Here is a 72,089-nt window from a genome sequence, read left to right as displayed (position 1 = left end):
TTAAGACTGTAGTGAGTCATGATCATGCCACTGCACTCCAGTCTGGGCGACAGAGCGAGACCCTTTCTCAAAAAACAAACAAACAACAAAAACACCAAAATGTGCTGAGTAAAAGGAGAACTGTATAACTCTATTTACATTGAAATTTTAATATATAATTTTGACAAATATTTTGTTAACCAAAAATTGGAGTCTATAGCCAAATTAATGTTAACACTTTTTAAGAGTAATATTGTTATCTTCCCCTTTGGGATTACATCAAACCCCCAAAACCGGTTTGAAAACTATTTATCAAAATCATAGGTGAAACTTGAGTTATGCCATTTTATCATCTCTCTCAACTGAATGTATGTATTTCACCATGTTCATAAACCTTCACTACAAAAGACTATTACCAAATCATATAAACGGGTGCAGAATAGGAGGTAGCTTCAACTCCCTGGCAAACGTCATGTGCAAAATAGATCTGTATGAGAAAAGCTACCAAACAACATCAAATATCCTTACATATCTGTTCAAGTTCAAATAATTTTCATTCCATTAATAGCAATTTAAAATGCACTCATAAGTTTAAAATAATAAATTAAGCAACTGCTTTACCTTTCAAACATAGCAGGTAAAACTGTCTGGTATAGGTAAATTTGTAGGTAAATATATTTGTAGTGTAGATCTGAAGTGCACTTTTTCTTTCAGAGATGAAAGAATCCATCTGTAAATGGACATATATGCATATATTTCATCCAAGTAAGCAGTGATATATACATCTATCTATGTGCAAATTCTGTTTCTAGTGAAATTTTTCCATGGGCATTGTGTTCCTGAAGAACCAAGTCTTTTTTCATGTTGTTTTCTAAGCCAAGGCCTATAATTTCTCTTCAAATTCATCATCATAAACATAGGTTCATGTCACCACTATCTGTTATTGTATTTCTGCAACAGTTTCCAACCCGTGTCTCTTCTTGAGTGTATTTTTGTAAAACACAAGCACGACTTGTTAATTCTCCAGGCTAAACTTATCTAGGTACATAAACACTCACACACACATGCGAACATATACACACACATGCTCCTGCATTCCAGACTCCAGTCAATATTCGTTTTCTTACCTTTGTGTCTGTCTTGTGTCTTTGTACCTAATCTTCTCTATTGTTAGGACTTCACTCAGGCCATGTAATCCTGTTTCAGTGCTCTCCCCACCAAGGTCAATTTCATGATTGCTTTTATTAAGACCTTATGTCTGTAGACAAAGACACTCATTTTCCACTTGTCTTCCACTGAAGAACTTACATCAGTATCCTAGAGAAATGAGTCATTAATGCCTTCAAAATCTGGGAAATCCCCATACATATTATTCAGACTTCTGAGAGGCCAATATCATGCCTTATGGCTCAGAGTTACTAGTTTCTGAGGTTGTCCACCAAAGCCTTGGGCTTCATGCAGCAGCAGTCAATGTTCAGTTCCTTTCAGCAAGAGACAGACCTACTTTTTCACATTTGGTTATGTGACCTTGCACTTCATGGAGGATGTATCCTCATCTACACAATGGACACGATATCACCAAACTCAAATTCTAGTGGGACTCAAAGGATTACTTATTGGAGTGCCTAATGCCTCAGGCATCACAGAATTAATACTAAACCTATATTTGTGGAAGAGGATGGAGTTGGAAAGGAGGAAGGATACTAAAAAATCAAAACCGAAAGACACTATAAAAAGTAACTTTTTGATCGTGTCTCTCAGTCTGCTGGCCTCTTGTGGGGCCCCAGCCTGGCCACAACTGCTTGCAGCGCAGCTGCCAGGTGCCGCTTGGGGTCCACATCATAGCTGTTGAACCACACCTGACTGGCAGAGTGCTCCAGCAGAGTGGCCTCTACAAACACACAACAGCTCGTTTGCACTGATGGCCACCCTCCACATTGCTATGCTGGTGCGTGTATGCCCAGGCAGACCTAACCTTCTCTTCCCCACCAGCACAATGGTACACCTGCACCGTGCCTTGTCACTGCTGCTGGTGTGAGTGCACCCCTTCACCCTCACTCCCCACCCACCACACCGCCATTGTCTTCAGAACATTGGTGGATACAGAGCCCTCCAGGCCCCCCGTGTCATCACCCTGCCCCTGAGCCTGAGCTGCCAGAACAAAACTAAGCATGGAAATCACTGGACTAGCCCCCAGCCTTGAGCGGCCACTGCTGCCCGTGTGAACGTGCACAGAGGGCATACACAGTCCTACACCCACCAATGCCCCTACCTCCATGCTAAAACCACCACCTGCAGGGACATGCACACAGTCTCAGTGGGGGCTCCTCACCCCCACCAAGCCATACTGCCACCACTGCTGCTGCAAATATCCACATCAAGGCTAGCAGCCCGGCCGTGGAAATAAAAAGGATTATAAGAGACCACTGAGAATAATTATATACAAATTGGAAAACGTGGAAGAAATGGATAAATCCTTACAAACATATAACCTACTAAAACTGAATCATTTTAAAAAATAGAAAATCTGAACAGATTTATAACTGGTAAGCACATTGAATCAGTAATCAAAAACCTCCCAATAGGCTGGGTGTGGTGGCTCACGCCTGTAATCTCAGCGCTTTGGGAGGCTGAAGGAGGTGGATCACTTGAGATCAGGAGTTTGAGACCAGCCTGGCCAACATGGTGAAACCTCGTCTCTACTAAAAATACAAAAATTAGCTGGGCATGGTGGTGGGCGCCTGTAATCCCAGCCACTTGGGAGGCTGAGGCAGGAGAATCACTTGAACCCAGGAAGCAGAGGTTGCAGTGAGCCGAAATCAGGCCACTCTACTCAAGACTGGGTGACAGAGCAAGACTCCATTTCAAAAAAGCAAAAACAACAACCACAAATAAAAACCTCCCAACAAAGTAAAGCTCAGAATCAGATGGCTTCATAGGGGAATTCTACCAAACATCTAAGGAAAGATTAATGCCAATCTTTCTTGAAATCCTCCAAAAAAATTTAAAAGATGGAATACTTCCAAACTCATTTTATGAGGCCAGCATTATCTAACAGGAAAGCCAAAAAAAGACACTACAAGAAAAGAAAACTGCAGGCCAATATTCTTGAATATAGATGCAAAAATCCCCAAAAAAATAATAGCAAACTGAATTTAACACATTGAACGGATTATATACCATTAATAAGTGATATTTATCCCTAGGATGTAAGGATGGTTCAACATATACAAAACAATAATGTAACACAGTAACAGAACAAAGGATAAAAATTACATGATTGTCTGAATAGATTCAAAAAACTATTTTTTAAAATTCAATTTTTTTTACAATAAAGACATTCAACAAACCTAAAATACAAGGAAATTCCCTCAACATAATAAAGGCTGTATATGAAAAGTCCACAGCAAACATCATACTGAATGGTGAAAAACTGAAACTTTTCCTCTAAGATCAGGAACAAGAAAGGATGCACACCCTTGCCACTTCTATTCAACATATTTATCAGAGCAATTAGGCAAGACAGAGAAATAAAAGGCTCCCAAGTTGGAAAGGAAGAAGTTAAATTGTCCCTATTTGCAGACGACATGATCTTACATATAGAAAGCCCTAAAGATGTAACAAAGAAAGCCCTAAAGATGTAACAAGAAAATAATCAGAATGAATAAATATAGTAAAGTGGCAGGTAATGAAATGAATATACAAAATTTAGTTATGTTTTTATATACTAACAATGAACTTTCTGAAACAAATTAAGAAAACAATCTCATTTATAATAGTATAAAAAACAATAAAATTCTTAGAAATACTTAACCAAAGAGGTGAATGACATGTACACTGAAAACCATATGCTATGGTTTGTATGTAGTTTGTCTACACGAAAATTCATGTTGAAATTTAATTGCCAGTGTAATGGTATTGGGAGGTAGTAACTTTAAGAGGTGACTAGGTCATGGCTTTCTTGTGAGACTGGATTCGTTACCATGAGAGTAGGTTGTTATGAAGTAAGGCTGCCTCTCGTGTTTGGCCTCTCTGCATGTGCCTGCTTCCCCTTCCAATTCTCTGCCATGTTATGACACACAAAGCCCTCACCAGAAGTTGGCCACCTGATCTTGGACCTCCCATCCTCTAGAACTGTGAGCTCAATAAACCTCTTTACTTTATAAATTACCCAGGTATTCTGTTGTAGCAACAGAAAACAGACTAAGACAACATATAACATTGATTAAATAAATTAAAGAAGCCATGAATAAATGGAAAGGCATCTCATGTTCATGGATAGGAAAAATATTTTTAAAATGTCCAGTTACTCAAAGCAATCTATAATTCAATGCAATCCCTATCAAAATCCTTATACTTTTTGCAGAAATAGAAAAAAAAAATCCTAAAATTCATATGGAACCACCAAGAACTCTGAATGGCCACATGAAAGAACATTATTTCTCTTTGTTCTTCAGAAAAACAGAACAAAGCTAAAGGCTTCCTGTTTCCTAACTTCAAAATATATTATAAAGCTACAGTAATTTAAAAAAAAAAAAGTATGGTACTGGCATAAAGACAGACATATAAATCAATGAAACAGACTAGAAATCCAGAAATAAACCTGCCCATATATAGTCAACTATGAAGAATAAACAATGCCAAAAGGATACTCTCTTCAATTAAGGTGGTGGGAATATTGTATAGCCACATGCAAAAGAATGATCAGATCCTTGTCTTGCATCATATACAAAAATAAACTCAAGATAGAATAAAGACTTAAATGTGAGACCTGAAACACTAAAACTCCTAGAAGAAAACATACAGGGAAAGCTTTATGACTTTTGTCATGACAATTATTTCTTGGAATTCTCACTTTGTGAGATTTAGTGGACATCAGACTTTACTTCCTTTTACAGAATTGAAAATGCCACATTCAGATTTTTCACAACATTCCTTGCAGCTAGGATGTGAGTACATGACAACATTCTGCCAATCAGATGCTCTTGTCAGTACTATCAGACATTGAATTGAAGCTAACCATGCCAAAAATCTGTGACGATGGAGATTCACCTTGGGTGGAAAGTTTGGTTGTCTCAAAATCGAATTCCCAGGGAAGCAGAGACAGGGTCTTAGTGGCAGCATGAAGTGTCCCATACCGTGGTAGTTCTGACACAAAGTGGATCATCTATTACATAGTGACAGTGGCAACTGAGTCCTCAATAGGCTTTTATGTTGCATGATTTAGAGCAATATTCCTGCCCCTTAGCCTCTGCCCAGCTTTCCAGCCCTCCCAGAGTTTCAGTGAGCTACACAATTTTCTTTTAATAAATTCCTTTTCTGTTTAAATCAGCAAAAGTTATTTTCAGACTGATATAACCTCTCATCTTTGTAAGTGTCCAGGGTTTCTCTTTTTTCCTCATCTTCATTGTTCTAACTTTTTCAGTTTGAAATTAATTTTCTTCAATGAAAAAATAAAGATAAAAGAAATGGAATAGTTTTGCCTTCCTTCTAGCAACTGTTATGGAACAACCAATACTCCTATAACTTTGGGTCTCTTCTTTCTCAGAGAATAAAAGAAAGGAATTGTGTCTTACTTTTGTATGTTTACTTAATAATCCTAAACTCTCTGCCTTTCTGATGCCATTTTTGGGCTTCATGCCATTCTTCCAATTCATATTTGGTTAGTTCATCTCACCTTTGTATTTTGAGGACCTTTGTCTTTCAGCAAATTCTCTCTGCAACTTCAATGGACTCTTCAGCTGCCTCTTTATTAGGCAAGAACTCAACTCGCCCTGAGTTTCTCCAAAAGAGAACTGATGGGTTCAAAGCTAGAGATCCTGGCATGGCTTACACTAAGCACTAAAATAATGATGTGAAATTTTTCTCCCTTTCTCCTGCCTCCTCCTCCTCCTTGTCCTCCCCTCACCCCAGGTTGGACTCATTCTGAGGCAGGCTTTTTCTATAGTTTAGCAATCTTAATAGAAAAAGAGTGTTTCTCTGTGGACACATAAAAGGGAACCACAGACACTGGGACCTATTGGAGGGTGGACAGTGGGAGGAGGGAGAGGATCAGGAAAAATCACTGATGGGTACAAGGCTTAATACCTGGGTGACAAAATAATTTGTACAACAAACCCCCATGACATGTGTTTACCTATATAACAAACCTGCACATGTACCTCGAACTTAAAACAAAAGTTAAATTTAATAAATAAAATGAAGGAAAGGAGTGTTTCTCTCAAGATTTTGACTCCCTTTGGCCTAGTTTTGTTCACATGCCCATTCCAGAACCAATCAGGTTGGCCAAACTTTGGTCACATGCTTATGCCTGGGAACATGTTATGAGAGTGGGAAAGAAGTGATTCCCCAATGAAAATTAGGGTGTTGATGCCAAAGCAAAGGCTATGGGCTACTGGGCAAGCAAAATCTTTCCAGTTTGTTTGAGTGTTGCACCCCCACACTTACAAAGTAACTGTCAAGGAGTTTATTCCTGTCTGTGAGAATTTTGAAGTTACTGCTTCCCAAATATGAGCCCAGATGTATCCAGGATCAAAGTCAATGTGTATGACAACAATGTACTACTCTTCCTATTCCTAACACTTCTGAATCACCACCATCACTACCCAGTTTTTCCTTGTGGTTAATATTAAGTCAGCATCAGTGCTTCCCCTTACTCTTACTTTCCATTGACAGATAATACATGTATTTGGGGTAGACAACAATGTATCAGATAATCTGTCCTTAGTACAATGAGATTTCTGCAAGTGCCCAGTGGCTGAAACCCTCCCTCATCACTGAACCAGTTTTGCTATAATGCTAAGCTAATTGGAAAGCATTACAGGTAAAAACAACTCAAAGTTCTCAATCTCCTCCAAGTTTTACTTATCCTTTTCCACCAAGAAAGACGATTTGATAAAAAATTTATTTCTGGTTTTTCCATGCACTAGTATGTGACCTTAGGCAAGTCTTCTCTACTTTTCAGCATCTCAGATTTTAAATATATTTTAGAAGTTGGTTGTAAGCTAAAGTTTGGTAAAAGTATAATAAAATAATTTTTAAAATAAGAGATTATAAGATCTCAGCTATATTTATTAAACTGTTTTAGTTTGAAATTCAAATCAAGCAAATTTGGACAATTCATTGGCTCACATAACCAAGGGAATGACAGGGAAATAGCTAGGCAGAAGAGACAACTGGAATTAGGAACTTGAGTGTTGTTAGAACAGTCTCATTCTGTTTGTATTCCTCTAAGCATAGGGGAATATGGCTGCCTCACAATTCACAATGTCCTCCATCAAAGGGAAACTGAGACATACTCCATTAATTCAATTTAATTAGCTCCTACTATGTAACCATCATTATTCAAGGTGATAGAAATATATCAGAGAGCAAAACAAAGTGCCAGATCCTCATGTAGCACCCAGTTCACTGGCCATAAATTTAACATTCTAAGGAAGAACTCTCATTAGCTCTGTTTGAGTCATAGACTTACTCCTGGGCCAATCAGTGATGGTCAAGTGGAGCTTGATAAATGGAATGGTCTTGTCTCTGGAAATTTGGATTCAAAGAATGGATCCTGGGAATTTGTATTTTTAACAAGCCATCCCAAGTGATTCTGATTTAGGTAATTATTGAAAGAAACAGAAAAATGCTTTCTCTTGCACAAAGGCACCATCATTTTTTGGCATTATCTTAAAAAATTGCATTTCTGTCTACATGCCCTGATGCTAGTAGCATGCTATCCTCCAGTAATACTTTCTCGTACCTTGGCGTTAAGGGTCAACCATGACAATGAATGAAGAACTATACCATGAAAATTCCAACAACCACATTGAAACAACTGTGGACTTTTATAAAGAACTGGCATGAGGCAGCAACCCAGGCATGAGGAAGCTCACAGAAAAATGACTTTCCTTTAACATGTGTGACAAGTGATGAAAAAAATACTTTAGGTCTTTAGAATTTCTGCAGCAGCTTTTTCTTTTGGTCAGGCTACATGTGTATGGAAGCCTAATTTGCATGGGAATTGGTTGAAGGTAGAGATCAATTTAATCTGGTAGGATGACTTCTGAAATTCAATGTCCGAGTTCTTCGTGGAAAGAATATCCCAAGACATTGTAGGTAATGGAGTTAAAGCAGACATACTCAGGAAAGGCCACTTTTCCTGTCCAGAGGGATGTCCCTGCTAGGCGATAGAGAGAAGGTGCGTTTTGCTCGGCAGCCAGGTTGCTAATCTTATTTGCGTGCTGTGAGAGTTTTGCATGTCTGTATCCCAAATGTGGCTGAACTGAAAATATGTTAGGGAAACAGAATTCATGAAAGGAAATTGGGTAAGACTAGTTTGGATGGCAAAGAAAAGAGATTTGATGAAACTTACCTCCTTTTTCATTTCTAATTATTGCTTTTTAAAAAATCTGCCAGATTACATTTGAATAATTTCAGTAGGCATTAATCACAAAATAGTCCAAAAGACAGAATTTGTAGTGGTATAATTATTTTCACTATTTCTTACATTAAACTGCTTTTAATGATAAATCCATTTCAAAGAAAATTTCACTTGGTTATTTTTAAACATAACACTTTTAAAGATATGCTCTGCCTGCCAAGAAAAAAAACCTTTAATAGCATGCAGTTTCAGTTCTTCAGATATCATATTTGACTTTTGTAATTAATGCATATGTGTATAAAATGAATGTGTATTCTATCCTATTTGAGAAAACACAAACAACATCTTTGAGTACTTCCTCTGTATGGGAGTCTGTGAGGTATTGGATTAGGGAGAGGGTAGAGAATGGGGGCACAATGGGAATAAATCAGTTCCCATTCATAAGTACCCTTTAACCCAATGGAAAATACAGATGTATAAAAATATAAATGACTAATTGACAAATACAAAATTTTAAAACTATTAAAGAATGTTGAGTGTGTAAAACTCTGTGTATGTGTATTTATATATCAATGTAGAAATATAGCATTAAAAAATGCCTTAAGTCGTGATTCTCAGAAACAGACCCTGAGAAGAGGATTGGCATGCAACCGATTTAGTAAAGATATTCCTGGGAGACTGGGGGAACTTCTACCGGAAATGAGAGAAGCAAAAAGGAAACGATAAAATGACAAGTAAAAATACCATTTTAGATCCAGTCTCACAGAGGATAGCTTCAACGTGATGTCAGGAGTAAACTCTGGAGTGTAAGTTACCCTTCAGAGTTGTCCGAATCTGAATCAAAGAAGCTATGATTTCATACTTCCGCATCTGCAATCATTGAAAAGCAGTTCCAGTAGCCTGAGTGGCTCCCTGGTTGTTGAAAGCACACCAAAATGAGGAAGGGCCACAAAATCCCCTAAAAAGGGATTCTTGTGCCCTCCACAGCAAATGTGGAATATTTTGCCTAATTGCAAAATATACACCATCTCTCTTTGTAAGTTATTATTATACAAGGATATTTCCACTTAATCCTGCTAAGGGGTGATACTTTCATATTTTCATGCCCTACGGTAGGCATTTAAGACATGTAATTCCTTAGAGTAGATATTTAAAATGATTTACTGTTGAGTAATAAGTGAATGAATAAATTAGTGCATAAAGCAATAAAAGTCCAATTCTTGTAATATGGAATTTTCCTTGGAAGCCATATAGATGAAGTAAGAGACTATAGTTCAGGAATTTACAGAATGCATAATTTAAAATTTTTCCCTTAAACAGTAATTGCCTCATAAAAAATGCATCTCATAACTCCATCATTTTCAAAACCAGATGCTTTCTGGTGGTTTTCTATTTTGCCTGAGTAGAAACTCTGCCATGTACATGGCAAATCTCCATGCGGGGAGATGATTTTTGGTTTCAATTATTGATCCATTATATACATATTTATGGAGAGCTTAGGAGCCCTAGATGTTCAAGGACATCTGGTCCCTCTTCTGAAGGAGGGCCCAGAGTAGGAGGGGCTGCAGTGCCCACAGCAGATTAATTCTAATCAGAGGAGGTGGCATACAGGATGGACCCTCACCTGAGGGCACTAAGGGTGAGCTACACACGGTCAGTCTTTGAATACTAAATGTGCATTTTCCAGGTGAGGAAGGAGGGGAAAAGACATTCCAGCTGAGAAGTTTTCCCATTTTAAGGCAGAAATAATAATAGCTAGCTAATATTTATTGAGGGCTCTCTTTGTGCCCAGCACTGTGTAATATGAATCAACATAGATTTGTGAAAGACCATGGGATTTTGCGGCAATGTGACTGAAGTAAGTAGAATTTGATTCCTAAGGGTCTTGTGGAATGAGGCTCATAAATGGTGTCAGAGTAATCAATATTATTAATGAACTGATTTCCTGAGATAATGAGGAGCTCCTAACAAGAAACAGAATCATCCCTTGCCCTTGGGAGATCATTACAAACATGCATCTACCTTGGACACAAAAGACTATCCACACCCATGGCCTTAAAATCAGAAACCGTTAAACACAAATGCTCATGACTATCTGCTTCAAACACAGCGAAACAGAGGTTGGAACAAAGGTAACACTCATGACCTTGATGTTGTTAACCCCAATGATTCATTTGAGCACTCTAGAATAATGCTGCTCAACCTTTAACATGCATATAGATCTCCTGCAAATGTTGTTTAAATGCAGATTCTGATTTACGAGGTTTGGAATGGGGCCTAAGATTTTGTACTTCTGACACATTTCTGAGTGATGCTGATGCTTCCAGTCTGTGGATGACACTTTGAGTAATAAAACTCTAGTTCACTGGTTCTCAGTACAGGATGCACATTTGAACCACCTGGGAAATTTTACAAACTACTGAGGCCTGGATTCCACCCACATAAATTCTGATTTAATGTGTTAGGGGTGTGTTCTGAACAATGGATATTTTTTAAATTGCCTAAGTGATTCTAATAAGCAGCAAAGACTGAGAACCATCATAGTTAGTTATAAATGCACAGCTAAATTACCAAGGGTATTTTTAACATGTTGACAAAGTACAGCAGAGAGAAGAAATAATTTTGTTGAAAAGATGATTTTGGATCACCAGGCAAGATGACCAAATAGGAACAGTTCTGGTCTGCAGCTCCCAGTGAGACCAATGCAGAAGGGGGTTGATTTTTGCATTTCCAACTGAGGTACCCGGTTCATCTCATTGGGACTGGTTAGACAGTGGGTGCAGCCCATGGAGGGCAAGCGGAAGCAGGGTGGGGCATCACCTCACTCAGGAAGTGCAAGGGGTTGGGGAACTCCCTCTCCTAGCTAAGGGAAGCCATGAGGGATTGTGCCATGAGGGACAGTGCTATTCAGATACTATGCTTTTCCCACGGCCTTCACAACCCACAGACAAGGAGATTTCCTCAGGTCCCTACACCACGAGGGCGCTGGGTTTCTAGCACAAAATTGGGCAGCCGTTTGGGCAGACACCAAGCTAGCTGCAGGAGTTCTTTTTTTGTACCTCAGTGGTGCCTGGAACACCAGTGAGACAGAACCGTTCACTCCCCTGAAAGGGGGCTGAAGCCATGGATCCGAGTGGTCTTGCTCCGTGGATCCCACCCCCATGGGGCCCAACTAGCTAACCTCCACTAGCTTGAAATTCTCACAGCTAACATGGCAGTCTGGAGTCAACCTGGGACACTCCAGCTTGGTGGTGGGAGGGGAGTCTGCCATTACTGAGGCTTGAGTAGGCAGTTTTCTGCTCACAGTGTAAACAAAACAACCTGGAAATTCTAACTAGGTGCAGAACCCACCAGAGCACGGCAAAGCCACTATAGCCAGACTGCCTCTCTAGATTCCTCCTCTCTGGGCAAGGCATCTCTGAAAGAAAGGCAGCAGCCCCAGTCAGGGGCTTATAGATAAAATTCCCATCTCCCTGGGACAGAGCACCTGGTGGAAGGGGCAAGTGTGGGCACAGCTTCAGCAGACTTAAACGTTCCTGCCCGTTGGCTCTGAAGAGAGAGGATCTTCCAGCACAGTGCTCAAGCTCTGCTAAGGGACAAACTGCCTCCTTAAGTGGGTCCCTGACCCCCGTGCCTGCTGACTGGGAGACACCTCCCAGCAGGGGTCAACAGACACCTCATACTGGAGAGCTCCAGCTGGCATCTGGTGGGTGCCTCACTGGGATGAAGCTTCCAGAAGAAGGAGCAGGCAGCAATCTTTGCTGTTCTGCAGACTCCGCTGGTGATACCCAGGCAAACAGGGTCTAGAGTGGATCTCTAGCAAACTCCAGCAGACCTGCAGAAAAGGGGCCTGAGTGTTAGAAAGAAAACTAACAAATAGAAAGCTATAGCATCAACATCAACAAAAAGGATACCCACACAAAAACCCCATACAAAGGGCATGAACATCAAAGACCAAAGGTAGATAAATCCATGAAGATGAGGAAAAATCATGGCAAAAAGGCTGAAAAGTTCAAAAACCAGAACCCCTCTTCTCCTCCAAAGGATCACAACTCCTTGCCAGCAAGAGAACAAAGCTGGACAGAGAATGAGTTTGACGAATTGAGAGAAGTAGGCTTCAGAAGGTGGGAAATAACAAACTCCTCTAAGCTAAAGGAGCGTGTTTTAACCCAATGCAAGGAAGCTAAGAACCTTGATAAGAGGTTATATGAACTGTTCACTAGAATAACCACTTTAGAGAAGAAAATAAATGACCTGATGGAGCTGAAAAACACACCATGAGAACTTCATGAAGCATACACAAATATCAATAGCCGAATTGATCAAGTGGAAGAAAGGATATCAGAGATTGAAGAACAACACAACTTAATGAAATAAAGCATGAAGACAAGATTAGAGAAAAAAGTAATGAAAAGGAACAAACAAAGCCCCCAAGAAATATGGGACTATATGAAAAGATCAAAGCTACATTTGATTGGTGTACCTGAAGGTGATGGGGAGAATGGAACCAAGTACAAAAACACACTCCAGGATATTAATCAGGAGAACTTCCCCAACCTAGCAAGACAGGCCAACATTCAAATTCAGGAAATACAGAGAACACCACAAAGATACTCCTCAAAAAGAGCAACCTCAAGACACATAATCATCAGATTCACCAAGGTTGAAATGAAGGAAAAAATGTTAAAGGCAGCCAGAGAGAAAGGTTGGGTTACCCACAAAGGAAAGCCCATCAGACTAACCACAGATCTCTCTTCAGAAACCTTACAAGCCAGAAGAGAGTGGGTGCCAATATTGAACATTCTTAAAGAAAAGAATTTTCAACAAAGAATTTCATATGCAGCCAAACTAAGCTTTGTAAGCGAAGGAGAAATAAAATCCTTTATGGACAGGCAAATGTTGAGGGATTTTGTCACCACCAGGCCTGCCTTACAAGAGCTCCTGAAGGAAGCACTAAATATGGAAAGGAAAAGCCAGTACCAGCCACTGCAAAAACATACCAAAATGTAAAGACCAACAAAACTATAAAGAAACTGCGTTAACTAATGGGCAAAATAACCAGCTAGCATCATAATGACAAGATCGAATTCACATATAACAATATTAAACGTAAATGTAAATGGGCTAAATGCCCCAATTAAAGGACACAGACTGGGAAAATTGGATAGTGTCAAGACCCATCAGTGTGCTGTATTCAAGAGACCCATCTCACATGCAAAGACACACATAGGCTCAAAATAAAGGGATGGAGGAATATTTACAAAGCAAATGGGAAGCAAATAAAGCAGGGGTTGCAATCCTAGTCTCTGATAAAACAGGTTTTAAACCAACAAAGATTAAAAAAAAGACAAAGAAGGGCATTACATAATGGTAAAGGGACCAATGCAACAAGAAGAGCTAACTATCCTAAATATATATGCACCCAATACAGGAGCACCCAGATTCATAAAGCAAGTTCATAGAGACCTACAAAGAGACTTAGGCTCCCACACAATAATAGTGGGAGACTTTAACACCCCGCTGTCAATATTAGACAGATCAATGAGACAGAAAATTAACAAGGATATTCAGGACTTGAACTCATCTCTGGACCAAGCAGACCTAATAGACATCTACAGAACTCTCCACCCCAAATCAATAGAATATACATTCTTCTCAGCACCACATAGCACTTATTCTAAAATTGACCACATAATTGGAAGTAAAACACTCCTCAGCAAATGCAAAAGAACAAAAATCATAACAAACAGCCTCTCAGACCACAGTGCAATCAAATTAGAACTCAGGATTAAGAAACTCACTCACAACCGCACAACTACATGGAAACTGAACAACCTGCTCCTGAATGACTACTGGGTAAATAATGAAATTAAGGCAAAAATAAATAAGTTCTTTGAAACCAGTGAGAACAAAGACACAATGTACCAGAATCTCTGGGACATAGCTAAAGCAGTGTTTAGAGGGAAATTTATAGCACTAAATGCCCACAGGAGAAAGTGAGAAAGATCTAAAATCAGTGCCCTAACATCACAATGAAAATAACTAGAGAAGCAAGAGCAAACAAATTCAAAAGCTAGCAGAAGACAAGAAATAACTGAGATCAGAGCAGAACTGAAGGAGATAGAGACTCAAAAAAACTCTTCAAAATATCAATGAATCCAGGAGCTGGTTTTTCGGAAAGATAAACAAAATAGACCGCTAGCCAGACTAATAAGAAAAGAGAGAAGAATCAAATAGACACAATAAGAAATGATAAAGGGGATATTGCCACTGATCCCACAGAAATACAAACTATCATCAGGGAACACTATAAACACCTCTACACAAATAAACTAGAAAATCTAGAAGAAATGGATAAATTTCTGACACATACACCCTCCCAAGACTAAACCAGGAAGAAGTCAAATCCCTGAACAATAACAAGTTCTGAAATTGAGGCAGTAATTAATAGCCTACAAACCAAAAAAAGCCCAGGACCAGACGGATTCACAGCTGAATTCTACCAGAGGTACAAGGAGGAGCTGGCACCATTCCTTCTGAAACTATTCCAAGCAATAGAAAAAACAGGACTTCTCCCTAACTCATTTTATGAGGCCAGCATCATCCTGACACCAAAACCTGGCAGAGACACACACACACACAAAAGACAATTTCAGGCCAATGTCCCTGATGAACATTGATGCAAAAAGCCTCAATAAAATACTGGCAAACAGAATCCAGCAGCACATCAAAAAGCTTATCCACCATGATCAAGTTGGCTTCATCCCTGGGATGCAAGGCTGGTTCAACATATGCAAATCAATAAACATAATCCATCACATAAACAAACAGAACCAATGACAAAAAACACATGATTATCTCAATAGATGCAGAAAAGGCCTCTGACAAAATTCAACAGCCCTTCATGCTAAAAACTCTCAATAAGCTAGGTATTGATAGAATGTATCTCAAAATAATAAGAGCTATTTATGACAAATCCACAACCAATATCATACTGAATGGGCAAAAGCTGGAAGCATTCCCTTTGAAAACCGGCAAAAGACAAGGATGCCCTCTTTCACGACTCCTATTCAACATAGTATTGGAAGTTCTGGCCAGGGCAATCAGGCAAGAGAAAGCAATAAAGGTATTCAAATAGGAAGAGAGGAAGTCAAATTGTCTCTCTTTGCAGATGACATGATCATATATTTAGAAAACCCCATTGTCTTAGCCCAAAATATCCTTATGCTGATAAGCAACTTCAGCAAAGTCTCAGGATACAAAATCAATGTGCAAAAATCACAAACATTCCTATACACCAATAGTAGACAAACTAAGAGCCACATAATGAGTGACTCCCACTGACAATTGCTACAAAGAGAATAAAATACCTAGGAATACAACTTACAAGGGATGTGAAGGACCTCTTTAAGGAGAACTACAAACCACTGCTCAAGGAAATAAGAGAGGACACAAACAAATGGAAAAACATTCCATGCTCATGGATAGGAAGAAACAATATCATGAAAATGGCCACACTGACCAAAGTAATTTATAGATTCAATGCTACTCCCATCAAGTTACCATCGACTTTCTTCATGGAATTAGAAAAAAAAAACTACTTTAAATTTCAAATGTAACCAAAAAGGAGCCCATATAGCCAAGACAATCCTAAGCAAAAAGAACAAAGCTGGAGGCACCATGCTACCTGACTTCAAACTATACTATAAGTCTACAGTAACCAAAACAGCATGGTGCTGGTACCAAAACCAATATATAGACCAATGGAACAGAACAGAGGACTCGGAAATAACACCACACATCTACAACCATCTGATCTTCAACAAACCTGACAAAAAGAAGTAATGGGGAAATGATTCCCTACTTAATAAATGTTGCTGGGAAAATTGGCCAGCCATATGCAGAAAACTGAAACTGGACCCCTTCCTCACACCTTTTACAAAAATTAACTCAAGTTGGATTAAAGACTTAAATGTAAAACCCAAAACCATAAAAACCCTAGAAGAAAACGTAGGCAATACCATTCAGGACATAGGCATGGGCAAAGATTTCATAATGAAAACACCAAAACCAATTGCAACAAAAGCCAAAATTGACAAATGGGATCTAGTTAAACTAAAGAGCTTCTGCACAGCAAGAGAAACTAGCATCAAAATGAAATTGTATTCTTTAAAATTACCTTCTCCTTACAAATTCAGTTTGTCCTCCCATACTCCATTTTTAATTGTATGTTTGTTTTGTTTTGTTTGGCCTCCATCTTTCAGTCTGGAGGATTTTCCCAGAAAATTGCTTTATTTGGTTTATCTGTTCATCCTTAAATACGATGTATTGAAAAGCTGACTGGAAGCTCTATGGGAGTAGTTGGCTTTTGTCAAGTGTGGGTAACATGGTAATGTGGTGACATGACTGGCCTATTCCCTTGGGGAATCTTTAATGTAAACATCCACAGAGAAGGACTATCCAATAACCTGCCTGGACGGCACAAGTCTGACTGCCATTGCTACAGGAGCTGAGTTGAACAAGAAATCTAGGAGATGCGGCATCTCAAATTTTGTCTATAAATGTTCACTTAATCCCCTAGTTTTCACACAGTACTTCTGACCTCAGCTGTGCCTGGTGTTCTCTGGTCCTGAAGTTTCTTGCCTTATCCTCTCCACAGACTAATCCCCAGTTGTTGCTTGACTGTGGGCAGAATAGTCAAATGCTGCACATAGTGAGGGAGGTGTACTGGATTCCAAATGCTTTGTACACAAAAGTTCACCCAATCCTTCTGCTTTTAGCCCTATCCTCATCCCAGTTTTCAGGCTTCACTATTAGCACCAGTCCTAAGTGTTTCAGGGTGCTGCTGGGATCAGATTGGTTCTCAGCTTTCCTCCCTGCCAGTTTAGAAATTAGATTTCTTAGGTTTTCTAGGTCATTTACTGCTTTCCAGTTTCCAAATTGTGTTGCTGATATCTTATCTCCTATTGTACTTACCCTTTTAGGTTTCTGTCTTTAAAACCTCCACTTTCCTCTCATTTCAGAGGAGCTTTGGGGAAAAGCAAAAAGAAGGTAATACATTTCCAGATGCACAATTCCTTTTGGAGTAAAAACTCTTTGTTCTATCTTCTCTTTGTTCTTTTGTCTTCTTTGTTCAGTCACTGATTTTCAAGAAATAAAATCGTATTCCCATTTTACAGATAGAACATATTAGGGATAGGCCGGGCACAGTGGCTCAAACCTGTAATCCCAGCATTTTGAGTGGCCAAGGTGGGCAGATCACTTGAGGTCAAGAATTCAAGACCAGCCTGGCCAAAACGGTGAAACCACGTCTCTACTAAAAATACAAAAAAATTAGCTGGGCTTGGTGGTGCACGCCTGTAATCCCAGCTACTCAGGAGGCTGAGGAGAGAGAACTGCTTGAACCCGAGTAGCTGGGATTACAGACATGCGCCACCATGCCCAACTAATTTTGTATTTTTAGTAGAGACGGGGTTTCTCCATGTTGGTCAGGTTGATCTCGAACTCCCGACCTCAGGTGATCCGCCTGCCTCGGCCTCCTAAAGGGCTGGGAATACAGGTGTGAGGCACCGCGCCCAGCCTTATGCCATTACTAATAAGACTGATGTTAAATTATATAATTTAACTGGGAGGTGGAGGTTGCAGTGAGCTGAGATGGTGCCACTGCACTCCAGCCTGGGTGTCAGGGCAAGACTCAGTCTCAAAAAAAAAAAAAAAGAAAGAAAGGAGAGAGAGAGAGAGAGAGAGAAAGAGGACATATTAGGAATAAATAAATAAACTCACTTTTCCAAGATGACAGAGTTGGAGGTGGGGCAGTAGCTAAGTATATCCGTGTTGAAGAAAAAGCCAATGCTGTAACACTATGCAGCTGTCACATGCCTGACATAAGTTACTGTAGCCTGCCTGCTCATTGCTTTGCAGTTGACCTCTACCAATGTCGTGGCCAAGTAATAAAAGACAGAGTCAGTTGCTGAATATGAAATAACCTGGCTAAAACATTCACATATTACTCTTTTTTGCAAAAGAAAAAAGAAAAAAATTGAACTCATGTGACCTAGTATTTTTCATGATAATAACAATAATTCCCTAACCAAGCTGAACGAGCCTTGGAATTCATCTGAGAAAAACTACCAATACTAGGTTTTGGAAACTGGAAGCATGGCAAATATCTGAGTTGGATGTTTTAGAGACAGGACAAAAGCTGAGGTCATCTAAAATTTAATTTAGTGCCTGAAAGTAGGTCTCAAAATGAAAATGATACTTTACCATTTTGAAGCAGAATTTTCTGTATCCTGTGTCTCTTGAAGCAATTTACTGCATGGATTTCTCTTAGGTCAGCAGGATGGTTAGTCCAAGTTTAAGCCAAGCACAGTTCACAGTCAATTTCTGCTCAAATTCATTACTTTTGCAGCTAGCTGTCAGCCTTATTGCATCAGTAGGAGTCAGACTAATATTGCCAGCAGATTATGTCATAATTTGTTAACAAAACTATTCATTACTATTTTTTGCCATTTCTTTATTTATTTGGGATATAATCTGCATCTCCCTTATTAAAATGTGTCAGATATGCTGATGTTCTGTACGACTCAATTGTATTCTCTTGACTTTATGGATGAAATGAACCTATATTACAAACCTGGGATTACTCTATAAGAATGCCTCTGAGTTAATTATACTTCCTGTTAGTACAAGTCTGTTCTAAAATGCACTTAATTGCATTTGCAGACATTCATTTTGAAATTGGTCATTGTTGGTGGTTTGTGGCTTTGCTCTCAGGAAGAAGGGTGCTATATTTAATGTAATCGATAAAGAATAAATACACTTGAAAAGGAGTTTATGATTTGGTGTTCTTAGAGTGAAGATTTGGGAAGAGAAGTCCTGCAATGTGAGGACTCGATTTTACAAAAAGTTGGGTCTCGGGTAATTTAGTGACTTTCTCCCATAATGCTCAGTTACTTAATGGTGGAGCTAGGAGTAACCAGTGCTCAGGTGCCCCAGGCCCATTCTCTTTCTACTTTACTATGGGAGCAGGATCTTGCAGAAAAGTTTTCTCTATGTGATTTACTTTTCATAAAATAATAATAATTAATAATGTGGTGTTTTTTTATTTTTATTTGAAATAATATAAAACTTACAAAATAGTTGCATATACAATACACATGAATTTCTTTCTGTAGTTTAAGACTTTTAGTTTATTAATTATTTTGAAAACTGTTAAGATAAATACCTAAATTTCTTGTACTTCATTTGTAGATTGGATATGTTTTTATTATTTATAATAACATTTAAGTGTATATAAGTATAAACACAAGTCTTCCATTAAGTTGAGCCATAATCTTAACATATATTATTTATAAATTTGGTTCTTATAAACTTTAGACAATATTCCATGTATTTGGATAGATAGCTTCACCACTTACACCAGCTGGGTACAGTTTTATGATGTCCTTGTTTCTCTGTCAAAGTGTTATTATAAAGTATAAAACACATAACTTTCTACATTTAGATAGATCAATTTTTAACATTTTACGAATGTGTGTCACAGACACACAAACACACACTGAAATACCTGAATGAAGAGACAGACAGATGCAGCTAACTTCATATATTTCCCAAGAACAAGAGAATTCTGGGCCAGGCACCATGGCTCACACTTGTAATCCCAGTGCTTTGGGAGGCCAAGGCAACAGGATCTCTTGAGCTTAGGAGTTGAAGGTTACAGTGACCTGTGACCAAGCCAATGTAAGGCAGCCTGGGTGACAGAGCAAGACCCTGTCTCTAAAAAATATTAAAAGAAAAGTAAACAAAAGAATGAAAATTCTCTTACAAAACCATAGTACACATATCCAATTCCAGAAACTTAACATTGATACCATGCTCTTTATTATATAATACACAGTCCATATTCAGTTTTCACAGCTGTTGCAACAATGTTTTTCTGGTCATTCTACTCCTTTTCCTCCTAAATCTAATCCATGTTCATGTGTTGCACTTAGTTGTCACGTCTCTCTAGGCTCCTTTAATATGGACTCGTTCTCAGTCTTTCTCTGAGTTTTACAACATGGACATTCCTGAAGAACACAGGCCTGCTGTTTTGTAAAATATCTCTCAGTTTGGGTGTGTCTGATGTTTTCTCCTGATTACAGTTGGTTTAGGTACTCTTCTGGCAGAAATATGACTTAAATGGCTCTGTGTCCCTGTTAAAGCATCACAACAAGAGGCACATGATGTTGGTTTGTCCACTATTGATAATAACAGCTTTGGCATTTGGTTAAGGCCGGGGTGGGGGGTCCTCCAGGTTTCTTAGCAGGTTATTTTCAGCACAGCATGAGAAGCAAGAAAGTCTACATGGCAGGAAGTACCTAAAATCCATTTGTGAGCTAAACTAGAGGGAACGCTGAAATTAACTAGGGTTAGACAGGGTTCTTTGCAGTTCCAGCCAGTGTGATTCAGCCCTCAGCTTGTACTGTTCTCCAGCCCTCCTTCTCCTGCCAAACCCTACAGCCTGATTCAATGGCAATCTTTGATGGGGCCTGCTGAGTCACTTTCTTAGGAGCCAATGCTATGTAGGTATTCCTTCCTCCACAGGAATTCAAAAAATATTATCTCAAAATCTAAAAACACATGAGTTGGATGACACTATGGTCTGCATATTCTGAGTCCTTTATTGATTGGTTGCAGAGATGTTTGATTGATAAGCCTGGCCTTAGTTGAGCTTACTTATGTAATAGGCAATAATAATAGCCCCAAGGAATATATTTCCCAAGGCACTAAACATAGTAACAGGGACCCCTTCCCTTGCTCCATTTCCTTGCCCTGTCCTGTGCTAAGGTAACTGGCTGAATAGAATAGAGCTTGAGCCGGGCACGGTGGCTCATGCTTATAATCCCAACACTTTGGGAGGCTGAGGCAGGTGGATGGCTTGAGCTCAGGAGTTCAAGGCCAGCCCGGGCAACATGGCGAGACCCTATCTCTACTAAAATTACAAAAAATTAGCCAGACATGGTGGTGCGTGCCTGTGGTCCCAGCTACTCGGGAGGCTGAGGTGGGAGGATCACTTGAGCCCAGCGGGGTGAAGGTTGTCATGAGTCGAGATCGCCCCACTACACTGCAGCCTAAGTCACACAGCCAGGCCCTTTCTCAAAAAAAAAAAAAAGACATCGAGAATAGAACTCGAAAAACATGGTTGTGGCTGTTTTCCTCAGGGGAGCCATCTCACTCTAATGAAGGTTTGACCTGCTACCCACCCCTATCCCCTGCCTTTCCTCTTACTAAGCTGGGATAATGTTAAACATTTTTTACTTGGCACAAATATTCATTCTTGATCACAAATCACTGGGTTGTCTGAGAAAGTGAAGTCATATAAAACTATGGGCCTTCAAATAGGATACTCCACCCTCTTTGGGGGCTGATTAGAAACTAACATGAATCAAATAAAACAAAATGAATGAAGTAGCTCTCTGTAGAAATGTTTACAGGCCAACTTCCATACTTCATAGTTATTTAATCATGGATTGCTATTGGGACTAGAGCTTCTCCCACATTTTAGAATGTTATAGTTAAAAATAAGAGTGTTATGAATGATCAATCTGCTAGCTGCCTCAGTTTCTTCATTACAAATGAGAATAACCTGATCTGAAGAGACATGTTTGGAGCAAGGTTGAATTTCTTTGGCCTTCTGGTCAAGTCAAGCAGGTTTAGCTTGGAAGAAACTGAATCACACATAAACTAGAAGCGGGGTTGCTCATGGATATGACACTGTGCCTTGGGAGTTGGTAATAGAGAGGGGTTGTTTTCTCAGAGCCTTTTTGGAGAAAGTCACCATAGGAGTTCTTTGTTCTTTACCCCAAATCTCCATAGTTTCTGTGACTCTGCTAAACTCCACATGTCTGCTCCTTTCTGTTTTCTCACCCTCACTCTCGCTTTTAATTTCCCAAGAAAACCTGGTAACGCCAGGGGTAGTATCTTAGCTTAAGTTCTCCCAAAAGATGATCCTAGGAGAAGGGTTTGGATACAAGCAGTTTATTTGGGGGATGTCTTAGTTTGGGCTGCTATAACAGATTACCATAGACTGGGTAGCTGAAACAAAAATAATATTTTTTTCACTGTTTTGAAAGCCAGCAGTCTGAAATCAGGATGCCAGCATGGTTGGGTGCTGGTAAGAGCTCTCTTTTTGGTCTGATAATGGTAGTCTTTTTGCAGTATCCTCATATGGTGGAGAGCGCAGAAAGAGGAAAACAACCTCTCTCGTGTCTTCTCAGTGCACTAATCACATAATGAGGGCTCCACCCTAGTGACCTGATTACCTTCCAAAGGCCTCATCTCCAAATACCATCATACTGAAGATTAGCATTTCAACATATAAATTTTGAGGGGATACAAACATTCAGTGCATAGCAAGGAGTAATACCAGGAAGCATAGAGGGGAAAAAAGAGAAAGGGGAAGACATTCAATAAAAGGCGCATTCATGAGTGAGTTATTACTAGGGAGCTCAATGCACTAGGGACCTGCTGAGAGACTTTGCTATCTCTCATGCTGCTAATCATGAGAGATCGTGCCGTAGAATTATCCCTCCAAGAGGAGGAAGGAAATTGGAGAGGTACCCACCAAATTCTGTTCTTCATTGGTTGAAAGTCACTTCTAGGACATTAAAGTTCCTGGCCCTTCCTGGCTTGCCCCCCAAGTGAGTGTAGCATGCTCTCATAGCCAGAGAATGTCCTAAGTCACAGAAAGACAGGTACTTAAGGTAAGAAGCCTTGGGTAGTGTAGGAACAAGTAACTGTCCACGGAAGTTGCACATGATCTCCTGGATAAGCTGAGAGGTTACAGATGAGGTAGCAACAATGAGTGACACTACAGAGAAGGCACCTGAGGCAAGCTGGGCCAGGCAGTTGGTAGGGAAGGTTGGAGTGCCCTAGGCCCACACTTCAGCAAAAACTGTATGCACAGTGGTTCCCAAAGACAGGAATTGTGAAAAGACTGGTACCCTAAAACCGGTCTGCTAGTGCCTTTTTCCGAACAACCTTATAGGACCAAACAACCTCCCCCCAACACACACACACTGAGCATACATACACACACTAAAATTCTAGGAAAGCTTCATGCTCACGGTCCATACATTCTATCCTTACATCTTCAAGGAAGCAATAAGTCCATCGGCAGAAGTAATTATTGCAATAGTGTCTTCATTAATCGAATTCTGTCTGTCACTCTGCTCAATTTACTTTTTAAGGTCATGCTTTGGATGAACTTTTTAAATGAGTTCATAAGAATAGAGCAGAACAAATACCCTATGTGGCCTTTGGAAAATCATTCAAGTCTTCTAAATTACACATAAGAATTTGAAAATATTCAACCCCTATTCATGCTGGAGTTGAAAGGATAAATAAAGCAGCCCTTTTTATTTCCCTCCAGAGTCACAAACTAATTGAGACATAAAACACAGGAATAAAACAGAGATGAAAATATCACCTTTGTTGAACTAAGATTGAATTGCAGAATGAGACTAGACTTACAGTCATAATAGACCCCCAAAACTGTGCCCCCAACAATCTACCCAAGAATCCAGCCTCCCACTCGTAGCAGAAAATCATTCCCTAAGAAATTCAGCACATGGAGATTGTAAGACTGTTTGAATCTTCTGTACAAATTATGGGAGAGAGACAGAGAGACAGACAAAGAGAAGGAGAGCTGTAGAGCCACACTGTATTATTTGGGTCTTTTTGGAAGCAGACTCTGCGACAGAGTTAGTAGTGCAAACTGTATATTTGGAGGTATATCTTGTGAAAGATGAGAGGGGGAGGAAGCAAAACTGGGCAGGGAAAGTCTCAGACCATGCTGTGGCTATGAGACCTATGAAAGGAAAGAGGCGAGAAAGCAAGATGGAGCGAGGGGGAGAAAGTAAGATTGGGCAGGGCAAGCCTGGGATCTCAATGCAGATTTGACAAAGTCTCAGTCAACACATAGGACAGCTCCAAAGCAAACAATTCCTGTTAATTGAGTCTCATATTGGCAGAAGCGGGCAGGTCTTAGCATTCCTTCTGTGTTTCCTCATTGGCTAGGCTTTCCGAGAAGAATGTGGCCTTCAAAAGTTGGAGGCTGTCAACTAGCTGCACTCCTTGCAACTGAGTGGTAAGTTCTTTCCGGAGAGGTTCTCCGAGTGGCACACATAAGTGGCTGCCATACACGTCTACTTCGTTCCTTTTCTTACTTTTTCTGATCAGAAAAGTCATACTTCTTCACTGCTGGAAAGGAGTAGACAAGGGAGCAGAGAGAGGCTGGCAGTGTTAACATGTGTTTCGTTCTCGGGGAATGAAGTGGAAACATACATACACACCAAAATACATATTAAGTAGAAGTCCTTTATGGATACATGAGGCATATGAAATAATTCTCATCCCTTACCCCTTGCCACAAATGACATATAATCCCACTTCCCTTCTAGGGCAGGTGGGTCCTATTAACTGGAGAAACCTTTATGTTGATGAGGTGGAGAGCTAGGTGGGGCTCAACTGCATATCACAATGGAATAGAAAAGAAGTTTGGGGAAGGATGAAGAGAATGGAGCCTATAACACTGAGTATTGTATGAAGGACAGAGAGAAAATCATTGTATCAGGAAGACCAAGAAGGGACTTGGGAGAATATAAATGTCAATAGAAATTTTAAAGTTGATTGCTTTGAGGAAAATGATGTGAATTCTTTCTTGGCCTCTACTGTGAAATGTTAAGAAAGTCTACATTGTCCTGAAATGCTTTCATGGAAGTGGATTTTTCATAGGATACCCAGGAAGGTATTGACATTTATGTCCGAATGAATATGCCATGCAGCAAAGCCAAGTGGTTGAGATAGTAATCTAACTTAGGTCTGCATGGTGATGAAGCCCATGAGCTCAACTGTTAGGCTTAGACTGCTCTTGGTTGGCTTCAAGGAGAATAGAAGTGGTGCACAAAGTTAATGGAACAGACTAAGAACTTTGCCTTGGACATGCCAGCATTGTGGAGTTCCTCATTTATGGGGTTGTGTTCCAAAACTCAGGTGTGCCCTCAGAGTGTGTACACACTCTTGTTTTCCATAGTTACTCCCACAGGCCAGCCTTTGGCTGCCTCTAACAATAAGTATGGCAAAAGAGCACAGAGAGTACACTGAATCACCAAGGCCAAATAAGAGAGGGGTGAGGTTTGGTCCACTTTCAGTCCCAAGCCCCATGATTCCCAACTATTAAAAAAGATATTATTAGACAAAATAAACAAAACAATTTGAAAAGGCTATATTCATGATGATTCTAATTATGTTCCATATCAGTATTATATCAACTGGGTTAATAGGAACTATTTCGCAAAATGGATTAACTGTTAAAAATATGTTAATGCTTATCCAATATCATGGAGAGGAAGGTTAGTTGATTTACAGGAGCAGTTCCATTTATTCAGAAAAAAAATCCTATAATAGAAAATTTACTCAGTAAGCCATGCTACCTTATTAATATCATTTGGGAGAAAACAAGTCTAACAGATGCTGTTGGTGCCCTCCCCCCATAGCCCCTTGGCATTTGCCATGTTCATACATGCTGTCCAACCTGCAGCTGCCAGCACCTACAACCCTCATCCTGAGGCCTTTCTTTGGACACTGAATCTCTTTCTGATCCCCCCCACAAGCAACCCCCAACCAATGATGGATCGAGTTACTGGATAAATATCCCAGCTCCCTTGTGCCATGACTGGTATAAATCAGAGGCACGTTCTCCCAGGGAGCTTATGTTCTCCTTGACTTTGGTGATCTTGCTTAATAATGCAAATGTTATTGGCTTCTTTCCGTTCCCTGTTTTTATTTCTTTATTTCCTTACTGATAGTTGCTGGTATTATCTGCCAAATAAATTACTTACATTTAAACCATTGTCTCAAAGTCTTCATTTTGCGTTACGATAAAGGACTACCGAGACTGGGTAATTTATAAAGCAAAGAGGTTTATTTGACTCATCACTCTGGAGACTGTACAAACATGGGACCAGCATCTTCACGGTTTTGGGTGAGGGCTCTGGAAGCTTTTACTTTTTGGCAGATGGCAAAGGGGGAGTAGACGTGTAACATGGTGAGAAAAGGAACGAGAGAGAGGAGAAGGTAAGAGTCTCCTTTAAACAACCACCTCTCCCATGAACTAATAGAGCAAGAACTCACTCATTACCATGGGGAGGGCACCAAGCCATTCATGAGGATTCATGAGGGAATCCACCTCCATGACCCAAACACTTCCACCAGGACCCACCTCTAACATTGCATATCACATTTCAACATGAGATTTGGAGGGGACAAATACCCAAATTATATCAGGGTCACTTCTATATGAACACAAACCAAAACATTTCATTTGCCTCACCTGTTGCTTACTAAGGAAACTTCTGATTTGAAGTTGAGCTTCTCTAGTGGCCAGTTTCTGATCAAACATGCAGTAATAATCTCTCCTGCTTGTATGAGTCCTATTTGTGGCTGATTAATAACTTGGAAATGTTGTTGGTGTGAGTCAATCTTCTAGAACAGGGAATGGCAAACTATAGCCTGTAGGCTAAATCTGGCTGGCCTTTAAACTTTGTAAATAAAGTTTTATTGGAACACAGCCACATCTACGTATAGTCTGTGGCTACTTTCACACCACAACAGCAGAGTTAAATAGTTGTGACAAAGACAATATGACCTGTAGATTGTAAAATATTTACACTTCATAGAAAAAGGCTGCTGATCACTCACGGAGAAGTTGTTTACCTTTGGGTTCACTGGGAAAGTCAAACCTGTGGATTTATAAACATGGAGGTCAGAACTTGGACCAATGTCATCTCACCAAGTGGCAGCCCAGTGAGACTCTCAACTTAAAATACAGACTAGTCACCACCTACTCAATTCCTTCCAGTGTTCGATTATGGCATGGTCAGAATAATGTCTTGGGAATTCTAAGGTAGAGACAAGAAGGAGGGCATTGGCTAGACAGGCATATTAAGAAAGTGTCTTTTACATTGAGGTTCATCAACACACTTTAAACAAACTTCTCTCCAGAAAACTTCTTATGTTTATTGACCTAGTTCTTGCTAATCATCCCCTCATGCTGTACCCTCTTGGTCCTTACAGGCTCAGCATCAATTATTAATTAATCTGAAATTGATTGATGAGGTCCTCTGTAAATGATTCTAAGCTATACTACAATTCTAGCTAGCCCAAGCTTCTTCAGCATAGAGACTATTTATATTAATTGTCAACCTCCTAGCCCCCAACATTGATAGCATAGTATTTTGTATACAGCAAATGTTCAGTAAATTATTTGACTATCCAACATCCACCACACATAGACTTCTATAGATGAGGCAAAATGATAATCAAACTGGAATCATTTGTCAAATCTGAAATAATTTTATATAATGTCTCTAGAATGATAAGGAATGTAGGCTTCAAAAATGCTAAAGAAATGTATGAAATCCCTAGCCTTGGCCATGCAGTGTTATTTTTGACATTGAACTGCAAGATATTTCTAAGTCACAAATTTCAAAAGTGACCCCTTCCTGAGTAAGTAATAACAAAGCTAACAAAGAAAGAAAGAATATATCTGACTCGTTTGGGAAATTAACCAGATTGCATGAACTTTATGTCTTGTAAAAAATCCTTCTGAGTAGAGACTAATTACTAAAAATGTATTTTTGTTCAATTATCCACAATCTAGTCGGTGGATAAAATAAGTAGGCCAATAATAATATTCCAAGGAACATATGGACATTGGAAAGAATAACCTTTCACTATAATTACTAGCTCCACTACCTCACTTCTACTCATTCTTTAATCCACTGTGGTCTGACTTTTATTTTCAAGTAAGTTCAACTTATCATTTTTAATTTCCTGTGTATATATATACCAGGGCTTAATGAGAGAAAAAAATTCACACATTTCCTGCACTCCAGTGTTCCATAGCCTATTAAAAGACCCAGGCATATGAAGAAACAATTGTCATACAGAGCGGCAAGTGCCATTAACAAGAAATGTAGTATAAATGGTGATAAGAAAAAGGAAAAGGTGATCAACTCTGTTTGAGGGTGGGGTCTTAGGTTGGGTTCTTTGGAAGCAGAGCTTGAGGCAGGGATTTATTAAAGGCATGCACTCTGGAGGAAACACGTACTGCAAGATAGGGCAGGGGAAGGAGCCAAGCAAATAAGTGATCTTGATCAATGTCTACCCTTGGCTTCCCATGAGACAGATTCTGGAGCACAAATCTCACAGCAGAGAGAAAGGGACAGGTCCAGGCTTTTGTACCTCTGTGTCACAGGGCCATTGGCTGTGCCAGTTAGCCAAGGGTATTCCTTCTGAGAAGGTCACAGGCATAAGCCATCAGCTGAAGTACTCACAAGCAGCTGAGCATTTGGGTATTCTGCTGGTCAAGTGCATCTGGGCAGAGCACCAATATCATCTATTAACAGAGGGTTAGAAAAATTAGATTATATGTTTATTACTTTGGGCAGCTCAACATCGGAACACCATTCCTGTTTGAGACAATAGGACAAGACAGATGGCAGACAAGGCTTAATTTTGCATGATGCTTCCCATTTTCTGAGCCTGGTCCTACGGCCTTCCAAGTTTGTTATTGTATATCCTTCTTTAAAAATTCCTTTTCTGCTTTGACTAGCCAGGGTCAAATTTCATGGTTAGGGAGTTTTGACCAGTACAGAGATTAGGAAAATTGTTAGATCATAGATCATCGTAGCCTGAAAAACATAAGGCCCATTGAGGGGGAGAAGAGCATATGGAGAGGAAAGATATTACATATATTCAGGCTGAGTAAGAACCATAAATCTAGGGTGACTATAAAATGTGTTACTTGTGAGTGTAGGGGAAAGTGTGGCAAATCTAGTGGGCATTTGAGAAAAAGAAAATGAATTAATCATGGGATTTGTTGAGTATGAGTGTTCTGGGTACACCAAGAGGGAGATGCTTCATAGGTGGCCTTTCAAGTGTCATGGTCAAGATGAACCATCTGGAACACACACACACACACACACACAGAGAGAGAGAGAGAGAGAGAGAGAGACCACTGGGGGTGGCTAGGCTAGGCTCAGGGGGAAATGAACACAGAGCAAGAGTTGAAGAGGACAAAAGCAGAATCCAAGAGGGTTATTAAATCTATGTAGTTCTCTATAGATAAATATTCGGCAAACCAAGAGAGGACAGGAAAACCAAGGAAAGAAGGACTAGCCAACACAATTAAATGGCTCCAGAGTGATCAAGCAGGGCAAGGGCTGAAAAGAGACCAGTGATGATGTTAACTAGTAAGTCAGTGATGACCTTTCAGAGGAGAGTTTTATGGAGTTCCTTAAAATATAAAACAATGTATCCCCCCTTCTGTGTCTAGTAAATACATCACCTCATCAACTAGATTCCCTTACAACCCTGTGTTTGTAACTGTTCCCTCTCTATTGGCTCCTATGCAGTAAAGAAGCGTAACTAAAGTACTCTCTTCTCTCTTCTCCAGCTGTGGAACTCCAACTCATCCTTCAAGAGTCAATGTCACCTCCACAGTAGGTGTTTCCTGACTCCTCAGGTGAGAATTAGATCCCGTTTCTCTCCTGGAGTCACACAGTACTTTGTGTTTATTTCTTTTGTAGATCGTACTGAAGTATATTGGAGGCATCTACTTGTATGTCTGTCCGACTATGACCAGAATCTGTGTCTTAGTCACCTTGTTTTCTTAGTGCCAAGCATAACCTGTGGAACACATGACAGAATTCAGTATAAATTATTGAAAAAATGGCTATTTGGCTGAAAAGAAATAACTGCATGAATGCTCCCATCCTAAAAATTTTTACCTTCAGTCTATTTCTTGATTTATAGTTCTGAATACATATTTCAAATTGGAACTTATGATTTTCAATATGCTTCATACAATAATTAAACATTTGGGAGAAAAAAATCATGCACAGAGAAGTATCCCAAGGGAAAAAAATAAATAAATATCCTTGGTGCATGTGGTACAGTTAATATATCATTACAATAAATTATAAACCAAAACCAACATTATAAAACACAAAAGTTGAAATAGATATAAAATGGAAGAAGTCTATTTCTCCTCATGCCAGGAAGTAGCTTTGCATATTAATAAAATTTAAATGCCTCACAGACAGAAAAATGATGGAAATAGACTGTGATAACTTAAAAACGAGCACACTTTAAACAGCCTCTGTGATGAATATGTGATTATGAAGAATCCGTCAAAAAGGCTAGTCAGGCATTGTTCCACTCTGATGCTTCCAGAAGCAGGATGACTGATGGCCCTCAATTAAAAAAAGGCACAGCGAGAGACAGGCTAAACTGAAGGCACAAAGGCAAGAGGTTGAATTGCTGAAATATACAAAGATACTAGTCTGAAAGGTAACAATTGAAATTCTAGTAAGTGTGAGTGTTTGCGATGTGTCTAAAATATTACAAATATCCAAATCATTCTAGAATATTAATGGAGACTGAGAAAAAAATAAAAGGAAAAGTAAAAAGACAAATAGATGCATAAAGAAAGGTGAAAAGTTTATAATATTTGGTAGCTTTAGGTGAATTCATGGTTGCGGCAAGTTACCACAAACATGGATTGGCAAAGACTTTCTATAAAGAATGAGATAGTAAATGTTTTAGGCTTTGCAGCTACTGCAAACGACCTCTGTCTCAACTACAAACTCTCCTGCTGGAGTTTAAAAGTAGCCACAAACAGTAGGTAATTGAATGGGGTGGCTGTGTTCTTATAAAACTGTATTCACACAAAAAGTGGGGGCCAGATTAGGATTGCTGACTGTAGTTTGCGAGCCCATGCTATGCAACAAACCAGTTTGTGATAAACAACAGAATAGATAAAATCTAGTGTGTGTGAGACAGAGATCACTGATTGTTGAGTCAATAACTGTTGAAGTTACAGTAAGTTTTTATTGTATTTGGTCTAGTACTTACAAGAGGGTATAGATTGAGCACATTGATTAAGTCCAGGCATTAGTATTATTTTCAGGTTATCTAAGTGATTTCAAGGTGCAGCCATATTTGCCAACCAGGGTGCTAAAGAGTGCTTCTCAAATTCCAGTGTGTAAACTGATCACCCAGAGTCTTCTTAAAATGTAGATGCTCATTCCATAGCCCTGGGGTGTGGCTTGAAATTTTTCATTGCTAGCAAGTTCTCAGTTTAGATTGATACTGCTGGTCACAGACCACACTTTGAGCAGCCAGATGCTAGTGCTGGTTTTCAATGCCTGGCATGCCCATGCCCTGCCCCAGAGGCTTATGTATTTGGTCTGGGATGCCGCCTGGACATTGAGATTTTCAAAACCTCTGCTGGTGATTTGAATGTGCAGCAAAGCTTGAGAGCCTCTATGCCAAAGCTCACGATGATATGTCTATTTTAGTTATGTTATCAGTGGCCCTAATGTGTTCCCTTTTTCTCATTCTCCCTCTCAGTCATTCCTCTCCTTTCCAGCTCCAAACATCCAGACGAAGGTGGGGATCAGGGTGAGCACTTCATCCTGTTGCTGTTGTCCACCTCTGAAGAGTGGGAGAAGGTTCAGGATGGAAACAGGAGACTCAGGCAACCTGGGTTTGGGAAGAACAAGCACAGCGTTCTAGGAGTGAATTCAAGGCAAAGCTGGTTGAAATAGAATGGGTGGGGGCGGGGAATAGCTCAGAAATTTATCACAGCACAACCTTCCTCCTGTCTTGGGCCTGAGGTATGTGTGGGGTGGGGGCAGGGAGCGAAAACAACCATGTACCCTCCTGAGTCCTGGAGACACCTGACAACCAAACCAGCTTCTAAGGGTTTTTCCTTCTCAGTGCACAGGGCGACTTGGTTACTAGACATGCAAGAGAGACCCCCAGTCGCAAAGTGTAGAAGTGAAGTATTTTCCCAAATCATAAAGACCACGAAGGGCCGGGCGCGGTGGCTCAAGCCTGTAATCCCAGCACTTTGGGAGGGGGAGACGGGCGGATCACGAGGTCAGGAGACCGAGACCATCCTGGCGAACACGGTGAAACCCCATCTCTACTAAAAAATACAAAAAACTAGCCGGGCGAGAAGGCGGGCGCCTGAAGTCCCAGCTACTTGGGAGGCTGAGGCAGGAGAATGGCGTAAACCCGGGAGGCGGAGCTTGAAGTGAGCTGAGATCCGGCCACTGCACTCCAGCCTGGGCGACAGAGCGAGACTCCGTCTCAAAAAAAAAAAAAAAAAAAGACCACGAAGAAACATAAGGGTAAAGGATGATGGCTTCCAGCCCATTATCTTTATCAAACTAATGTAGGGACAGAAAATCAAATACCACATGTTCTCACTTACAAGGGGGAGCTAAATGATGAGAACACGTGGACTCAAAGAAGGGAATAACAGACACTGGGACCTACCTGAGGGTGGAGGGTGGGAAGAGGTAGAGCAACAAAAAAAAACTAATTGGGTACACGGCTTAGCACCTGGGTGATGAAATAATCTATACAACAACCCTCCATGACAGCAGTTTACCTGTATAAAAACCTGCACTTGTTCTCTTGAACGTAAATAAAAATTAAAAGAGTAGAAGATGATAATGGTGATAAATCATGGGTACCACATAGTGAACATACACTGTGCCAGGCATTGCTCTAGGTGATTTACATATATTAACTCATTTAATCTCAACAACCCAATGGGGTTGATGGTTTTATTATCCCTTTGTGGAGAAACTGAGGCACAGAAAAGTTAAACAACTTACCCAAGTTTACCCAAAATGAGTGGCTAAGATGGGATTTGAACTCAGGCAATCTGAGGTTAAGAAAACACTACACCAAATTTTCTCTCCAAAACAGAAAATTAAGAAGTCCCCTCAGTCAACTAAAAGTTTGAAACACTCAAAAATTAATGCTTGCTCTGTTCTTTCTCATATCCACAGGAGAACAGTCAAGGGACTGTTTCAATAGGTTATAGCTGGGACAAAGTCAGAGAATTCAGAAGTCCTTACAGTAGGCAGCGAAAGAGATGCAACGAGAAGACCAAGTTTGACAAAGATGCATAAAAAGGCAATAGCATTTTCTGTAAACTGAACTCAAAGGGCCAGAATCCTAATTTTTAAGAAAAGTGTTAAAGTACGCTCGTATGGAAATGTGGAAGACAATTATTGCACAGCTAAATTTGTTCATATCTTAATAAATGCTTATATGGTTTGACTGCATCCCCACCCAAATCTCATCTTGAATTGTACTGTCATAATTCCCATGTTTTGTGGGAGGGACCCATTGGGAGATAATTGAATCATGGGGGCACTTTCTCCCATACTGTCCTGTTGGTAGTGAATAAGTCTCATAAGATCTGGTGGTTTGATAAGGGGAAACCCATTGGCTCCCATTCTCTTCTCTTGTCTGCCGCCATGTGAAACATGACTTTCACCTTCCACCATGATTGTGAGGCCTCCCCAGCCACGTGGAACTGTAAGTTCAATAAACCTCTTTCTTTTGTAAACTGCCCAATCTTTGGTATGTCTTTATCAGCAGCGTGAAAAACAGACTAATACAATGCTCAAAACAATCTGCTAGCTTTAAAATGATGCAAGCTACACATGTGTCTTTGACTAAAGCATAGAGTCTGTAAATTTTTGCCTTTTACCTTTGTAACCCACAGAAGAAAGAAGACTTTTTTGTTTCTTGTTTCTTTGTAACTTTCTTTGTGGCACAGAAAATAGATGTTTTAAGTATTTTTCAACAGAGATGGGCAACATTAGGGTTTACATGGGTGGAGGTATCCTTTGGTCAAATAGAGAGTGGACTGAGAGAGAAGAGTTTTTAAAGGGGAACGAGAAAAAAAAAACATAGAGAAACAGGTGTATCATTTCCATATAGAATCTTCTTTATACTAGGAAATAATATCTTTCTATCCAGAGACATGAAGAAAATGTAAAAGGCGAACTTTTCTCTCCATCTTGAAAGGAGAATTCAGAGGCCACACTGAGCTTCTCAGGAACAGGAGGATTTTGAGGTAAGCTTGGGGCAGACATTGGGAATAAGATAATAAACATGAGGCAGACAACGGTCAAGGTGGGACCAGCAACTCTCTGGGTGTTCAAACACCTCAACCATCCTCTAAATGTTAGTTGCTCTGCACTTTGGACTGGATTCGTCATACTCTCCCTTATGCTCTCTTTCTGGTGAGCTCATCCAATCACATGACTTCATTACCGTCTATAAAAAGTCCCCCATATGCCTACTTCCAATCATGACATTTTTGCAGCTCCATGATTCACATTTCCCCTAGGATGGCTAATAAAAATCTGATTTTACATGGCATGCATTCCCCGCTCCTCCACCCCAGGGACCCCTGCAACCATCCCCAGGGAAATAATAACACCATCATCAATCCAAGTGTTCAGGTCCAAATTTCAGAACCTACATTATGTTCCCCCTCTCCCATTCCTCACCTCCTGTCCATGAGTAAAGTTTGTCTCTCCCTGTCAAAAACCCATATGGAACTTGTCGACCTCTCTTCATTTCCTCAGCCACCATCACAGCTCAAGCTGCACTAGTCTCCTACCTGGATCAGGTACACTGGCTCTACCCGGTCTGCACCTTCAACTCTCTGCCACCCCTCTACATTCTTCAAAGCAGACAGTCACTGCCTTGACATTTTGGGGGCATTTATTCTACTTTATATTCAATATCACAAATTTGACCTTCAGCTTTGACCTTATGTTTTTCAGTCCTTTTGAGTTGTTTATTTATCAACTAGCTTTAATGGAAGAAATGGTACAATTGAAGGAAAAACCATGAATGGAGAATTCGTAAGGGCAATATACAGGAAATCACCCCCTATCTGTGGGGAAGGCAGCCTAAGGCTCAGTCCCATTATCTGTATCACTCAGGGTGAGCTTGCCAAAGAGGTACTCTGCGATACCGTCCACCCGAGCCCCCATCTTGAAGCCCAGAAGCAAGAATCCTTAACACTTGCATATTTTGTTTTTTGTTTGTTTGTTTGTTTTTTGAGATGGAGTTTTGCTCTTGTTGCCCAGGCTAGAGTGCAATGGCGGGATCTCGGCTCACCACAACTTCCATGTCCCAGGTTCACACAATTCTCCTGCCTCAGTCTCCCCAGTAGCTGGGATTACAGGCATGCACCACCATGCCCGGCTAATTTTGTATTTTTGGTAGAGACGGGGTTTCTCCATGTTGGTCAGGCTGGTCTCAAACTCCTGACCTCAGGTGATTCGCCCCCCTCAGCCTCCCAAGTGCTGGAATTACATGCCTGAGCCACCCACCCAGCGACGCATACTTTAAAAAGAAAATTTTTCATGTCAAGTTAAAGACTATATTATTTTAATCCCTGCCCAATCACATTTCCTACCCTTCTTCTCCAGAGGTAACAACTAGGATGAATTCCACACCATGCTTTACACCTTACCATGCATACGCACCCACAGACACCATGGCCCAATACTGCACACCCCACCCGAACCCCACCCACCCCACCCATCTCACCCCATCCCACCCCAACTCACCTCACCCTATCCCACATGCCCTCAGAGTTTATAAGGGGAAGACTAATGTGTTTTCCAGGGACCCATAGAATACCTTTTCCCTCCACCCCCGCAGATCCTGAGCTGCATGCAGATGGGGCAGAGCTGAGTGGAGAGACTGCTGGATACCTACTTTTTAAACCTGCATGGAGATGTGCCCTGATTCCTAAAAGGTGCGAGTGTTGCAGACACGCGTCAGCTGGACACCTTTATTGCTTTGAGAATACATAACTTTATTGCCAACAACGGTAAAACTGAGAGGAGAAAACTGAAGAGAACGTTCTGAAAGGGCAACATGGACGCCCCGCCTGGTGGCCGTACCCGGGGAAGGCACCCCGTGGCTGCGGGGCCCCTCTGGGCTCAAGTGTCTTTCTGGCTGCGGCCCAGGGTGAGCTTGTCAAAGAGGTACTCTGCCAGGCCTGCTGCCGGAGGGGCCCCCATCTTGCGCAGGTTGCTCAGGTAGCCACCCAGCTCTTTGATGGTCTTGGCCTGCTGGTTCAGGAAGTGGTTCTCCAGGAAGTTGCACAGGTGGGGATCGCCGTTCTGCTTGGCTAGCTGGTGCAGCTCCAGGAGACTCTTGTTGACTTTCTTCTCCAGGTGGAAGGCACACTCCATGGCCTTGAGCCCGCCCTCCCAACCTTGGCGCTCTGGCTTCCTGATGTCGCTAAGGCAGATGCGGCCACCGCGCAGGTTCTGCAGCCTCATCAGCTCCTGGGCGTGCTCCCTCTTCTCGTGCCACTGGCGCAGGAAATAGCAGCTGAAGCTCTCCAGGGCCACGTCGTCCCGGTCGAAGTAGAAGGCCATGGATAGGTACACATAGGAGGCGTAGAGCTCCAGATTGACGTTGATGTTGACGGCGACCTCGCAGCTGGGGTGGTAGTTCTGGCGCACCTGCGACAGCGGGCCCAGGGCAGGCAGCGCGGGCGCGGGGAGCAGGCGGGGTAAAGCGGTGTGGTCGCGAGGGTCCCGGAGCGGGCAGCGGCATCGGCATCGGCTGTGGCGGCCACGGCGGAGGCCTCGGAGCACCACCATGGTGGGCGAGTGCGGCGACCAGCGGAGGGCGGGGTCCTCCGGGCGGGGTGGTGGTTGTCGCAGGGTCTGCGAAGGGACCGGAAGTGGGCTGTGGGGACCGTTATGAGGGGAGGGGCGCACCCGGTCCGGCGGGTGGTGCTGGTGGCGAGGGTGAGCGCAATGAGTTCCGAGGGCAGGCTGGGGAACTAGGCACTCTCAGTCCTCTGCGCGACGTCAAGACTGCAGAAACTTTTGTAGTGTCCAAGGACTTTCGCCTGTACCCTGATTATTCCCCTCTATGACAGCTTGTTCTCATTTTATAAACCTCTTGTCTTTCTTAAACTCTGAGAGTATGTTCTGGTAACGTTTTCTTCTGTTTCCTGTATTATATCCTTTTTTCTTTCCTCCAGAATTAGTTCTCTTTTTGCATCTTCCTCACTTTTCTTAAAGAGCTGGAAAACGTTTGTCCATTCATGATTAGAATCAAGGACTAGGTCAGCCTCGGTGATGAGCATGGATCTAATGCACAGTGGTGAGTCTGGATGACCAATAGAATTCTCCCATGAACAGGAGGGTGGAGTGTGTGTCAATTAGGGAGTGGTCATCTCCTTTGGAGATAAAGGTATAGAGCTCCTAGGCAGAGTAGGAACTATTCCAAATGTCCAAAGCATGGTATTTCTCTGGCATTGGAAGACTTTAGTGGATCTGTCTTCTAGGTAGATGTCAGCTTCCCTTTAAATGCTCATCCATGTCTGCTGCACCCTGAAGCTCAATTCTCTCTGCAGGAGAGATGGCTCCACATTATAGCGAATGTGATTTCAGATATGTTTTGAGGACCAAAGCTTAAACACCAAAGACTCCGTTTTTAAAATTTACTTCGAAAAGTCCTCTATGTTCACGGTTTTAGGTACTCAATAACTAATCCCCATGTCTTCCCTGCTGAATTTAAAACCAATTAGTTCTTCAGCTCACTGAAGAACAAGCTTAGGTCTGTAGCAAAATGAACTTGCTAGTACTTTTCAAATCTTCCAATTAGAGAAACTCACTGTGGCAGAATGACTTCATCAAAGCTTATTTGTTTTCATCTTGGTCCACAAGTAACCATATTTTTCAAGCTACTCTTGTGATTTCATGGGGTCATGTACTGATTTCTGGCTATTGAAATATGAAAATAACTGACGTATGGCTAAATAAGGCCTAGTTTATAGGACACACCCTGTGCAATCCATGTCTTGTGTGAAGAGGAGGAACAGACCCTACAATATGACATATCCAATTTGGAGAAGGAGCCTGGAACTTTGAATAACATATGGAGAATGTCCCCTCATCACTGTCACCACCAACCTGCACAGGACCTTGATAAAAATGGAAAAATTAAAATCTATTTTAAAACCTAGAGATTTGGAACATTTGTTACAGGAGCTAGCCTTTCCTCACAAATCAAATGAGCTAGTCAAAGAAGGTACTGGATAACCACAGGCTGTACCCACAGGGTCTTGTAGGCTTATGGCACTGGAGTGCATTCCAGAACACACCCTCTCAGTGGGAAGGCAGATGAAGAAAACGAGAGGTTGAGATAGCTCTGGGTCATCATACTTTCTTCCTTTTGCTTACTGCACCAAATACACACAAACACACACACACACACACACACACACACACACACACATACATATATATCTCAATCCTTCTCCCTTTTTTCGTTCTGGAGAATGAAATTTAAAATCCCTCATTGGCCAGGCGTGGCAGCTTACCTCTGTAATCTCAGCACTTTGGGAGGCTAAGGCGGGCAGATTGCTGGAACCCAGGAGTTCAAGTTCATCCTGGGCAACATAGCAAAACCCACTCTCTACAAAAAAAAAAAAAAAAAAAAAAAAATTAGGCATGTGGCACACACCTATAGTCCCAGATACTCAGGAAACTGAGGTGGGAGAATGGCCTGAGCCCAGGAAGTCGAGTCTGCAGTAAGCCGTGATCCCACCACTGCATTCCCGTCTGGGTGACAGGAGTGAGAGACTTGGTCTTCAAAAGGAAAATAAAAAAGAAAAATCTCTTATGGACTCTTGAGGGTCAAGGAAAAAGATTTTCCTTCTGTCTCGATGTCTGGAATAAAATCAGGCTGGTCCTTGGGTACCTAACCTTAAGCCAGGAACACAAAGCACAGGGGCAGAGATCACGACTCTCTGACCCCAGAACCAGTCAGCTGTGGTGAGGAAGGTGGGACATGTAATGATATAAAGCACTCCTGGAACCACATACCTGGAATCTGTGTTTGGGTGGAGCAGTTCCCCAGAAAATGGGAATGCTAGTTCCAGGACTGGTAGTGGGAGACTAAGCAGGTGGTACCACAGATAGTACCATTCAGTCCTCCCTACTGAGCCATGAGGTCTGCAGAGTTAGGAGGTTCCCACGTCTGTCTGTGTCTCCCACACTGCACACCACGCCGGAGCTTAGCACATTCTTCTCCTTTGGAAAGGAGTATAGTGAGGAAGAAGCAACAAAAATGGGCTAGGAAAGCAAAGGAACAAATTGTTGGAGGTATCTGTGGGAGTGGAAGTAGCGTCAGCTCCCAACTACAAATGTGAAATGCCTTTGGGCAGCATGCTGCCTCAATGCTGTGTGTGAGGCCCAGGGTTCAGGAGCATGGCCACAGTGAGCACTGGTTTAAAAAGGGGGCAAGGAAGCCAGTCTCAGCTCTGTCACCAGAGAAGTAGATGATTTAATGAGTCCGTACCAGACTAGATGATTTCCTACATTCTTGGGAATCCTCACAATTTTGTGAGGTAGGAATTTTTTTGTTATTGCACCTATGAGGAATCTGTGATCCTAAATATAAAGCACTTACCCAAGATGATACAGAAACAGAATTCAATGTCAGGGCTGATGCTCAACTAGAACTGTGGGACCATGGTCAAGTTTCCAATGAAATGCTATATAATTAGGTTGCTGGGTCATATAGTTTCTCATGGCCTCTCTCTGCTTTTAGTGAGAACAAAGATATATACAGGGAACTAGTCAGTACCTGCTGTGATTCACAGCAGCACAAACTACCACCCTCTCTCACCAAGTGTTCCTGGGACAGCCCTTTCCTCTGGCAAGGTCAAGTTTCTCCTACACAACTTCAGAGAACAAACACTCCTTGTTCAACTTCTACTGGGAAATGAGTTTAAGTAAATTGTTTTTAAAAATGTGAGGCTATAGTATGAGATAGAACAAAGCTTTTCCTCAGGAGGCTGCTAAGCCCCTCTTCATGGATGGGATGAGGAGTTTAGACTTTTTATCACTCCTCTGATGTGCTGACCCCTACTTTAAGATTGTGATTAATTTAAATACTGTGTGTCTGCATTTTAGGTGGCATTTCTTTATAAAGTGTTGGTCCCCCATCCTTGTACAATGGGGATAATCAGCATTTAACTATAAGAGTACAGCTGATGCTTGGATTGCCTTTCCTGGTAGGATTAAAATACATTTTATTTAGCACCCCACTCCTTCTCCAACTCTTGTTCCTTGGTCAATTTTCTGAATAACTGGTGCTATCTGTGTCTGATTATTTCTAACTTGACTGTAATTATGTGACTTCTCATGAAGATGTTCTTCCTTCCTCCATCTCTTAACAATTTGCTGCACAGAAATCCCAAATAATTGTTTACTGGTTACAGACACCTCTTTGGCTTATGTAGACCAGCAATTCTCAAACGCGATCCATAAGTCTCTCCACTGAATTTTTTAGTCTGTTGGTGCAAGGTGGGGGTGATATGAAAGACAATTTTCAGGGTCCATATTCTGCATTTAATGTTCAACAAGAGAATCAGCTTCATTTCTTCCAGAAACTAGCACACAGAGCGATGGGAATCATCACTGATCCTAAATGCTCTCCTGATAGTTATTTTATTATTGAGTCCGTGTGCTTCAAAACTCAAATGCTTTCATTGCATGTTTTATTCTAGAAGGAGTTCAAAAGGATGACTCTGTCACTCGTGGTAGGAGACAGTGACTCTTTCATGGAGCATTCTAGTCTAGCAGTGGCCCTCGTGCCTCTTTACTGCTTGTCAAATCACCCATTTTATCCAATGAAGAGTGTGGAAGAGGAATGATACGGTTTGACTGTATGTCCCCACCCAAATCTAATCTCAAATTGTAATCCTCACCTGTTGAGGGAGGGACATGGTGGGAGTGATTGGATCATGGGAGCAGTTTCCCCCATTCTGTTCTCGTGATAGTGAGGGAGTTCTCACAAGATCTGATGGGTTTAAAAGTGACAATTTCCCTTGCACTTTCTCTCTCTCCTGCTGCATGTAAGACATGCCTTGTTTCCCCTTTGGCTTCCGCTACGATTGTGTTTCCTGAGGCTTCCCCAGCCATGCAGAACGGTGAGTCAATTAAACCTCTTTTGTTTATAAATTACTCATTCTCAGGTAGTATCTTTATAGCAGTGTGAGAATGGACTAATATAGATTACATGTACTGGCAGAATGGGATACTGCTATAAAGATATCCTGAAAACATGGAAGCAACTTTGGAACTGGGTAACAGGCAGAGGTTGGAACAGTTTGGTGGGCTCAGAAGAAGACAAGAAAATGTTGGAAAGTTTGGAACTGCCTAGAGACTTGTTGAATGGTCTTGATCAAAATGCTGATAGTGATATGGATAATGAAGTCCAGACTGAGATAGAATAGAAAAACCCATTTTCTGAGGAGAAATTCAAGCTGGCTGCACAAATTTGCAAACACAACAAGGAGCCACGTGTTAATAGCCAAGACAATGGGGAAAATGTCTCCAGTGCATGTCAGAGATCTTCACAACAGCCCCGCCCATCATAGGCCCAGAGGTCTAAGAAGGAACACTGGTTTCATGAGCTGGGCCTAGGGCCATGCTGCTCTGTGCAGTCTCAGGGCATGGTGCCCTTCATTCCAGCTGATCCAGCTCCAGCTTCAGTTAAAAGGGGCCAAGGTACAGCTCAGGCAGTTGCTTCAGATGGTGCAAGCCCCAAGCCTTGGCGGCTTCCACATGGTGTTGGGCCTGCGGGAGCACAGAAGACAAGAGTTGAGCTTTGGGAGCCTCTGCCTAAACTTCAGAGGATGTATGGAAATGACTGGATGTCTAGGCAGAAGTCTGCTGCAGGGGTGAACCCTTATTCGGAACTCCAGTGAGGCAATACAGAGGGGAAATGTGGGTTTGGAGCCCGCACACAGAGTCCCCACTGGGGCACTGCCTAGCAGAGCTGTGAGAAGAGGGCCACCATCGTCCAGACCTCGGAAGGGTAGATCCATCATCAGCTTATATAGTGCACCTGGAAAAGCTGTAGGAACTCAACATCAGCCCGTGAAAGTGACTGCGGAGCTGTGCCCTGCAGAGCCACAGTGGTGGAGCTGCCCAAGGGCATGGAAGCCCACTCCTTGCATCAGCATGCTCTGGATGTGAGACGTGGTGTCAAAGGAGATTTTGGAACTTTAAGATTTAATGACTGCCTGGGCACATTTTGGACTTGCATGGGGCCTCTGGCTTCTTTGTTTTGGCCATTTTTTTTCCACTTGGAATGGGAAAATTTACCCAATGCCTGTATCCCCATTGTATCTTGAAAGTAACTAGCTTCCTTTTGATTTTACAGGCTCTTAGGCAAAAGGGACTTACCTTGTCTCAGATGAGACTTCGGGCTTGGACTTTTGAGTAAATGCTGGAAAGAGTTAAGACTTTGGTGGACCATTGGGAAGGCATGATTGGTTTTGCAATGTGAAAAGGACATGAGATTTGGGAGGGGCCAGGGGCCCGGTGATGTGGTTTGGCTCTGTGTCCTTGCACAAATCTCATCTCAAATTGTAATTCCCACATGTTGAGGGACGGACCTGGTGGAAGTGATTGGCTCATGGGGGCAGTTTCCCCAGTGCTTTTCTCATGACAATGAAGGAGTTCTCATGAGATTTGATGATTTAAAAAGTGGCAGTTTCCCCTGCACCCTGTCTCTCTCCTGCTGTGTGTAAGATGTGCCTTGCTTCCCCTTCAGCTTACACCACGATTGTAAGTTTCCTGGAGCCTCCCCAGCTATGCAGAACTATGACTCAATTAAACCTCTTTTGTTTATAAATTACCCAGTCTCAGGTAGTGTCTTTATAGCGGTGTGAGAATGGACTAATACAAAGAGCCACAGGAGGAAACTGAGCAGCAGACATCTTGGTGGTGGGGCTTGCTCTCCATAAACATGCCACACCTTTTTTACATCCTCTAAGGCAGGGATTGGTCACTAAAATGATAGGTGGAACAAGGTTATCCTCCAAAGACATAAGGGTACAATGTGAATTTTTAAGAGGAAAAATACTGCAAATTTCTTGTAACCTTTGGCTGTCAAATTATACATGGCATATGTCCCAATCTTTGGGCTGTAGACTCTGGTAGAGAGAGGATGTGGGCAGGAAGACATTTTCAGAGTTATTGCAGGTAGGTTGCAAATCCATATTTTCACTGAGCCTTGTCTGAGGTCTGAATGATGGCTCACAATTAACTGCTATTTTCGTAAGCATATAGATGCTCTTGTGATGAAGAACATACAAATGTATTTAAAAATTCCTTGCAGACAGCTACCCATAAACTGTTGGTCTACCCTGGGGTCAGCTGAAGAGAGTTCCTGCACTCTCTGCTCAAGGGTTTTCTCTGTCCCACAAGGGAATAATGCTCATACCTTGGATGTCAATCCTCAAGAGAAGAGTAACAGAAGCTTGCACATCAATACTCCAGATTCCTTGCCTTGGATGGGACACTTCTGAGGTGTGTGCCCCACTCATTCTATGACTCTCCAGTGGTATTGAGCCCCAGTTTCTCGCAGCAGCCACCTGGTTGCCTATTGCTTGTTCTTACAAATGTTATGTCCTGTGTTATCATATCAGTGATTAACAATATATAATTTTAAGTGGATGGGATGATAGGCTCTAAACAGTGTGTAAAGGATGAGATAATCAAGGGCATGTAGGAAAATACATCTTTCAAGGGTCTTTGGACCCACATGCTAAAAGTGAGTCACATTATTGATTAATATACCAGATGCTAAGTATCAACTGCCCCAACCCCCTGCCATCAATCATCACCATCAAGAAGTGCCACAGAATTCAAACTTCTGGTCTGGGGCTTTCACAGGAAAATGTGACATGACTGAATCTTCACAGAGAGGAGAAGAGAGGAAGGAGATGGTGCTGATAATGGTTGAGGGCCTGAGTTATACTGTCTCTGGGGTGGGAACAGATATTTACATGGAAGAAAAGATCTTGAGGGTATAGAGAAGCATATCACATTTTATCGGTTGGGTCTGTTAATTATGTTTACAGTTAAGAAACAAACACATTTCCTAGACTCTTTCATTTTAATACGTAGGTTTTCAATTATATTTTGTTATTTCCAAACTCATTGTTAATTTTTTTACTCATTGATACTGGTAAACCTGTGGCTTTGTAGAACATGGTAAGGATTAAGTGGCCATCAACCTCATCTTAGATTGGTTGTTTTAGAAAAGAAAAGCTTGTAAAATTACATCTTCTTTTCTAAGTGGGCTGGGAATCATTGCTTCTCATCTGTTTTTGGAGTCTTAATTGCTAGAAGCGGTGTTATGAATAAAATTAACCTTGAAAAATCAATTTGAATCCTTTTTTATATTGTCAGTTAACAATTCAAAGAATTGGAAAGACATGTTTTCTTTATGTAAAACAAATCTACATATTTACCTAGTTTCTTCAACTCTCTCTGGTAGCTGTTTTTGTGTGCAATAAAATATTCATGTATTTTTGTGTTGATGTATTATCTTGTCAGGAGTGGTAAATATTTCCTTAAGGTAAGTCATTCAACAAAGATGATATTTAAATATTGGAAAAAGTAGGCCGGGCGCGGTGGCTCACGCCTGTAATCCCAGCACTTTGGGAGGCCGAGGCGGGCGGATCACAAGGTCAGGAGATCGAGACCACGGTGAAACCCCGTCTCTACTAAAAATACAAAAAATTAGCCGGGCGCGGTTGTGGGCGCCTGTAGTCCCAGCTACTTGGGAGGCTGAGGCAGGAGAATGGCGTGAACCCGGGAGGCGGAGCTTGCAGTGAGCCGAGATCGCGCCACTGCACTCCAGCCTGGGCTGGGTGACAGAGCGAGACTCCGTCTCAAAAAAAAAAAAAAAAAAAAAAAAATTGGAAAAAGTTACGAAGGAAGCCACTGGAATCTATATTAAATATAGTATAAGATAAGCTCACTTCTTTTGAAAGCTATTAGTGTGAGGAAGAATAAACTAAAATTAATTCTCAGTTTATTTTGGCTATTAGTACAAAAAAGACTTACTGAATTTTAAACTTCATATTAAACTCAGTAACAAACGTAAAACATCTATAAGCAATGGTTTTTGCAATATTTGTGTGTTGAAACCATGTTTGTATATAATGATCTTCTGTGTTTTACCTAAATTACATTTTGGGAACATAAATTGTTTCTTAATTATGAAAATTTCAAAACATATAATAAATTCCCATGTTTTCTTCTCACAGCTTCAACAATTACTAACTCATGTCGATCTTTCTCCCCTTTTACCTGATATATTATTTTGAAGAAAATCTAGGACACTGTATCACTTCATTCATAAATATTTCATAACACATTTCTCAAAGTGAGAACTTTTTATAGTAAAAATTATCATGCGGCTATTGTTTTTCAAATTATGAATTGGTGACCATAAAGGCAAAACAATCACTTTCAAAGGTGAAAACTTTGCTGTTAGAAAGAGTGTCTGGCAGGACGTAGTGACTCATGCCTGTAATCCTAGCACTTTGGGAGGCCGAGGCAGGCAGATCATCTGAGGTCAGGAGTTCGAGAACAGCCTGGCCAACATGGTGAAACCCCATCTCTATTAAAAATACAGAAATTAGCCAGGCGTGGTATCGTGCACCTGTAATCCCAGCTACCTGGGAGGCTAAGGCAGGAGAATTGCTGGAACCCAGGAGGCAGAGGCTGCAGTGAGCTGAGATTGCACCACTGCACTCCAGCCTGAGCGACAGAGCGAGACTCCATCTCAAAGAAAAAAAAAACAAGAAGAGGAAAAGAAAGAAAAAGTGTATTTTATTCTGGGTAAATGGTTTTTGTTGAGAGAATGACTTATGTCAACTAGCAGCTATGTGAGACACAGCTTTAAAGAGCAAAGCACTGCATTCAGCAGATCACAAGTTATGCTTTCTTCCATTTTGATTAGAAAAATAAAATGGCAGAGTTACATACAAGACAACATGGAACTACTAAAGTACTTTTTCAAGTTGCTTTTATGTTTGATGTGTCAAGGAAAAACAAAAAGAACTTGAAGATTCCCTTTGTAAATGTGAAGAAGGTGACTTGTGAAACTATTCTACCCATAAATTTATCCCAGGAATACTGGTCCTTTGGAGATTCCTCTTGCTGTTCCAAGAGTACAAGTCCTATATAAAGGAGTGATTCCTAATAGTTATGGATTTGTGAAAAATGTACCATAAAAAGTTCAGCTCTTTATTTTTCACAAAATGGGCATCCTATGGCATACTTTCTAGAAATATAATGATTGGCAATGCTATTTAGTCATTATACTTAAGTTTTTGATGCATTTTTTTCTACATGAAGTTTATGGATATATTAAGTTTGAACCCTATGAAATTCCTAATTTGTCTGTTTATTTTTCAGCAGTAAAGTCCCTTTAGCATTTCCTGCAGAGCAAGTGTACTAGTGAAGATCACTCTTGAAATTTGTTTATCTTGAGAGGTCTTATTTCTTGATTTCCTTGAAGGATACATTGTGGAACGTAGAATTCTTCATCAGCAATATTTTTCTTTCAGCACATTGAATATGTCATCTTCCTGCCTCTAGGCTACTGGTATAGTTTGAATATGTGTCCCTGGAAAATCTCACTAACCTGTGCCCCAGTAACCTGTGCAGCCTCAGGACACTGCTCCTTGCATCCAGGCTGCTCCAGCTCCAGCCTCAGCTCGGATGACCCCAGACACAGCTCCAGATGCTGCTTCAGAGGGTGCAAGTCATAAGCCTTGGTGACTTCCACGTGGCATTAAGACTGTAGGTGTGCAGAGTGCAAAAGTGAAGGACGCTTGGCAGCCTCCACCTAGATTTCAGAGGATGTATGGTAAAGCCTGAGTGTCCAGGCAGAACTCTACTGAAGTGGCACGGGAGTGCAGAGGGGAGATGTGACATAGGAGCCCATGCACAGAGTACCCACTGGGGCACTGTCTAGTGGATCTATGGAAAGGGGACACCATCTTCCAGACCCCAGAATGGTAGAGCCACAGGCAGCTTGAACCTTGTGCCTGGAAAAGCCACAGGCACTTAACAAGCTGTGAAAGCAACCATGGGTCCTGAACCCTGCAAAGCCACAGGAGTGGAGCTGCCAAAGGCCATAGCAGCCCATCCTCTGCACCACTGTGCCCTGGATGCACAATATATAGTATAAGGAGACTATTTTGAAACTCTAAGATTTAATGACTTCCCTGCTGGGTCTTGAAGTTGCATGGGGCCTGTAGGCCCTTTCCTTTGGCCGATTTCTCCATTTTGGAATGGGAGCGCTTACACAGTGCCTATACCCTCATTGTATCTTGGAAGTAAATAACTTGTTTTGATTTTACAAGCTCATAGGATGAAGGAGATGAGTCTCAAATAACATTTTGGACTTTCATTTGGGACTTTTAATTGAGCTGATGCTGGAAGGAGTTAAGACTTTGGGGGGCTGTTGGGAAGTCATGATTGTATTTTGCAATGTAAGAAGAAAATAAGATTTGAGGGGCCAGGGGCAGAATGATATAGCTTAAATATATGTTCTGACCAAGTCTCATGTTGAATTATAATCCCCAGTGGTACATATGGGACCTGGTGGGAGGTGTTTTGGTCATGGAGGTGGATCCCTCATGGCTTGCTGCTGTCCTTGCACTAGTGAGTGAGTTCTCATGAGATCTCATTGTTGTAAAGTGTGGTGCCTCCCCCAACCGTCTCTTGCTCCTTTTCTGGCCATATGACGTGCCTACTTCCAGTTTGTCTTCTCCCATGAGTTAAAGGTCCCTGAGGCCTCCCTGGAAGCCAAACAGATGCCAGTGCCGTCCTTGTCCAGACTGCAGAACCATGAGCCAATTAAATATCTCTTTAAATAAATTACCCAGCCTCTGATATTCCTTTATAGCAATAAAAACAGACTAATACAGCCTCCATACTTTCTGTTGAGAACCAGCTGTTTATATTATTGATCATCCTGTGTATGTGAAGTGTAACTTCTATATTGCTGCTTTCAGGATTTTTTCATTGTCTTGTCTTTTTTACCTTTTGTTTATAGTGTCTTAGTGGGGATATCTCTGATTTTTCCCTACATGGAATCTATTAAATGTGTAAATGAACATATTTCATCATATTTAATAAGATCTTGACTGTTCTTTCTTCAAATATTCTTTATATCCCTTCATATTCCCCTTTTTGTCTCTTTCCAGAACTCCCTTTATGTACGTTTTGGTACACTGGATGGTTTCCACAAATACTCTGAACTTCATTAATTTTACTTCATTCTTTTTTTCTTCCAGATTCTGAGACTAGATAATGTCAACTGACCTATCATTGGAGATCGATGATTCTCTCTACTTCTTACTCATATTTGGTATTGACTCCCTCTACTGAAATTGTCATTCCAATTGTTATACTTTTACATTATTTTGTTCCTTTTTTATTGTTTCTATTTTCTTATTGGTATTATCTATTTGGTGAGGCATCATTCTCCTGGTTTTCTTTTCTTCTTTCTAAATGATGTTCTTTAACTCTTTAACTATATTTCAAAGAGTTGATTTAAAATATTTGCTTAGTAAATCCACTGACAGGATTTCCTCTGAGACAGTTTCTATTGATTTCTTCTTCCTCGTGTATGGGCAATACTTTTTGTTTTCTTATATAATTCATATTCTTTTGTTGAAAACTGGACATGTTTAACATTATTAAGTGGCAATTCTAGAAATCATATTTTCCCTTGGCCCAGCTGCTATTATCTAAATGCCCTCCAAAATTTATGTGTTGAAACTTAATTGCCAATGTGATAGTATTAAGAGATGAGGCCTTTAGGACATTATTGACTCATGAGGGTAGATTCCTCATCACTGGTACTAGTGACTTTATAAAAGCACTGGAGAAAACTAGTTCTTTAATTCTTCCATCTTTCTGCTATGTGAAGACATAGAATTCATCCCTTTTACCATTTTTTGCTCCTTCTGCCATGTGAGGACACAGCAAGAAGATCCTTACTAGATGCCTAATTCTGGAGCCTTGATCTTGGACTTCTCAGCCTCTAGAAATACAGGAAATACATTTCTGGTTTTCATAAATTATCTGCTCTGTGGAAGTTTGATATAGCAGCATGAACAGACTGAGACTCCAATGCTTGTTTTTGTTATTTGTTCCAGTTGTTGTTTGCTGGTTTAGTGACTTTATTGAACTCGTTTTGTAACATCTGTATTCTTTGTCACGCATGGCCACTGACTTCTCATTCCTGTTATTGTAGTGGTCAGCTTGTGATTTGAAAGAGTTCTTATCTAGAACCACCCCTCCTCAACAAAACAAAACAAAGCAAAACAAAACAAGAAACAATCTCCTAGTTTTCACAGATGGGCTCTTTGTGCATATTAGAACACACTTTCCTTTGGGAGGCCAAGGCGGGTGGATCACAAGGTCAGGAGTTTGAGACCAGCCTGGCCAACATGGTGAAACCCCATCTCTACCAAAAATACAAAAAAAAATTAGCCAGGTGTGGTGGTGGGTGCCTATAATCCGAGCTACTCGGGAGGCTGAGGCAAGAGAATCACTCGAACCCGGGATGCAGAGGTTGCAGTGAGCGGAAATCGTGCCACTGTACTCCAGCCTGGGCGATAAGAGTGAAACTCTGTCACCCCCACCCCCACACACACACAAAAAAAACACACAATTTTCAGCTTGGCAGTATACAGCACAGCCATAACCTTCATTTCCTGCTTGAGGGTAACCTGAAGTGCCCATCACAACTGGGTGTTATATAACTCACCAAACCAAAAAGCTGGGTGTGCCCAGTGGTACAAGGTGCAGGATCCTGTGAATTAAGCTACTGTCTGGGTAAGGGGGGAGGGTATATATCCATGTATGCTGATAACTCCATAAAATAAATGTATGTAAGGATATACAGAAATCCCTCCCAAAAACAGAGACAGGAAGAAGCCTTCATAATATATCATTTTATATGTTTTATTTCTGAACATTGTGGATATATTACTTCTCCCAACACTTAAAGAAATTCATTACTCCTGGAAAGTCAAAAAGAACAGGTAACCTTTTCTAGAATCCTGGCTATGAATTATAACATGAGATAGCAGCCAGTTAGAGATGCAGGCAAGGTTTATGGACTTGTGTGTTTAGTGAACATGGAGGGTGAAATTGATCTTTAAGGGCTGGATGCAACAGAGAGAACACGGACTCTGAGTCTGAACTCTTGGAAGGGTCATGTACACACACACACACACACACACACAATGCACAAATTTGCCATTTATTTATTTAAAAGAAACTAAGAGACCCATTCCACTGGTCTGTTGCTTAAATAAAGTCTCCTATGGCTTGTGGAACAAGGAATTGAGGTGACAGCAGAACAGAAATGATGCAAAGACATTACCTCTTTCTGAAGCCAGGTGATTCTGACTCCATCACCTACTAACTATAAGGTTTTAGATAGTTACACTACTCTGAAACCATTCTCTTGATGTAACATAAGGAAGATCCATGTCTCACAGGGTTGTTGTGAGAAGGACACAGGCAATGTCTGGAAAGCACTTGAAATGGTACCTAATGTAACATGCACTTGACAAATACTTGCTATGTAAAAGCAAGGAGAAACATGCATTTATTTTTTTCTTTTGTGAAACTTTATTGCAGTATACATGACAAAAATTATATATACACACACACACACATATATTCAAGATATATAATGTGATGTGTTGATATATGAATACATTGTAAATGATTACCAAAATCAACCCAATTAGCATATCCATTACCTCACATAGTTGCTTTTCAGTGGTGAGAACACTTAATATATACTCTCTTAACTTTCTAGGATATAATACATTATTATTAACTATAGTCATCATGCTGTACATTGGTTCTTCAGAACTTTTTCAACTTACAACATGTGTGTACTTTTTGAGCAGAAAAATGCCTCTCCTTACAGTCTTCTTACATCAGATGAATTGTAACAAATAGAATATCTACAAAGTAGCTTAAGTAGCAAGGTTAACTGCTTTTATTTATCAGGAACCCTGGGGCATATTGAATGTCGAAGTTTATACTTCTGACTCAATTATGACAGGGCTCTACACTGGGTTCTGCAACTCTCTTGACCTTGTCCTCATGGATACAAAGTGGCTCCTTCTGCACCTAGATCACATCTCCATACCAGCATTCAATCAGGATGACAAGGATGAGGTAAAATTATTATTTTCACAAAGTGCTGTCATTTTATCAGGCAAGTAAAATTTTCTTAGGAATCCATGTTATTTCCATTTATGTATTTGATAAGAACTCATTCTATCTGGCAAACTCTAGCAGCAGGAAATATTACGAAAACAAATATCTTGAAAGAGAAAAATTTTTTCCTGATTCATTTTGACTAGTTATTATTTATCCCAAGACACTGTCGACACCATGACTCTTAAAAATTCAATGTTCTCTTACTAAGGAAGAAAGTATAGAATGGTTTTTGTATCAGTAATCGATAGTCTGTCATAATCTCTTTTCTGAGATAATTGATTAAATCATGAGCATATTAGATTAGATGATTCAGGCAATTGCTTTCTGCCAAAGACTGGTGGTGGTAGAAAATGTATGAGAAAGCTGCAATAAGCATTTTGGACAGCAAAAGACAGTTGAAATGTTAAACATATCCGGTGAATATTTTTAGATAAATTTAGGGTCTGTTCCTACAGATACTAAATATTTTAGTCTTTGAATGTTATATAGTCTCTCTCTCATCTACTAACTCTGACTTTGCAATTAATACCCAGCAATGGGCAATAGATAAATAAAAGGGCATGGCTCTGTTTCCATAAAACTTTATTATAAAGACATGATTGGCTGAATTTGGCTTATAGGCTATAGTTTGACAATCCGTGGTATAAGACAGACCAGTTTGTGATAAAACAAAATGGACAAAATTGTGTCTGTGTGTGTGTCTGTCTGTATGCATAATCAATGGACTGAGAGGATTCCATTTCATTTTAAATATTTTCAAATTCAATCATGTTGAAGTTACACTAAATTTTTGTTATGTTTGATCCAATACTTGCATGAAGGTATGACTTAGTGAGTTTAAACAGCAACATCAGTATTATTTCCCAGCTCCCCAAGTGTCTGCTCAGGCTGCCACAACAAAATACCATAGAGTGTATGGCTTAACAGAAACTTATTTCTCACAGCTCTGGAGGCTGGAAGTACAAGACCAGCGTAATCGCGTGGTTTCTGGTGACAGCTGTCTGATTTGCAAATGACCACCTTCTTACTGTGTGCTCAAATGGCATGGCAGACAGGGAGAGAGAGGAAGACAGAGCATGCTCTCTGGTGTCTTTTCTTGTAAGGATGATCAGACAAAGGCTCCTTCCTCAGGGCCAGCCTCATCTAACCCTGATTACATCTCAAAGGCCCCTGTAGTGTGAAGGGTCCCAATCAGATTACTAAAGGGTTTATTTCTGCTGCCCAAACCCTGAAGGCCAGGCCATGAGCCAAGGCCATGTTGCCCAGCCAGAGAGCGGGTGTCCCTGAGAATCCAAACATCCCAGACAGTATCTGAGAACCTACCAAGAAAAAGTCTCATCACTTAAACAAAGTAAGCAAAGAGCCAGGAAATTAGCTTAAAAGTAGTTTAAAAATAATAAGCGGTGCAGATCTCTAAAGCTGTCCTGCTGTCTTCCCGGAGTACCTCCTATGTAAATCCTAATAAACTCATCAACTCGCCAAGCTGGACTTCTCCACGTCATTTCTTGATCACTTGGCTCACTCCCAGTTTGGGGGAAGGTATTTCTATATGATTCCAGGTTTTTCTCCTTACAGCCCCAACTTCAAATACTATCACCTTGGAAGATAGTGCTTCAACATATGCTTTGGAGGGTACATGAACGTTCAGTTGATAGCATTCTGCCCCCCGGACCCCAAAATTCACGCCCTTCTTGCATGCAAAATCCATGCTTTCCAACCTCCCAAAACAACCCTTATTTGTTTGAGGACCAAAACTGCCTTTGTAGAACTAGCAAATTAGCCACAAGATTAGAAATTATGACTCAGGAGTTATGTAGCCAGAGGTCACAAGGCTCGTAACTTCCCCCAACTGCTTCTATAGATAGCATCACTATTGTAAAACCTAAGATTGGTGTTCAAAGCCCTTCATTCTGTTGGACCAGCTGGTTCCACCTAGACTGGTAAGCTGGCTCAACGGGTCTTGTGATCTGACCCAGGAACTGACTCAGCCTAAGAGGACACAGCCTCAACCCCCTATGATTTAATCCTTGACCCAATTAATGAGGATGCCCCCTTCTGTAGCCCCCACCCACCAAAATATCATTTAAAAATCCTAGTCTCCAAATTTGGATCACAAGCACAGTGTTCTAGGAGTAAATTCAAGGGAAAGCGGGTTGAGATAGAATGGAGAGTGGGGCGGAGTATAGCACAGAAAGTTGTCACAGCACAACCTTCCTCCTGTCTTGGGACTGAGGTGAGGGGGGGTAGCGAAAACAGCCATATACCCTCCTGAGTCCTGGAGACACCTGACAATAGAACCAGCTTCTAAGGGTTTTTCCTTCTCAGTACGCAGGGCGACTTGATTACTAGACATGCAAGAGAGACCCCCAGTGGCAAAGTGTAGAAGTGAAGTATTTTCCCAAAGCATGAAGACCACAAAGAAGCATAAGGGTAGAGGATGGTGGCTTCTAGCCCATTATCTTTATCAAACTAATGCAGGGACAGAAAATCAAATACCACATGTTCTTACTTATAAGTGGGAGCTAAATGATGGGAACAAGTGGACTCAAAGAAGGGAACAACAGACACTGGGACCGGAGGGTGGAGGGTGGGAAGAGGGAGAGGAGCCGAAAAATAGCTATTGGTTACTCGGCTTAGTACCTGGGTGATGAAATAATCTATACAACAACCCTCCATGACAGCAGTTTACCTACATAAAAACCTGCACTTGTTCTCTTGAACCTAAATAAAAGTTTAAAAGAGTAGAGGATGATAATGGTGATGATGGTGATAAATCATGGGTACCACATAGTGAACATACAATGTGCCAGGCATTGCTCTAAGTAATTTCCATATATTAACTCATTAATCTCAACCCTATGGGGCTAATGCTTTTATTATCCCTATATGGAGAAACTGAGGCACAGAGAAGTTAAACAACTTGCCCAAATTTACCCAAAATGAGTGGGTAAGATGGGATTTGAACTCAGGCAATCTGAGGTTAAGAAAACACTACACCAAATTTTCTCTCCAAAACAGAAAATTAAGAAGTCCCCTCAGTCAATTTAAAGTTTGAAACCTCAAAAATCGATGCTTGCTCTGTTCTTTCTCATAAAACAGTTAAGGGGCATATATATTTCAATAGGTAACAGCTGAGGCGAAGTCAGAGCATTCAGAAGTCCTTACAGCAGGCAGAGAGAGACAAACAGCGAGAAGACCAAGTTTGACTAAGATGAGTAAAGAGACAATAGCATTTTCATTTTCTGGAAACTGAACTCAAAGGGCCAGAATCCTAATTTTTAAGAAAAGTGTTAAAGTGCACTAATATGGAAATGTGGAAGATAATTATTGCACAGCTAAACTTGTTCATATCTTAATAAATGCTTATATGGTTTGACTGTGTCCCCACCCAAATCTCATCTTGACTTGTACTGTCATAATTCCCACATTTTGTGGTAGGGACACAGTGGGAGATAATTGAATCATTGGGACGGTTTCCCCCATATTGTCCTACTGGTAGTGAATAAGTCTCACAAGATCTGATGGTTTGATAAGGGGAAACCCGTTTCACTTGGCTCTCATTCTCTTCTCTTGTCTGCTACCATGTGAGACATACCTTTCACCTTCCACCATGATTGTGAGGCTTCCCCAGCCACGTGGAACTGTAAGTCCAACAAACCTCTTTCTTTTGTAAATTGCCCAGTCTTAGGTACATCTTTATCAGCAGCGTGAAAAACGGACTAATACAATGCCCAAAACAATCCGCTAGCTTTAAAATGATGCGAGCTACATATGTGTCTCTGACTAAATTATACAGTCTGTAATTTTTTTATTTTTACCTTTGTAGCCCACAAAAGAAACAAGATTTTTTTGTTTCTTGTTTCTTTGTAGCTTTCTTTTGTGGCACAGAAAATAGATGTTTTAAGTATTTTTCAACAGACATGGACAACGTTATGGTTTACATAGGTGGAGGTTTTGCCTTTGGTCAAATAGAGAGTGGACTGACAGAGGAGAAGAGTTTTTAAAGGGGAACGAGAAAAAAATCATAGAGAAGCAGATGTATCATTTCCATATGGAATCTTCTTCTTACTAGGAAAAATACCTTTCTATACGTAGCTATAAAGAAAAGGTAAAAGGCAAACTTTTCTCTATATCTTGAAAGGAGAAACCAGAGGCCACATTGAGCTTCACAGGAACAGGATGATTTTGAGATAAGCTTGGGGCAGACATTGGGAATAAGATAATAAACTTGGGGCAGATAAAGGTCAAGGTGGGACCAGCAACTCTCTGGGTGTGCAAACACCTCAACGATCCTCTAAATGTTAGCTGCCCTGCACTTTGGACTAGATTTGTCATACTCTCCCTTATACTCTCTTTCTGGTGAGCTCATCCAATCACATGACTTCAATACCATGTATAAAATGTCCCCAATATGTCTACTTCCAAACGTGACATTTTTGCAGCTCCTTGATTCATATTTCCACTTGGGTGTCTAATAAAAATCTGATTTTACATGGCATGCATTCTCCGCTCCTCCACCCCGGGGACCCCTGCAACCATCCCCAGGGAGATAATAACACCATCATCAGTCCAGGTGTTCAGGTCCAAACTTCAGAACCTACATTATGTTCCCCCTCTCCCATTCCTCACCTCCTGTCCATGAGTAAAGTTTGTCTCCTGTTGTGGAAAATCCATCTAGAACTTGTCGACCTCTTTTCATTTCTTCAGCCACCATCACAGCTCAAGCTGCATTAGTCTCCTACCTGGACCAGCTACGCTGGCTCTACCTGCTCTGCACCTTCAAGTCTCTGCCACCCCTCTACATTCTTTAAAGCAGACAGTCACTGTCTTGACATTTGGGGGCATTTATTCTACTTTACATTTATTCTACTCTATATTCAATATTACAAATTTGACCTTCAGCTTTGACCTTATGTTTTTCAGTCCTTCTTTTGAGCTGTTTTTTTTTTTTTTTTTTTTTAACCAGCTTTAATGGGAGAAATGGTACAATTGAAGGGCAATATGCAGGAAATCACCCCCTATCTGTGGGGAAGGCAGCCTAAGGCTCAGTCCCATTATCCGTGTCACTCAGGGTGAGCTTGCCAAAGAGGTACTCTGCCATACTGTCCACCAGAGCCCCCATCTTGCTTCCCAGAAGCAAGAATTCCTAGTACTTGCATGTTTTAAAAATATGACTTTTCATGTCAAGTTAAAGACTATATTATTTTTATCCCCACCCAATCTCATTCCCTTCCCTTTTTCTCCAGAGGCAACCACTAGGATGAATTCCACACCATGCTTTACACCTTACCGTGCATACGCACCAACAGATACCATGGCCCAAGACTGCACACCCCACCCGACCCCATCCACCCCACCCATCTCACCCCACCCTACCCCACCTCACCCCACCCCATCCCACATGCCCTCAGAGTTTATAAGGGGAAGACTAATGTGTTTTCCAGGGACCCATAGAATACTTTTCCCTCCATCCCCGCAGATCCTGAGCTGCATGCAGATGGGACAGAGCTGAGTGGAGAGACTGCTGGATACCTACTTTAAACCTGCATGGAGATGTGCCCTGATTCCTAAAAGGTGCGAGTGTTGCAGACACGCGTCAGCTGGACACCTTTATTGCTTTGAGAACAGGTAAGTTTATTGCCAACAGCGGGAAAACTGAGAGGAGAAAACTGAAGAGAACGTTCTGAAAGGGCAACATGGACGCCCCGCCTGGTGGCCGTACCCGGGGAAGGCACCCCGTGGCTGCGGGGCCCCTCTGGGCTCAAGTGTCTTTCTCGCTGCGGCCCAGGGTGAGCTTGTCAAAGAGGTACTCTGTCAGGCCTGCTGCCGGAGGGGCCCCCATCTTGCGCAGGTTGCTCAAGTAGCCACCCAGCTCTTTGATGGTCTTGGCCTGCTGGTTCAGGAAGTGGTTCTCCAGGAAGTTGCACAGGTGGGGATCGCCGTTCTGCTTGGCCAGCTGGTGCAGCTCCAGGAGACTCTTGTTGACTTTCTTCTCCAGGTGGAAGGCACACTCCATGGCTTCCAGCCCGCTCTCCCAGCCTTGGCGCTCTGGCTTCCTGATGTCGTGAAGGCAGATGCGGCCACCGCGCAGGTTGTGCAGCCTCATCAGCTCCTGGGCGTGCTCCCTTTTCTCCTGCGACTGGCGCAGGAAGTAGCGGTCAAAGTGCTCCAGGGCCGAGTCGTCCTCCTCAAAGTAGGAGGCCATGGACAGGTACACGTAGGAGGCGTGGAGCTCCAAGGTCATGTGGGTGTTGACGGCGGCCTCACAGCTGGGGTGGTGGTACCGTTGCACCTGCGACAGCGGGTCCAGGGCGGGCAGCGTGGGCGCGGGGAGCAAGAGGGGAAAAGCGGTGGGGTCGCCAGGGGCCCGGAGCGTGTAGCGGTATCGGCATGGGCAGTGGCGGCGGCGGCGGGGCCCTCGGAGCACCACCATGGTGGACGACGGCGGCGGCTGGCGGAGGGCGGGGTCCTCCAAGCCAGGCGGTGGTGTGGTCGGGGGCTCTGCGGAGGGGCCCGAAGTGGGCGGTGGAGACCGTTATCGGGGGAGGCGCGCGCACCGTCGGGTTGGCGTGGGGTGGTGCGGAGCCGCGCGGGCCTTCCGACAGGTGGTGGGGGTGGGGGAGTGCGCTGAGTTCCATGGGTGGCCCGGGGAACTGGGCACTATTAGACCTCTGCGCTACCTCAATTCTGCAGTAACTTTTCTAGTTACCAAGGACTTTCGCCTGTCCCCTGATTGTTCCCCTCTATGACAGCTTGTTCTCATTTTATAAACCTCTTGTCTTTCTTAAACTCTGAGAGTATGTTCTGGTAACGTTTTCTTCTGTTTCCTGTATTATATCCTTTTTTCCCTCCTCCAGAATTAGTTCTATTTGTGCATCTTCCTCACTTTTCCTAAATATCTAGAAAACGTTTGTCCGTTCATGATTGGAATCAAGGACTGGGTTAGCCTTGGTGACGAGCATGGATCTAATGCACAGTGGTGAGTCTGGATGACCAATAGGATTCTCCCACGGACAGGAGGGTGGAGTGTGTCAATTAGGGAGTGGTCATCCCCTTTGGAGATAAAGGTATAGAGCTCCCAGGCAGAGTAGGAACTATTCCAAATGCCCAAAGCATGGTATTTCTCTGGCATTGGAAGACTTTAGTGGATCTGTCTTCTAGGTAGATGTCAGCTTCCCTTTAAATGCTCATCCATGTCTGCTGCACCCTGAAGCTCAATTCTCTCTGCAGGAGAGATGGCTCCACATTATAGAGAATGTGATTTCAGATATGTTTTGAGGATCAAAGCTTAAACACCAAAGACTCCGTTTTTAAAATTTACTTTGAAAAGTCCTCTATGTTCATGGTTTTTAGGTACTCAATAACTAATCCTCATGTCTTCCCTGCTGAATTTAAAACCAATTAGTAGACACAGGACTCAGCTCACTGAAGAACAAGCTTAGGTCTGTAGCAAAATGAACTTGCTAGTACTTTTCAAATCTTCCAATTAGAGAAACTCACTGTGGCAGAATGACTTCATCAAAGCTTATTTGTTTTCATCTTGGTCCACAAGTAACCATATTTTTCAAGCTACTCTTGTGATTTCATGGGGTCATGTACTGATTTCTGGCTATTGGAATAAGAAAATAACTGATGTATGGCTAAATAAGGCCTAGTTTATAGTACACACCCTGTGCAATCCATGTCTTGTGTGAAGAGGAGGAACAGACCCTACAATATGACATATCCAATTTGGAGAAGGAGCCTGGAACTTTGGATAACGTGTGGAGAATGTCCCGTCATCATTGTCACCACCAACTTGCACTGGACCTTGATAAAAACAAAAAATAAAAATTTACTTTAAAAGCTAAAGAGATTAGGAACATTTGTTACAGGAGCTAGCCTCTTCTAATTAATCAAATTAGTTAGTCAAAGAAGGTACTGGATAACCACAGGCTGTACCCACAGGGTCCTGTAGGCTTATGGCACTGGAGTGCATTCCAGGATACACACATACACACACACACACACACACACACATATATATATATATATATATATATATATATATATATATATATATATATATATATCCCTCTGCTTTTTTCCTTCTGGAGAGTGAAGTTTAAAATCCCTCATTGGCCAGGCATGGCAGCTTACCTCTGTAATCTCAGCACTTTGGGAGGCCAAGGCAGGCAGATTGCTGGAACCCAGGAGTTCAAGTCCATCCTGGGCAACATGATGAAACCCACCTCTACAAAAAAAATTTGAAAAATAGGCATGGTGGCACACAGCTGTAGTCCCAGCTACTCAGGAAACTGAGGTGGGAGAATGGCCTGAGCCCAGGAAGTCGAGGCTGCAGTGAGCCGTGATCCCACCACTGCATTCCAGCGTAGGCAACAGAAATGAGAGACTCGGTCTCCAAAAGGAAAAGAAAAATGAAGAATCCCTCATGGACTCTTGAGGATCAAGGGAAAAGGTTTTCCTTCTGTCTCGATGTCCGGAATAAAATCAGGCTCGTCCTTGGGTACCTAACCTTAAGCCAGGAACACAAAGCACAGGGGCAGAGATCACAACTATCTGACCCCAGAACCAGTCAGCTGTGGTGAGGAAGGTGGGACATGTAATGATATAAAGCACTCCTGGAACCACATACCTGGAATCTGTGTTTGTGTGGAGCAGTTCCCCAGAAAAGGGGAATGCTAGTTCCAGGACTGGTAGTGGGAGACTAAGCAGGTGGTACTACAGATAGTACCATTCAGTCTTCCCTACTGAGCCTTGAGGTCTGCAGAGTTAGGAGGTTCCCACGTCTGTCTGTGTCTCCCACACTGCACACCATGCCGGCGCTTAGCACATTTCTTCTCCTTTGGAAAGGAGTATAGTGAGGAAGAAGCAACAAAAATGGGCTAGGAAAGCAAAGGAACAAATTGTTGGAGGTAACTGTGAGAATGGAAGTGCGGTCAACTCCCAATTACAAATGTGAAATGCCTTTAGGCAGCATGCTGCCTCAATGCTCTCTGTGAGGCCGAGGGTTCAGGAGCATGGCCACAGTGAGCACTGGTTAATAAAGTTGACCAGGGGCTGGGCAGGGTGGCTCACACCTGTAATCCTAGCACTTTGGGAGGCGAAGGAGGGTGGGTCACCTGAGGTCAGGAGTTTGAGACCAGCCTGGCCACCATGGTGAAACTCCGTCTCTACTAAAAATACAAAAAAGTAGCCAGGTACGGTGGCATGCGCCTGTAATTCCAGCTATTCAGGAGGCTGAGGCAGGAGAATCTCTTAAACCTGGGAGGCGGGGGTTACAGTGAGCCGAGACTGGGCCATTGCACTCCAGCCTGGGCAACAAGAGTGAAACTCCGTCTCCCAAAAAAAAAGAAAAAAAAAAGAAGGTGGTGAGGAAGCCAGTCTCAGCTCTGTCACCAGAGAAGTAGGTGATTTAATGAGTCCGTACCAGACTAGATGATTTCCTACATCCTTGGGAATCCTCATAATTTTGTGAGGTAAGAATGGTTATTGTACCCGTGAGAAATCTGTGATCCTAAATATAAAACCCTTGCCTAAGATGATACAGAAACAGAATTCAATGTCAGGGCTGATGCTCAACTAGAACTGTGGGACCACAGTCAGGTTTCCAATGAAATGCAGTGTAATGAGGTTGCTGGGTCATATAATATCTCATGGCGTCTCTCTGCTTTAGTGAGCACAAAGATATGTAGAGAGAAGCAGAAAGTAGCTACTGTGATTCCGTAGCAGCACAAACTACCGCCCTCTCTTGCCAAGTGTTCCTGGGACAGCCCTTTCCTCTGGCAAGGTCAAGTTTCTCCTACGCAACTTCACAGAACAAATGCTCCTTTTTCAATTTCTGCTGGGAAATGAGTTGAAGTAAATCGTTTTTAAAAATGTGAGGCTATAGTTTGAGATAGAACAAAGCTTTTCCTCAGGAGGCTGCCAAGCCTCTCTTCGTGGATGGGATGAGGAGTTTAGGCTTGTTATCACTCCTCTGATGTGCTGACCAACACTTTAGGATTATGCTTGATTTACATACTGTGTGTCTGCATTTTAGGTGGCATTTCTTTATAAAGTGTTGGTCCCCCATCCTTGTACAATGGGGATAATCAGTATTTAACTATAAGAGTACAGCTGATGCTTGGATTGCCTCTCCTGGTAGGATTAAAATACATTTTATTTAGCACCCTACTCCTTCTCCAAAACTCTTGTTCCTTGGTCAATTTTCTGAATAACTGGTGCTATCTGTGTCTGATTATTTCTAACTTGACTGTAATTATGTGACTTCTCATGAAGATGTTCTTCCTTCCTCCATCTCTTAACAGTTTGCTGCACAGAAATCCCAAATAATTGTTTACTGGTTACAGACACCTCTTTGGCTTATGTAGACCAGCAATTCTCAAACGCGATCCATAAGTCTCCCCACTGAATTTCTGAGTGTTGGTGCAGGGTGGGGGTGATATGAATGACAATTTTCAGGGTCCTTATTCTGCATTTAATGTTCAACAAGAGAATCAGCTTCATTTCTTCCAGAAACTAGCACACAGAGCGATGGGAATCATCACTGATCCTAAATGCTCTCCTGATAGTTATTTTATGATTGAGTGCATGTGCTTCAAAGCTGAAATACCTTCCTTCCATGTTTTATTCTAGAAGGATTTCAAATTGATGACTCTGTCACTCGTGGTAGGAGACTGTGACTCTCTCATGGAGAGTTCTAGTCTAGCAGTGGCCGCAGTACCTCTTTACTGCTTGTCAAATCATCCATTTCATCCAATGAAGAGCGTGAAAGAGGAGTGATATGGTTTGGTTCTGTGTCCCCACTGAAATCTAATCTTGAACATAATCCCCACCTGTTGAGGGAGGGACATGGTGGGAGTGATTGGATCATGGGAGCAGTTTCCCCCATGTTGTTCTCCTGATAGAGAGTTCCCACAAGATCTGATGGTTTTAAAAGTGACAGTTTCACTTGCACTTTCTCTCTCTCCTGCTGCATGTAAGACATGCCTTGCTTCCCCTTTGCCTTCTGCCATGATCGTAAGTTTCCTGAGGCTTCCCCAGCCATGAAGAACTCTTTTGTTTATAAATTACTCATTCTCAGGTAGTATCTTTATAGCAGTGTGAGAATGGACTAATATAGATCACATGTACTGGCAGAATGGGGTACTGCTATAAAGATATCCTGAAAACATGGAAGCAACTTTGGAACTGGGTAACAGGCAGAGGTTGGAACAGTTTGGTGGGCTCAGAAGAAGACAAGAAAATGTTGGAAAGTTTGGAACTGCCTAGAGACTTGTTGAATGGTCTTGATCAAAATGCTGATAGTGATATGGATAATGAAGTCCAGGCTGAGATAGAATAGAAAAACCCATTTTCTGAGGAGAAATTCAATCTGGCTGCACAAATTTGCAAACACAAGGAGCCACATGTTAATAGCCAAGACAATGGGGAAAATGTCTCCAGTGCATGTCAGAGATCTTCACAACAGCCCCGCCCATCATAGGCCCAGAGGCCTAAGAAGGAACACCGGTTTCATGAGCTGGGCCTAGGGCCATGCTACTCTGTGTAGCCTCAGGGCATGGTGCCCATCATTCCAGCTGATCCAGCTCCAGCTTCAGCTAAAAGGGGCCAAGGTACAGCTCAGGCAGTTGCTTCAGATGGTGCAAGCCCCAAGCCTTGGCGGCTTCCACATGGTGTTGGGCCTGCGGGAGCACAGAAGACAAGAGTTGAGCTTTGGGAGCCTCTGCCTAAACTTCAGAGGATGTATGGAAATGACTGGATGTCTAGGCAGAAGTCTGCTGCAGGGGTGAATCCCTCATGAGGAACTCTAGTGAGGCAATACAGAGGGGAAATGTGGGTTTGGAGCCCGCACACAGAGTCCCCACTGGGGCACTGCCTAGCAGAGCTGTGAGAAGAGGGCCACCATCGTCCAGACCTCGGAAGGGTAGATCCATCATCAGCTTGTATAGTGCACCTGGAAAAGCTGTAGGAACTCAACATCAGCCCGTGAAAGTGACTGCGGAGCTGTGCCCTGCAGAGCCACAGTGGTGGAGCTGCCCAAGGGCATGGAAGCCCACTCCTTGCATCAGCATGCTCTGGATGTGAGACGTGGTGTCAAAGGAGATTTTGGAACTTTAAGATTTGATGACTGCCTGGGCACGTTTTGGATTGCATGGGGCCTCTGGCTTCTTTGTTTTGGCCAATTTTTTTTCCACTCAGATGGGAAAATTTACCCAATGCCTGTACCCTCATTGTATCTTGAAAGTAACTAGCTTCCTTTTGATTTTACAGGCTTATAGGCAAAAGGGACTTGCTTTGTCTCGGATGAGACTTCAGGCTTGGACGTTTGAATAAATGCTGGAAAGAGTTAAGACTTTGGTGGACCATTGGGAAGGCATGATTGGTTTTGCAATGTGAAAAGCACATGAGATTTGGAGGGGCCAGGGGCCCGGTGATATGGTTTGGCTCTGTGTCCCCACCTGAATTTCTCATCTCAAATTGTAATCCTCAGGTGTTGAGGGAGGAACCTGGTGGGAGTGATTGGCTCATGGGGGCAGTTTCCCCAGTGCTGTTCTCATGACCATGAGGAAGTTCTCATGAGATCTTCATTGCCAAAAGCAGTGTTATGAATAAAGTTAACTTTGGAAATTAAATTTAAATCATTTTTGCATTGCCAGTTAACATTTCTAAGAATAGAATAACCATGTTTCCTTCACATAAATCAAGTGTACACATTCTCCTAGATTTTTTTTCAAATCTCTATTTGCCCTTTTTCTGTACAATAAAATATTTATGTATTTTTGTATTTATGTATTCTCTCATCAAGAGTGATGAATATTTTCTTAAGCTCACGTCATCCAACAATAGTGTTATTTAAATAGTGGAAAAAGTTACCAGGCAAGCTTTTGTAATCTACTTAAAATATAGTATAAGTGAGAGAAGCTCATTTTACTTTTTATTTTTAATTTTCATGGGTATATAGTAGGTGTATATGAGGTACATAGGATATTTTGGTACAGACATGCAATGCAAAAAAACATCATGGAAAATTGGGTATCTATTTCCTCAAGCATTTATTATTTGTGTTAGAAACAAGCCAATTCTACTCTCAGTTATTTTTAAATATACACTTAAATTATTATTGACTATAGTCACCCTGTTGTGCTATCAAATACTAGGCTTTAATCATTCTTTCTATTTTTATGTACTCATTTACCATTCCTACCTCCCATCCCTGGCCTCCACTACCATTACCTTCCAGAATAGAAGGTAACCATCCTTCTATTCTCTATGCCCATGAGTTCAACTGTTTTGATTTCTAGATGCCACAAATAAGTGAGAACATGCAAAGTTTGTCTTTATGTGCTCGGCTTATTTTGCTTAACATAATGAGCTCCAGTTCCATCTATGTTGTTGCAAATGACAGAATCTTATTCTTTTTTTTTATGGCTGAATAGTACCACATTGTGTAAATGTACCACATTTTCTTTATTCATTTATCTGTTGATGGATATGTAGGTTGCTTCCAAATCTTAGCTATTGTGAACAGTGCTGCAGCAAACATGGGAGTACAATATCTGTTTGACATACTTATTTCCTTTCTTTAGGTATATACCCAGCAATAGGATTGGGACTTGCGTCCCAAGCCCAATAACGCTGTGGTTTTTGTAGAGTAGTAGAGGTGCTGCCTTGGTGGTTTTGGATAAGATCCAGAAGAATTCTCTGGATTACCGACAGAGACACTTGGTCTTTTCCCTTACTTTCTCCTAAATATATGGAGTCTCCCTCTCTGTGCTGAGCCACCTTGAACTGGGGGTGTGGTGATGTAAGCACCCATGTAGCCACCACTGCTGGCAGTGTGCCGGGTCAGACCTCTAGCCAGCACAGCACTGTGCCTTGCTCAAGGTCCTTCCCTTCAGAGTGGCGAAAAACTGACTTCTTATGTAAGCTATTAGTGTGAGGAAGAATAAACTAAAATTGATTCTCAATTTCTTTTGATTACTAGCACAAAAAAGACTTATTGAATTTAAAACTTCATACTAAATTCAACAATAAATGTAAAACAACTAAAGCTATTTTTTTTCAATACTTATGTGTTTAAACTATGTGTAAAATGATCTTCTGTATTCTGCCTTGATTACATTTTGGGGGCATGAATTATTTCTTAATTATGGACAATTTCAAAACATATAAATTCTCATGTTGTCATCTCACAGCTTTAAAAATTATTACCTCATGGCAAACTTTCTCACCTTCTACCTGATATATTATTTTGAAGAAAATCAAGGACATTATATCATTTCATTCATAAATATTTCTTGATATATTTCTCCAAATGAGAACTCCTTTTTATATTAAAAAATACCACACTCCCATTAATTTTGTTTTCAGATTATGGATTTGTGATTATAAAGTCAATACAATCACTTTCAAAGATGAAAATTTTGTTGTTAGAAAAAAATGTGTGTATTTTATTCTGTGTGATTGTTGCTGAGATAATGTTTTATGTCAATTAGCAGTTATGTGAGACACCACTCTAAAAAGCAAAGCACTGCAGTCAGCAAAGGATCAGGAATTATGTTTTCCTCTATTTTGATGGGAAAAATACAACTGCAGAGTTACATACAAGCCAACATAGAGCTACTAAATGTTATATATAAAGTTTTGGTGCCGCAAAAGAAATAGCACTCGAATATAAAATTTCCTTTTAATTCTTAGCAAGGCAAGTTACTTCTCTAGAAGGGTGCATGCTTACAGATGGAGCAATGGTGAGCACACACTTGGACAAGGGAAAGGAAGGGGTTCTTATCGCTGACGCACATGGCCCCTGCTGCTGTGTCATTCCCCTATTGGCTAGGGTTAGACTGCACAGGCTAAACTAATTCTGATTGGCTAATTTAAAGAGAGTGACAGGGTGAGTGGTTTGGCAGGAAAAATGGTTATGACAGAGCAAGTAATCGGAATGAATCAGGGTGGAGCAGATGATTGAAATGAGTCAGGGTGGAGCAGGTTATAGAAAAAGGTTGCTTTATGAGGAAGTTTAAAAGTAGAAGGTAAAGAATTGAACATACTGACATATTGATTATTTGAAAATAAATTTAGAACTCATATCTAACAACCCCTCCCCTGGTGTTTCCTTACAGCTTTCTTTTCAAACCTTTTTTTAACATGTCTTGGTTTAGTTGTTTTGCTTGATTTTCCAAAAGAAGAAACTTCTCTGGATAAGGTGGAGGATAGTTAAGGGAGGTTTTAGCATGTGCTGTTTTTATGAGCCTCTGCATCAACCTATGGATGCATGGTATGACACAGCACCTGACAAGAATAAGTATACCCATTATGGCTGCAAGGGAAGTAACAATTGAGGCTATTATTCCTTTCCATTTACTGAACTACTTTTCTAGCCATCCTGTAAAGGGGTCATTTACCCCTGAGTTGTTGGCTAAGTCATTGGACAGAGCAGTCAGACCTTGCAATGCCTTTGTTATCCTTCCATCAGGGGCGGTGTTGTTTGGATGAAGGTACAACATTGAGTTTTAATCATGATGCAAACTCCTCCTCTTTCTGCTAATATCACGTCTAAGACTATCCTATTTTCCCAAGCCATCTCGCTAGTAGCCCCTAATTGTTCAGCTATTCCTTTAACAGCATCTCTAGTGTAGTTAATAATCACTGTTGGTGGTAGTAGATGTAGTTTATCCAATCTACATTTTTATTAATTGTTACCTACCAAAATATTGACTTAAATCCTGCAGCTATTTGATTTTGTGTTTTAAATTGATCTGGTATTCCCTGTGGGACTCCAATTGTGTCTAAATAGATGTGAGAGTCTAAAGACCCATAAGGGGCTTCTCTCGCTTTACATTGTCTTATTTTTCCTTCCTCTGGTTGATGAAATGCCAGGGTGAAAGGGATAGCCAATTGGACTAAAGCACAAGTGCCACTCCAGTTATTTGGCAGAGTGTCCAGTAAAGGTTCACCACAATACCACCACACATCCGTTCACAGATGAACAAGGGCTGACTGATTGATAAGCTCTTGAAAATTCTTAAGCTCATTGCATCCCTTCAGGTGTCCAAGGAATGCTGAGTTTCCTCCCTGTCATGGGAGACAGGAAGTGAACTTAGTGTTGGGAGACAGAAGCTGGATGGCCCCCGGGGGCCGACCCACAAGGTGGCAGACTTTGGGATATAGCAGAGAGAGCTTGGCATGACTTATTATTCCAGGCTGTAGAAACCTGGAAAAGAGCTACCATGCAACCCACGCCCAGTCAAATGGAGGACCACCTTAGTAGAAAGGGGACAATCTGGGCCTCTGGCCTGCTGTGGGCACAAGCATAACAATTGCTTTTGTTTAACGTGTGGACAGAATATTTTATCCATTCCAACCAGGCATTTGCATCTTGGTATCCTGTCCTAATTGCCAAAGTTCGTTTTAAGTCTTTAACTTTTACGATAGCTATCTTTGTCTTGTCGTTAGATGGAGGAGGAGCAATTGTTCCATTGTGAGAGGTTTTGGAAGAAGGCTTAGAGGAAGGTACAGGCAGTGGGGGATCAAATAAATGCATTTTAAAGAATCTAATAGGGTTTGTCCCTGAAACCTCAGCCCCTATACCGTAAAACCGGCTTAAAGAAGGGAACTGGCTTAGAAAAGGGAGAGAACTTTGAGGGTTTGAGATAATAACCTGCATAGAATTACACTGGTTTAGCTGACAGGAGGGAGGGAGGGCTGTCCTTCTAGTATAATGAATTTTATACTAAGAATTATACTATATAATGAATTTTATATTAATTCATTATACTATATAATGAATTTTATACTAGGTTTCAGGAAATTATAAAAACCAGTTGGGGCAGTCCATTCTTGCTCTTTAGTGGTCCACAGAATGTAGGACTAACTATGGCATAAAAGCTCTACACTGGGGAGCAAGACTCCTGGTTGACACTGGGATCTTTATCAAAATCTCCCCAGATTAAATGGTGCCAATTCACTAATGCCCAGTCTGAGGAGAGTCAGGAGGGACAGAGGTACTTTTCTGAAGTAGAGAGCTGTCTTTGACTTGGCAAGTCCCCACAGGGTATAACCAGGCAAGCATTAAATGCAAATAGTTTGAGGCAAAATTGACTTGGTTATGTTAATAACTAGATGGTCAGCAATACAGCATAACTAGATGGTCAGCAATAGAGCAAGGAAAGAAGAAAGAGTAATAGAACAGATGAGAGTTAAATTTTTCTTAGCTTTAGTTTGGTAGGGTTTTTCCCTGGGACCATGGCCCACGACTCGGGAGGGGGCAACACTTTCTTGACTCGGGTGTGATGAGTCCATCCCCTTTCCACTGTACAAACAGCAGTCTCGGTAGTTAGCAGAACAAGGTAGGGTCCTTCCCAGACTGGCTTGAGTTTTCCTTCTTTCCACCCTTTGATGAGAACATGATCCTCAGGCTGGTGCTGGTTTACTGGAAATTCTAGGGGTGGTACATGTGCTAAAAGACTTTTAATTTTGAGGGAAAGGAAAGTGGAAGATAAACTAAGTATATAATTTCTAAGAAATTGATCTTTTGTTTTAAATGTGGGGACATCAGCAGTGGACTTTATAGCCCTTGGTGCTTTCTTATTGAGAAGTTTCCTTTAGCACCAATTTTTATTAGTTTTTAGACCAAAGAAAGCCAAACACCATTTTATATTTGACAGCGCTTCCTGTATGATCTTTATACCAGATAAGCTAAATTTCACCTTTACATTAGTGTGTTATTAATGTTAAACTCAATTTTAATAAAACCTTGTAGACATATTTATCCAATTTTAACATCTGACCATAAGGTAAGATTTCTATGGACTCTTTTCAACCTTTTATAATTTTTGTTAAAGAGCAAGTTAGTGCTTTAAGAAAAATCTGTTGTGCTTTTATTTTAATGTCCAGTTCACAGAAAAACCGGATGATACCTCTTTAACTTTAGCCAATATGTTTACACACAGAATTTCCTTTACAATTAATGTTTCAAAACTTGCTTAAACCTTTAAAACAATATATAGATATATTTTTAACCTTTTAATGTAGGTAAAAATCCACATTCTTATGCCTCCTTATAATCCTTTTACCAAAGGTATATTTTACTTTCCTTATACATCTTGCACATAAACTGTTTCTTCAATAGTTTTACATTCAGGAGGCCTAATTACTTTTAAATTATACAACATTTCTTGCATAAATTCCCTTTTATAACTTTTTTTCCCGACTTTCACAGATAATTCTTCAACATGTCTCAACTTTCTGACCTGTTGCAAACATCCCTTTCTTTAAACAACCAGTTGATTTATTTTAGGACAAGAATTTACCATATAACATTCTTTTTACATAAATTCTCCTCCTTTTTTTTTTTTCCCCAAAGATGGTAACCATTCTTTTGCAAAGTGAACTTCCTTCATGTCTATGGACTAGACTGCCTAAGGCCACAAGATTAGAAGTTAGGATATTGTTACACTGTTAACTTTTAGCAAACTTTACTTTTTGTTGAAAACCTTGTAAGTTTGGGATTTCAATTATCCTTTGCTATTAATAAGATCTTGCTTAGTCCAACTTAAGTTATAATTGGTATAGATGGTTCCTTCCTGGTTCTGTAAGTACTTTAAGGCTTGGCTAAGTGCAAACAGCTCCCACGTTTGAGTAGACCAATTATTAGGCAATTTTCCTAATTCTGCTTTTACAAGAGTTTCCCTATTAATTACTGAATACCTATTGTGTCTTTTTCCCTCGATCACTCAGGAGGAACCATCTATCTTCCTGTCCTGAAGGGAGTTCCTCATAGGTCTGGTTGACCTTTGTATGGTAATTAATTAAGATTTAGATCCCCTGTTAAGAAACCTGCTGAGTTAAGGGAATTATCAGTGGTTAATTTTAAATCATCTTTTTCTAACAGAATAGCCCCATACTTTAAGATTTTTGAGTTAGTAGGATACCTTTTTGCTTTGTTTTTTTTCTTTCCCTTAGGATAGTTCTGAACTGGTGAGGTGTGCTCACAATGAGGTTTCCTCTAAAAGTTATTTTTCTACTTTCTACTTTCTTCTGCTACCAAAGCAGTTGCTGCTATAGATTGAATTCATTTGGGCCATCTGTTCGTTACTGGGTTAAGGATTTTTGATAGGAAGGCTACAGGTGTCAGTGGCCTCAGTGCTTTCGGGCTATGCCCTTGTTTACACTGACAACAGGTGGTATTGGAGTGTTATAGTGTCACAGAGAAGACCTTCAATTATCAATTGTAGGTTTTAAATTTACCCTGGCTTTTAAAGGAATAGGGTACATTGTTTTCTCTTTACTACTTCTCTCTCTCTTTCTTTCTTTCTCTCTGACTTTCTATTTCTCTCTCTCTCTCTGACTCCCTCTTTGTCTGCCTATCTCTTCCTCTCTCTCTCTGCCTCTCTCTCTCTCTCTGCCTCTCTCTCTCTCTCTCTGCCTCTCTCTCTCGCTCTCTCTTTCCTCTCTCTCTGTTTCCCCTCTCTCTCTCTCTGCCTCTCTCTCTCGCTCTCTCTTTCCTCTCTCTCTGTTTCCCCTCTCTCTCTCTCTCTCTCTGCCTCTCTCTCTCTCTCTGCCTCTCTCTCTCTCTCTCTGCCTCTCTCTCTCGCTCTCTCTTTCCTCTCTCTCTGTTTCCCCTCTCTCTCTCTCTCTCTCTCTGCCTCTCTCTCTCTCTCTGCCTCTCTCTCTCTCTCTCTGCCTCTCTCTCTCGCCCTCTCTTTCCTCTCTCTCTGTTTCCCCTCTCTCTCTCTCTCTCGCCCTCTCTTTCCTCTCTCTCTGTTTCCCCTCTCTCTCTCTCTCTCTCTGCCTCTCTCTCTCGCTCTCTCTTTCCTCTCTCTCTGTTTCCCCTCTCTCTCTCTCTCTCTCCCCCCTCTCTGCTGGTCTTTCCCTGCCTCTGCCAACCACTTATGCTGCTATTCTCCCCTCTCCCTTCCCTTTTAACCCGAGACTAAAAGTTCCTCTGAGGAGGAGACAACATTAGACCTTTAGACGGTGGGGAGGCGGGGGGAGGCGGGGGATGCCGGGGGGTGGGCGTCAACAAACAGAGTAGTGAGCAGCCTATGAATCTACTAAAAAGGTGATAACCTCACGTTTAGGTCCCACCTCCAAATTTATCAAGGGCTCCTGGTGGGACTCAAGATAAAAGAGACAGAGCCCCTGACCCCTCTATTCTTCCTCGAAAGTTACGGGTGGAAAGGCTTCTTCTTTCTTAGTTCAGGACATCCTCTCTTGAAGTGGCCTTTTCTTCCACATCTATAGCACCTATCTTGTCCTTCCTCCCTCTTAGTTCTGGGATTATTTAACCCTGCTCCCCTATACTCTTTAGGGGGCCTGGTAGACGAGGACCTTGGTCCTCCAGGTGGAGGCTGGGGTCCTTTAAAAGAGGGTTCGGACCCTTTATAGTTTCTGGCTCCCTGGAAACTGTCTAGAAGTACCTGGGTTTGGAGCCATCTGTTGGAAGGTGGAAAACATAAGTTTTGTCTTTTGTTTCTGTTTTTCTTTGTCCCTTTTCATGTATACTCACGTATACTTTCTGAGCTTCCCTGAGAAGCTCACTTAGGGGACAGTCTTCCCAATTGTCTATTTTTTGTAATTTTTTTTGAAATGTCTGGCCAACTTTTAGTGACAAATTGGAGTTTCAACATTCCTTGCCCAAGGGGATCATCCAAATTGAGGCCTGCATATTGCCTCATTTGCTTCCTCAG

The 72,089-nt window shown here is 41.5% G+C and overlaps 2 protein-coding genes across 2 annotated transcripts in view; both read right to left on the bottom strand.

Moving 5' to 3' along the window:
- Positions 1-36,066: 36,066 nt before the first annotated feature.
- LOC102120982 (putative ferritin heavy polypeptide-like 19) lies at positions 36,067-36,758 on the bottom strand. Its single transcript, XM_005593274.5, is given in 1 exon segment — positions 36,067-36,758. A coding segment is annotated over 1 exon segment (609 nt). The 5' UTR covers positions 36,676-36,758.
- Positions 36,759-57,002: 20,244 nt separating this feature from the next.
- The window catches only part of LOC102119723 (ferritin heavy polypeptide-like 17), a 16,708-nt gene continuing 1,621 nt past the window's right edge, over positions 57,003-72,089 (bottom strand). The window contains exon 2 of the mRNA XM_065538190.2: positions 57,003-59,202. Within this exon, the coding sequence (XP_065394262.1) occupies positions 57,155-57,826 (672 nt within the window). The 5' untranslated portion in view covers positions 57,827-59,202 and the 3' untranslated portion in view covers positions 57,003-57,154. The remainder of the gene's footprint in view (positions 59,203-72,089) is intronic.

The sequence above is a fragment of the Macaca fascicularis genome, chromosome X (assembly GCF_037993035.2).
Source record: "Macaca fascicularis isolate 582-1 chromosome X, T2T-MFA8v1.1".
Taxonomy (NCBI): domain Eukaryota; kingdom Metazoa; phylum Chordata; class Mammalia; order Primates; family Cercopithecidae; genus Macaca; species Macaca fascicularis.
The sequence above is the reverse complement of the archived record's forward strand: the minus strand, read 5'-3'. Positions and strand labels throughout refer to the sequence as shown.